The 72,089-nt window shown below is 40.6% G+C and overlaps 1 protein-coding gene across 1 annotated transcript; it reads right to left on the bottom strand.

Annotated features, from left to right (window-relative positions):
- Positions 1-23,662: 23,662 nt before the first annotated feature.
- tmem218 (transmembrane protein 218) lies at positions 23,663-48,945 on the bottom strand. Its single transcript, XM_072238860.1, has 4 exons — positions 48,911-48,945; positions 41,421-41,541; positions 39,946-40,051; positions 23,663-26,746 (listed from the first exon to the last, which is right to left on the bottom strand). Exons 2-4 carry the CDS (start codon positions 41,513-41,515, stop codon positions 26,576-26,578), a joined length of 372 nt encoding a protein of 123 aa, XP_072094961.1. The 5' UTR covers positions 41,516-41,541; positions 48,911-48,945; the 3' UTR covers positions 23,663-26,575.
- Positions 48,946-72,089: the final 23,144 nt, after the last annotated feature.

The raw sequence follows: 72,089 nt of genomic DNA, 5'->3' as shown, positions 1-72,089 counted from the left end.
CCAAATTAGTATAAACCCTCCCAAACAACCCTAGCAAACTTTCCCACAATGATATTGGTTCCCCTCGAGTTCAGGTGTAGCCCGTCCCTTTTGTACAGGTCGTACCTTCCCCAGTAGATCTAAATAGTCCATAAATCTGAGCCCTTGCCCCAATTCCTCAGCCATGTATTTACCTGCCAGATCATCCTATTCTTACCCCCACTGGTGCGTGGCACAGGTAGCGCTCCAGAGATTACTACTCTGGAGGTCCTGTTTTTCAGCTTTCTACCTAGGTCCTTAAAATCTCTCTTCAAGACTGCCTTACCTTTTCTACCCATGTCATTGGTGCTAATATGTACTAAGACTTCTGGTTGCTTGCTCTTCCCCCTTTGGAATGCCATGGACCTATTCTGAGACATCCCTGACCCTGGCACCTGGGAGGTAACATACATGTCCACAGAATCTCATCTCTGTTCCTCTGACTAAGGAATCTGCTATCACCACTGCAGTCCTCTTCACCTCGCTTCTCCTCTGAGCCACAGCACCAGACTCAGTGCCGGGGACCCAGTCACTGCAGCTCCCCTCCTGGTAGGCTGTCCCTCTCAACAGTATCTGGAGTGGTATACTTAATTAGGTTAGCCTTACTCAGTCAGATGCTGGAATCTGGAGCAAAAGAACAAACCACTGGAGGAATTCAGGAGTAAAGTAGAATCTGTAGCGGCAATAGGATGATAGATGTTTTAGGTCAAGACCCTGCTTTAGGACTATGTACTGATTTAATTTCTTAGTACCACAACCTAGCAACCACTCACCACAATTAAAAGTTAGTTACTTACTCATTTAATCATTCATTTGACCACTTTCTACAGGACTACAGGAGGAATGGAGACAGGCTAACCCCTATTGACATTAATGGATCTGGGGTTGAGAGGGTGAACAGCTTTAAGTTCCTCGGCATACACATCACCGAGGATTTCACGTGGTCTGTACACACCAGCTGTGTGGTGAAAAAGGCACAACAGTGCCTCTTTCACCTCAGATGGTTGAAGAAGTTTGGTATGGGTCCCCAAATCCTAAGGACTTTCTACAGGGGGCACAATTGAAAGCATCCTGACTGGCTGCATCACTGCCTGATATGGGAACTGTACCTCCCTCAATCGCAGGATTCTGCAGAGTGGTGCGGACAGCCCAGCACATCTGTGGATGTGAACTTCCCACTATTCAGGACATTTACAGAGACAGGTGTGTAAAAAGGGCCTGAAGGATCATTGGGGATCCAAGTCACCCCAACCACAAACTGTTCCAGCTGCTACCATCCGGGAAATGGTACCACAGCATAAAAGTCAGGATCAACAGGCTCTGGGGCAGCTTCTTCCACCAGGCCGTCATACTGATTAATTCATGATGATACAATTGTATTTCTATGTTATATTGACTGTCCTTTTGTATATACTATTTATTACAAATTACTATAAACTGCACATTGATGTAGATGCAATGTAAAGATTTTTTCTCATGAAGGTGAAGGATGTAAGTAATAAAGTCAATTCAATTTCTTGTCTTCTCTCTTATATTATTGATTAGACACTGAATTACCTATGTTGTAAAAGGCTTTATCCTTTGCCACTCCCCCTCCCATTTTGCTTCACTTAAAAGTGTTGACTTTTGCTGTAATGGAGTTCACCTTCTTTACCTAGCCCAGTTTTGATAATATATGCCTTGCCATAACCATGTATTCAGGCCTTGAAATGTTGATGTAGAATTGGACTGCTGAAAGCATCACAGCTAAACTGAACTTGTCATCACCAAATGCCCACACAAGCATAGTTTCAGCAGGGGTCTCTGATTAGTAATTTGGCACAGGAATTTGATACTGCTCAGAAGTACCAATGGCCATCCTGGTGCCCCAATTGCTCCCCCAGCTCTGTTCATTTTGGAATATTTCCTTTAAAGTTTCAAGTAAAACAGGCAATAACTCCAATCATGTTGTTTCTAAATTACCTGCATCCGGGAGCGATTTGCTTATTTTCCGCAGTAATATCACTAAAACGGTTAATGATGTGCAAGGAACACTACTGGGACATCTGTGGTAAATTACAGAATTATAGTTTCACTGGTCTTTTTCCATGGTACTTCATTCATAATGTGAAATCTCTTTGTCAGTGTAATAACTCTGAAAACATAATGGAATCGGAAATAAGGTAATCAAAGTGTTACCCTGTATACTATCCAGAGCTTAATTTGGAATAAAGTGGAAGATTTTTCACTGATGTTGACATTGAAGTGGATTAGATATAAAACTGAGGTTGAGCTCTAACATTTCTCTGCAGTGTGATGAAATCAAAGTCCAGTATCTCTATAGACAGACTAGACAACTGACTTCTCGTGTAAACACAATCCTTTCTTTGAAATGTGCTTTCATGTTACTAAGATTAATGAGATTTCCCAAACATCATGCTGGGATTTTTACTTTCTATAGATGCATTTTCCAAATTGGCTTTAAGCCTCAGGTCTGGCCCGTAGAACTCCAGCATGATGTGACCTCTTCAAATCTGCTTTTCCAAAGAAGTAAATTTTATGGCAGTTTCTTCATTCAATGACTGCAAATGTGTAGAAAAAGACCATAAGACATAGGAGCAAAATTAGTCCATTCAGCCCATCAAGTGTGCTCCACCATTTCATCCTGGCCGATCCATTTCCCTCTCAAACCCATTGTCCTGCTTTCTCCCTGTAGCCTTTCAATCCCAAATGAATTGAGAACCTATCAACCTCAGCCTTAAATATACCCAATAACTTGGTCTCCATAGTTGCCTAAGGCAATGAATCCCACAGATTTACCACTCCCTGGCTAAAGAAATTCCTCCTCATATCCGTTCTAAATGGATGTCCTTCTATTCTGAAGCTGTGCCCTCTGGTCCTAGACTACCCCACCAAAGGAAACATCCTCTCCACAACCATTCTATCTAGACCTTTTAACATTCAATAGATTTCAATGAGATAACCCCTCATTCTTCTAAATTCTAACTACAGGCCCAGAGCCATCAATCGTTCCTCGTACGATAGCATTTTCATTCTTCAAATAAGTTTTGTGAACCTCTTCTGGACCCTTCCCAATGTCAACACATCCTTTCTTAAATAATACTCACAATACTCTCAGTGAGGCCTCACCAATGCCATATAAAGCTTCAACATTACATCTTTGCTTTCATATTCAAGTCCTCACAAAATGAATGCTAACTCTGCATCTGCCTTCCTCACCACTGATTCAATCTGCAAATTAACCTTTAGGGAATCTTGCACATGGACTCCCAAGTCCCTTTGCACCTCAGAGTTTTGAATTATCATCCTGTTTAGAAAATAGTCTATGCTTTTATTTCTTCTACCAAAGTATATGACTATACACTTACTGACACAGTATTCCAGCTGTCACATCTATGCCCATTCTCCTAATTTGTCAAAATCCTTCTGCAGCCTCTCTTCTTCCTCAACACTACCTGCCCCTCCCCCTACTTATCTTTGTAATGTCCACAAACATGACCACAAAGCCATCAATTCTATCTACCAAATCATTGACATACAACCTAAAAAGCAGTACCAACATAGACATTCGTGGAACACCACTGGTCACCTGCAGCTCACCGGAAAAGGCTCCCTTTATTCCCACTCTGACTCCTGCCAATCAGCCAATGCTCTATCTATGTTGGTATCTTTCCTGTAATAGCATGGGCTTTTTATCTTGTTAAGCCTCCTCATGTGCGGCACTTTGTCAAAAGCCTTCTGAAAATCCAAGTATACAACACCCACTGACTCTCCTTTGTCTACCCTGCTTGTTATTTCCTCAAAGAATTCCAACAGATTTGTCAGGTAAGATTTTCCCTTAAGGAAACCATGCTGACTTTGTGTCAGGGCGCTGGAGCAGGGATCCAATTGCAGACCTAATACTGTACACAGAGTGATATTAATTGAGTAACAAATACCGAGGTGCAAATAAAGTCAGAGTCAAAGTTCAGGCAGAGGTCAAAACATCCAGTGAAATGCAAAAACCAGAATCGGGAAACAGGCAGAGTCGATATTCAGAGTACAGATATGAATGCTGGAAAGGCTCAGGAAAACTCACTGGCACAATTTGCGAACAAACAGGTGAAAACACAGGACGAAAACACACTGAGCAATAAACAGAGAGGCAGATGATAGGTGGAGCACAATGAGACACAGGTGGCAGCAAAACAAACAGGTGAGAGACGGAGTACTCAGTAATAGAGGGGCCGGAGTAGAGCAGGAGCGTGAACAGGAGCATATGGGGCATGAAAACAAACAACAGCACATGGCAATACAAAACCACAGACTGACGGCTACGGGGAAAACATACAAAAAAGAACAAAGTTCAACTGGAGGTACTGACAATACCCTCCCCCACAGACACCTCCTGGCATCACGGCAGGTAGAGCTGGGTGCTGGCAATGAAAGTCCCTGATGAGAGAGGGGTCCAGGATGTTACGGGCGGGACCCAACACCTCTCCTCAGGACCGTAGCCCTCCCAGTCCACAAGGTACTGGAGGCCATGGCCTCGGCAATGAACGTCCAGCAGTGACGCACCGTGAAGGCCTCTGACCCATCGATGGGCCATGATGGGGGGGGGGGGTTGGGGACAGGACACAGGGTGGCTCATGAAAGGCTTGATGCGGGACAGATGGAAGGTGGGATGAATGTGGTGGAGAGTGGGAGGGGAGCTTGAGATGGACAGCAGCAGGGCTGATGACTTTAACAATGGGAAAGGGGCCAATGAAGCAGGGGGTGAGCTTGCAGGAACCCACCTTGAGGGGCAGGTCTCGGGTTGAAAGCCACACACGCTGTCCCTGGCGGTAACATGAGGCCTTGGAGTGACGGCGGTCAGCTTGATGCTTGATCCTAACAGAGGCACGGAGACAGGCAGAGTGAATGCGCTTCCATGTCCACTGACAGTGGTGGATGAATGCCTTGGCAGATGGAACGCCAACCTCCTTCTCCTGGGCAGGAAACAGTGAAGGTTGGTAGCCAAGGCAGCACTCCAAGGGAGGCAGACCGGTGGATGAGGACGGATGAGAGTTTATGGCATACTCAGCCCAGGGTAGCTGCTGGCTCCGCGCAGAGGGGTTCTGAGAGACCAGACACGGCAATACTGTCTCTAGCTGTTGGTTGGCCCACTTGGTCTGGCCATTGGTCTGTGGGTGGAATCCTGATGACAGACTCAGAGGCACCCAGAAGATTACAGAATACCCTGCAGAAGCTGGATGTGAATTGAGAGCCCCTGTCTAACACAACATCTACAGGTAAACCATGTAATTTAAAAACATGCAGTACTAGTAATTTGCTGTTTCTTTGGCCGAGGGGAGTTTAGGTAAAGGAATGAAGCGTACAAACTTGGAGAAATGGTCAACTACTGTGAGAATGGTGGTGTTATCTTCTGATGGGGGGAAAAACCGGTGACAAAATCCAGGGCAACATGGGACCAGGGTCTCTTGGGGATAAACAGGTTGTAATAGACCAGCGGGTGACCAGTTAGAATTCTTGCCTTGAGCACAGACCAAGCAGGCTGAGACAAAGTTGCGGATGTCATCTCCCATGGAGGGCCACCAGAACCACCGGCTGATGAAGGCCTGAGTAGGCTTGGTTCCAGGGTGACAGGATAACCGAGAAGAATGACCCCACTGTAACACCTGTGAGCGGACAGAGCTAGGAACATAAACACGATTAATGGGGCATTGACTAGGGACTGCCTCGCTCTGTTGAGCAGCTTACACAATGGATTCAATGTCCCATTGCACTGCACCCACGAGACAGTGAGCAGGGAGGATGACATCGGGGACCTCAGGGGTCTCAGAGGAGGGAAATCTTCGGGAGAGGGCATCAGGTTTTCCCCATTCTTGGAACCGGGGTGGAAGGACAGAGTAAAATTGAATCTTGAGAAAAACAGGGATCAACGAGCTTGACGGGAGTTGAGACGCTTGGCCTTACGGATATATTCCAGATTCTTGTGATCAGTCCAGACTAAGAATGGCACCTTGGCTCCCTCCAGCCAATGCCTCCAATCCTCCAGAGCTAGCTTCACAGCCAGCAGCTCCCAGTTTCCAACATCGTAATTCCGCTCCGTGGGAGTGAGGTGGTGAGAGAAGGCGGCGCAGGGGTGTACCTTCTCATCCTTGGCCGAGCGCTGAGAGAGAACAGCTCCTTCACCAATGTCAGATGCATCCACCTCCACAATGAACTGCCGGTCGGTGTCGGGTTGAATCAGGATGGGGACAGAGGTGAAACGTTCCTTCAGGTCAGAGAATGCTTTTTTCAGCAGCAGGGGACCAGGAGAATCTAACAGCACATGAGGTAAGAGCAGTGAGTGGTGCAGCCAGTGTACTGTAATTTCTGATGAAGCAGTGACAGAAGTTAGCAAAGCCCAAGAAGCGCTGCAACTCCCGACGAGTCAAAGGCTTGCAGGGGGCGGGGGGTGGCATTCGGCCACCGCCTTGACCTTCTGTTGGTCCATCTGAATGGAACTGCCTGAAATTACACACCCCAGGAAGGAGACCATATTGCAATGAAACTCACATTTCTCAGCCTTCACAAAGAGCTGGTTCTCTAGAAGGCACTGGAGAACTCTGCGGACGTGACCTATGTGTTCAGCAAGGGAATTAGAAAAAAAATCAAAATGTCTTCGAGATACACAGAAACAAATTGGTTCAGCATGTCCCTGAGAACATTATTTAGTAGGGCATGGAAGACGGCGGGGGCGTTGGTGAGACCGAATGGCATGACCAGATACTCGTAATGGCCTGAGGTGGTGTTGAAGGCCGTCTTCCACTCGTCCCCTTCACGGATACAGACAAGATGGTAGATGTTACAGAGATCAAGCTTGTTGAAAACTGAGGCACCTTGCAGTAGTTCAAATGCTGAGGTCATGAGCGGAAGAGGGCAACGGTTCTTAACAGTGACTTCATTAAGTCCCCAGTAATCAACACGGACGTAAGGAGCCGTCCTTCTTTTCAACAATGAGAAAACCGACACCAGCAGAGGAGGAAGATGGCTGGATGATGCCTACAGCCAGAGACTCTTGAATGTATTTACTCATGGCTTCTGTTTCCCTTGGAGGAGATGTGCCAGGCAAGAGGTCAATGGTGCAATCATATGGACGATGAGGCAGTAGGGAAGTGGCCCGGGACTTGCTGAACACAGCTTCGAGGTCCATGTATTCAGGAGAGATGGCACCAAAATCCGGAAATTCCTCGGGGGGATCTGGGCTTGGAGACAAGGGGATTGAGCATGGCAGAGGCAGTGGGAGTGATAGAATGGGCTCCAGCCTACGATCTTGCCACTGAGCCAGTCAATGTGGGGGTTATGTTTAACTAACCAGGGATGGCCTAGGGCAATGGGAGCTTGAGGAGAGTCAATAACATAAAGGGTTAACTGTTCATGATGGTTGCCGGATAAACTGAGACTCACCAGGGCCATGACATGGGTGATGTTAGCCAGTCTCTGACCGTTCAAGGCATTGGCCACCAATGGTGACTGGAGAGCAGATGTGGGTAATCCCCACTGGGTAGCCAAGCCAGAATCGATAAAACACCCCTCCACACCAGAATCGACCAAGACACCCCACTCCAGGGAAGCAGGTATAGAATGAGTGGTGTCGAGGAGGGCTGGACAGGGGTCATGCTCACCATTACTCCTCATCCTACTGGTGAGTGCTTGGCTTTTGCAGGGCAGGCGGAGATGAAGTGGTCTGGTTGGCCACAGTACAGACAGGAACAGGTGCTGTTCTCCTCTGTGTTTCAGTCAGCGTCAGGCAGGTACAGTCAACCTTGATAGCTTCGGGCTCTGGAACGGGAATTGTAGATGGGGGCAAACAGCAGGGCAATGTAGACTGATGAGGAGCTTGGAGCTCAGCCAGTGCCCCCAGGGACCCTCTGGAACCCCTTGCTCTGCGGCACTGCTGAAGGCGAACATCAATACGAATGGCCAAATCCACCAGGGCTTCAAAGTTGGCAGAAAGGTCCTGGGTGACCAGCTCATCTTTGATGTCTTTGGAGAGGCCATTCAGGAAGGTATCGTACTGTGCCTCTGAGTTCCAGCCACTGGAGGTAGCTAGGGTCCGGAACTCTACGGCGTAATCTGACACAGATCTGCGCCCCTGGTGCATGTGCAGCACTTCACAGGCAGCGTCTCTCCCATGTTTGGAGCGATAAAGCACTTTTCCCATCTCCTCAGAAGATAACTGAAAACTGATGCAGAAAGGTGAGCGTGCCTCCCAGCCAGCTGTTCCTCATTCTCTCGCCCGACCAGACAGTTGAGTGATGATGTAGGCCACCTTGGCTCGATCAGTCGGAAAGGTTGTTGGTTGCAATTCAAAAATGAAGGTGCACTGGGAAAGAAAAGAGCGGCAGGTAGCGGGCTCACCTGAGCACTTTAATGGAGAAGGCAAACGGGGCTCTTGGACAGGAGGGGCTTGCAAAGACGCGGAGGGCAGGGCGGAAGATGCAGTGGCAGAATGTTGATGGGTGCTCTGGGACAGCTGGAATGACTGAGTCTGGGCCACAAGATAGGCTACATTGGCAGAAAGCAACTCCACTGCCCTGAACACAGAGTCCAGCTGGTTCTGGTGTCTCCCCAGCACCACTCCCTGTTGTTCCAGGACAGCTCTCAGGCAACTGGGGTCTGCTGGATCCATTATGACCAGATTGTACTGTCAGGGAGCTGGAGCAGGGATCTAATCGCAGATCCAGTACTGTGCACACAGTGATATTAATTGACTAACAAATCCCAAGGTGCAAACAAAGTCAGAGTCAAAGTTCAGGCAGAGATCAAAACATCCAGTGAAATCCAAAAACCAGAATTGGGAAACAGGCAGAGTCAATATTCAGACAGATAGAGTACAGATATGAATGCTGGAAAGGCTCAGGAAAATTCACTAGCACAATCTGGCACCAAACAGGTGAAAACACAGGACTAAAATACACTGAGCATTAAACAGAGAGACAGATGATAGGTGGAGCACAATGAGACAGAAGTGGCAGCAAAACAGGTAATAATGAGAGGCAGAGTACTCAGTAATACAGGGGCTGGAGTAGAGCAGGAGTGGGGACAGGAGCACATGGGGCATGAAAACAAATAAGAACACATGGCAATACAAAACCACAGACTGATGGCTAGGGGGAAAACACACAAATAGTTCAACTGGAGGTACTGACACTTTGGCCTATTTTATCATGCCTCTCCAAGTACCCCAAAATCACATAATTAGCAATCAACTCCAACATCTTCCTAGCCACTGAGGTCAGGCTAACTGGCCTATAATTCCCTTTTTTCTCCCTCTTCCCTTACCGAAGAGTGGAGTGGCATTTGCAATTTTCCTCTGGAACCATGCCAGAAACTTGTGATTCTTGAAAGATCATTACTAATACTTCCACAATCTCTTCTGCTACCTCTTCCAGAACCCTGGTGCATAGTCCATCTTGTCCAGGCTACCTTCAGAGCTTTCAGTTTCCCAAGCACCTTCTCATTTGTAAGAGCAACTGCATTCACTTCTGCCCCATGTGACTCTTGAACTTCTGGCATAATGCTAATGTCTTCCACAATGAAGACTGATGCAAAATACACAAATCATTCGTCTGTCATTTCTTTGTCCCCCATTTCTATATTTTCCAGCAATCCAATATCTACTCTTGCCTCTCTTTTACTCTTTATACATCTGAAAGAACTTTTGGAATCCTCTTTGATATTGTTGGTTATCCTACCTTCATATTTCATCTTTTCTCCCCTTTTAGCTTTTTCAGTTGCCTTCTGTTGGTTTTTAAAAGTTTACAAATCCTCTAACTTCCCACTAATTTTTGCTCTATTATATACCCTCTCTTTTGCTTTAATTTTGGCTTTGACTTCCCTTGTCAGCCACGGTTGTGTCATCCTGCCTTTAGAATACAGTACTTCTTCTCTGTGACATATCTATCCTCTGCCTTCTGAATTGCTCGCAGAAACTCCAGCCATTGCTGCTCTACCATCATCCCTGCCAGTGCCCCCTTTCAATCAACTTTGGCCAGCTCCTCTCTCATGCCTCGGTAATTCATTTTACTGCACTATAATACTGATACATCTGACTTTAGCTTCTCCCTCTCAAATTCCATAGTGTATTCTATCATATTATGATCACTGCCTCCTAAGGTTTGCTCTCCCTAATCAAATCCAGTTCATTACACAACACCCAATACTGAATAGCTGATCACCTGCTGCGCTCAACCACAAGCTACTCTAAAAAGCAATCTTTGTAGGCATTCTACAAATTCTCCCTTTTGGGATCAGGCACCAGCCTGATTTTCCCAATCTACCTGCATATTGAAATCAACCATGCTCTTTTTTTGACATGCCTTTTCTATCTCCCATTGTAATTCGTAGCCCCCATATCCTGGCTATTGATTGGAGGCTTGTATATAACTCCTGTCAGGATCTTCTTACCTTTGCTGTTCCTTAGCTGTACCCACAAGGATTCTACATTTTCGGATCCTATGTCACCTCTTTCTAAGGATTTGATTTAATTTTTTTTAACCAACAGAGCCACCCCACCTTTTCTGCCTACTTGCTTGTCCTTTTGATACAATATGTATCCTTGGATGTTAAACTCCTAACTATAATCTTCTTTCTGCCACGACTCAGTGATACCCACAAAGTCATACCTGCAGACTCCAACTGCGCTACAAGATCATCTACTTTATTCTGTAAACTGCGTGCATTCAACCATTCAACACCTTCAGTTCTGTATACAAAGATCTGAGCCAGCACGAAAAGCAAAGTTTTGTTTTGTCAGCCTTTATAATTAACCAATTTGAAAATCTTATTACATACTTTGAATTCCTATCAGGTTGTGGAGTAGAATATAAAAGCAAGGGTGTAGTGCTGAAACTTTATAAGGCATGAGTCAGACCACATATGGAGTACTGTGAGCCATTTCGGGCCAATATCTAGGAAATGATGTGCTGGCATTGGAGAGGGTCCAAAACAGTAAAATGGGAATGATCCCAGCAATAAAAGGGTTAACATATGATAAGCATTTGATGGCTCTGGGCCTGCACTCACTGAAGTTTAGAAGCATTGAGGGAGGGGGGGAATCTCATTGAGACCTAGCAAATATTGAAAGGCCTTGATAGAGTGGATGTGGAGAGGATGTTTCCAATAATGAGAGAATTTAGGACCAGACAGCATATACTCAGAATAGAAGGACATCCCTTTAGAACAGAGATGAGGAGGAATTTCTTTAGCTAGAAGGTGTTAAATCTGTGGAACACATTGCTACAGACAACTGTGTAGACCAAGTCATTAGGTATAATGCGGAGGTTGATAGGTTCTTGATTAGGAAGGACATCAAAGTTTACAGGGAGAAGACAGGAGAATGGGGTAAAGAGAGAAATTAATCAGCCATGATTGTATAGGGGAACAGGCTTGATGGGCCGAATGGTACAATTGTGCTCCTACATGTCTTATGGTGTTATGGTAATTAATATACTTTGATGACAGAGAGGTGGCTTCCCTATGGCCAGAGAAAACAAATGCACCAAGTATTTTACAAAAATCGAAAGAGTGATCCAGTTATGATGGTCACAACACAGCAGTGCAAGGCATTCATATTCAAATCTTGAAGTTAGATATTGGTAATTCACATACCGAATAGAATGTACTAACTGGCTGTCATCATTAACTGCTCATTAATTTTCCAGCATTATCCCACAGCATCTTCTCCCAAATCAGGAACAATGATTGACTTATAACATCTGCCCCTATTGCTACAGGCACTTACTTAACAACTGACTTGCAAATTTGTGTTTAAAACAGAATATATCACAATTACAATACTTAACAAAATCCCACGAATTATTATGTTGCATTTATTATTCCCTTCGCTGAGTGTTTTCTTTAACTGCACAAGAGAAAAAAATACGTTTGAACAAAAGATGAAAAGTAATGCCTTTTTAATTGATGAATCCTACAATTATTTAGCAACCCTTGTTTCACATTAGCTAGTTTACCTAAAACATAATGCTTGAAGTGAAATAGAACAAAGCTCTGCAGGAATTTTAGAATGAAAATGTAGTCTTGGAAAGCAGAGACCGTTGGGAATCTAGGACATGGGGTGTCAGTGTGGCTTGTAGCTTAGAGGTATAACATAAGGGTTCAGTCAGCAATTTAGTTCAAATGAGTTGCATTTGCTGGAGGATGAAAGCTGGGCAGTTCATTAAAACAACAGTGAGAAAATAACAATGTCACCACTATAGAGTCGTAGGTGATATTAGATAGTGATGAACCAAATAGGAGAGAATTGGTTAATATTTCAGCCAACGGCGAAGGGTCAACAGTCATCACTGATATCAAAGAAACCTGCTCACAAAGTCTCAGAGGTTCTGTGATGTGGAATTCCCTTTTCTTGACAGAATGTTTTACATTTGTATCTCATTCCTAAAATTTAAGTACAAAGGTTCAGTTGACTCTTCAGTACAGACATTTTGATTTGAAGAAAATCAAGTGATATTACATTAGTGGAGGAAAATGGTTCTAAAATAAAAGATCAGCTGTGATCTTGCTGAATGGTGAAGCAGATAGAAGGATCAAGTGGCCTACTCCTGCTTCTAGTTCTAACATTGCAGTGTAGAAATGAGTAAGTACCACATTGTTTCTGCTGCCCTCACAGATGGATACAAATAATCCTGTGACAGTAGTTTGAGGATCATAATCAATATTTGTCCTTCAGTCAATATTATTGGAAATAAGTTACCTGTTTGCTCCCACATTGCTAATTTTGGGAGTTTGATGTGCACAAATTGGCTGCTGGCTACATAAAAATTATTATATTAACTACAGAGCACTGGGGAATGCTGGACTGAAAGTGCACCGTATATGTTTATTTTTCAAAAATGGCAATTGGGGAAACTCATATGGAATTAAAGAATGAAGGGCTTGGGAATCCACAAACAGAAGATTTCACATTTTTGTTTTGTTTCTAAACTTCTGGTGGATAACTATTCAGTCCCTAGTTACAGAGTCATGTGCTTATTTGTGTTTTAATATTATCTTCCACCACCCCAATCACTCTGCCAGTAGCTATCATCAACCCTGCTCCAACACCCTTCACCCAACATACACAGGAAATAATAACCAAAATTATTTCCAGTAACTGTAAGGGGAGGTCCCAGATTCCAGCCAATTTCTTTCCATATCTAAGCATTGTAAAGTTCAGTATGGTAGATTTGCTTGTCTCACCTTCTGATAGTTTCTCACTTAATTACATATTGCTGCACTGTTGGCTGAGATTAGGAACTCCGGTCAATTTTTGTGTTTTATTCAAAATTTAACTTTTCTCTATGAGCCTTTTTCACCTTACAACGTGGAAAGATTGCACAAACTTTGATTGATGTATTGTAGTTGTAAATCATAAGTACACCAAACTAAAAAAATTGCATTCAGCTTTGAAGAAGAACCCTTGACTTTAACTCTCTTTCTCCTTCTACGGTTGCTTGCTAACCTGCTGTTTCAAGCATTTTCTGCTCTTGTTTTGCATTCAGGCTAACTGTTCTGCGTTGCGAATTATGTTTCATGTGATCCTGTTTCTTCTGCATTTCATCTCACTGTATCAGCATAACCTTCTGCTTTCTCCCCTTGTGTTTATTTAATTGCCCTTTCTATCTTGCCATATATCATACAATGGAATGTTCTCAAAGTACATCACATCCAATAATTTACCTGATGTAGCTCGTTGTGGCAGCCAATTTGCTTTAATTAACCAATGTCATCTCAGTAGCAAGCCGTCCTGAAAAGTAGTTCTTACATTAGATAGATCACCTATCACTTCTGAGTGTTCTGAACAGATTGTAACCTCAGCTAAAATAACACATTTTACTGAAAAAGAGATTTGTAATTGCATAATGCTTTCACATCCCAAATGCAGTCAGTGATACTTTTGAAATACGATCAATGTTGTAATGAAAGAAGCAAATAGGAGGTCAGGAAGTTATGACAGTACTGAGCAGGAGACTGGAAACATTGGGATGGAATCAAGATCAAATATTTTTTGTCTTTCACAGGAATGGAGGTAGAGAACAAAGTAAACTGGTTTGGGAAAGATGCAACTAAAGGGAGGATGGTGGGGGTGGGGCATGGGGAATAGGAGTATGTGTGTTTGAAAGCAGGAAATGGTGGGGGACAGAGTTCCAAACACTAACGATTAAAGGTGAATGAAAGATCATTGTAGAGTGGAGTAAATGAGAGAAATGGAGTTGAACACTTGATAATGTACATCCAAAGCAAATATAAACCCCTTTCAGCATATAATATTCCACAAGTTGCTCTGTTAAACAATCTGAGACACTGCCTTAAGGCTATACAAAGGAGCAGTGGCATTTTTAATGAGAGGTGATTCTCATAATGATACGATAAATCAGAATGAAAACTGTGTCTGTGAAAACTTCACAGCAGTACAAAGCTGATCCTTGCCCTCTTAGTGGCTTATAAAATATCTAACATACCCAATTAATGAAAACAGGAATTTTGAACAAATCTGAGAGACTGGGGACGAGAGGTTTATCACTCTAAAGCTACATTTAGAGCTCAGCAGAATCTTTTTATATATTTTGCAGCTAATAACTCTACTACCTTGCCCAGAAGCAGGCAAACTAGTAAGTGGGCACCATGGTTTCCAAGACCAAGACATCTTTCATATACAATACTGTTTTCTCTGTTTGGTAAAACTGCAATTTTCAAAAAAATGTCTAATATCCATGAGCTTCAGCTGAAGTAAATGTAAATTATGTCATTGGGGTTTTGCCTTTAACCCAGATGGTGGTCCCATTGTACTTCACAAGAATGAAAATACTTCATGAGTTGGAGATTAATAAAGCTGCCAAAGGCAAAACTAAATTAGGTATGTTTCGAGAAAGCACTTAAAAGTTGGGTTTAATTAGTTATAAGGAACAACGGACATTGACAGACCAACAGGAATTAAGATACTGAAAGTTCTGTCACCAGTTATGGAATAGAGAGAATGGGCGAAGAGTGCAGACATTGAAAATCTGAAATAAACAAACACAGGGTGCTGGAAATTCTCAACAGGACAGGCATTAATTGTGGAAAGAAAAATAAAGTGACCTAGAGAGGCTGCAAGTGCACAGAAGGCCAGAGCTCAAACAGTTATGGGCATCAGAGGAGGGAGGCTTGGTAGCAAGATGAGCAGGATTATCAGGTAATTAGTAGAAAAAGGACTTTAAAAATAAGAAACATCAGATCAACAGTCAGCAAACAAAATAATGGGTAAAAGATACAGGATATAAAAATGTGAGGCTGAAAGGAAGGGTTCAATCTCACCCTGATGGGGCAATAGAATCATAAGTACCAAAGGTTGTGCAGGAGCTGCTTAGCTCCAGAATCTCTGTGGGATCAAGTCTGGTCAGTAGTTTCTTCCCCCGAAATAGAGAGTTATAGCTCTAAGAGTAGCTAGCAATGATGCATGTTTTCTCATATAGTGAAAGCAAGAAGACAGGATCTGGAAGATTTAAAAGGAGTTAGGGATCTTGCACTTTTGAGGGAAATGGTTGCAGATAATTTGTGCAGCTTTGGCTCGGTTAAGTGTAGTCTAAATAGGTCTTATGCTGCAGCAAAAGGAGGTGAGCACGGGAAACATGTTACGAGGAATTATTGAACTCTATTAATTAATCTTAAAGGAGGGGAATTGAATAGCCCAAGGGAGACAATGAGTAGAAGAAGGGGTATCAGAGTAGAGGAGTAAACATTGGTGTGTAAAGATCTTTCCTGATCTAGTCACATTCTTGAAATGCTTTCTGTGCTAGTTTCATAGTATCAGGATCAGACCTCTTCTGCTCGTTTCCTCCTTCCACACCTCATTATTAGCTACAGCTTCCTCTCACCTTTGAAGAAGAGTCACAGAAAGACACAGTAGCGTAACAGGCCTTATAGACTATGTAGACAAATCAACAGTGACCAATTAACCTACCAATCTGCATGTCTTTGTGATGAAACCAGAACACTCAGAAGAAACTCGCATGGTCGTCGGGATAATGTGCAAGATCTCAAAGTCAGGATTGAACCCAGGTCTCCAATACTGCCATGGACCTGGTGTGCTAGATCTCTAGGCACTGGCTCTTCCAGCTGTGCCACAGTGCCACTTCTCCTGGCCCTTGCAAAGACCTTCAAAAAGGCATCAGAGAATCAGGGAAAATTACTTTCCTCTATTTCTACCACTTCACAGACATTCTAGTGTCTATATCTATATACACACAGTGGCCACGTTATTAGGTACGCTTATCTAAGCTAGTCATATTTGCCTGATGTTGACCCATATCCTTCTAAACCTTTCCTACCCTTGCATCTGTCCAAATATATTTTTAATATTGTAACCATACCTGCCTCTACCCATTTCTCTGGCAGCTCATTTATTTATTGATTGATTGATTGATTGAGACACAGTGTGGAATAGGCCCTTTGATCCATGCTGCCCAGCAACCCTCAGTCTAACTCTAGCCTACACACGGGACTTTTTACAATGACCAATTAACCTCCTAACCAGTACATCTTCGGACTGCGGGAGGAAACCACGGAGAAGACATACAGATGCCTTAAAGGCAGTGGCTATCTACTGCATTTATGCCTTTCATGATTTTAATAATATTTATAAGGTTACTCCCCAGCCTCCTTTGCTCCAGGGAAAACAGTTCCAAGCAATCAAATCTCTCCTTATAACTCAGGCCCTCCATACCAAGAAAGATCTTTGTGCAACACATACAAAATGCTGGAAGAGCTTCTTTAGGTCAGGCAGCATTTATGGAACTGAGTAAACAGTCAATGTTTCAGGCCAAGACCCCTCTTTAACACATCTTTGTGCTTCTTTTCTGTATCCTCTCTAGCTTAAATGCGTCATCCTGTAGTACAGTGACCAGAACTGCACACAATACTCCAAGTGCAGTCTAACTAATATTCTGTCCAACTGCAGCATGACATCCCAACTCTTTTACTCAATGCCACAGACAGCCCTTATTCACCACCTTGTCTACCTGCATTGTCACTTTCAAAAAACTGTATACGTGTGCCCCTATGTATCTCTGTTCAACAACATTCCCCAGGGCCTGCCATTTACCATGCATATCCTGCTCTGGTTTATCTTCAAAAAATGCGTCACCAGACTTGTCTGAATTAAATTCCATCTGCCATTCCTTTGTCCATTTAATTAATCTATTAATTAGATTCTTCTAATGGCATGACATTACCACTTTTGGAGTCATCTGCAAAGAGATGGGCTGAAAGGGCTTGGATCAATGCTGTATAATTCTACAATTTTTAAAATTTTGTATCTACACTAAGCTACTGTTTATTTACCTGAAAGTTATGGGAAAATAGCATAATTAATGTAAAGAATACCAATTCAACCACAGAATGAGCACTGAGAGAGAAAAGAGCGCTTTGTTTCTCTTTGTGAGCGAGTGGTTTATAGAAATGAATAACTAACTCTATAGATCAAATGCTCCAAAAGAGGCTTGGAGTCACCAATAAATTCATAAACAACTAAGCCACAACCAACACATCTTATACACAAAAATATAGAATCAGAAGTACTGTATTCATTATCGAAAAAGGCTAACAGTTGCCTGGTGTACTTTCATCCAATAGTCCAGTAAGTATATCCAATGTGAAAGTACACTGGTGGCCTGGCCATATTCTAGATGGAATAGATTTAAGATTAATAAAAATCTAGATTTATATATAATTATTTATTTAAATATAATTTATATACTTATTATAGGTGCCTCCTGTATCTAATAAGGTGGCCACTGAATGCATGTTCGTGGTCTAATATCACTGGCATATGTCATAAGATTTGTTGTTTTGCAGTTGCAGTATAGTGCAATACATAAGAATCTATAATTTACAACAAGAAATATGTGTGTGTGTATATATATATATATATATATATATATATATATATATAAAATTAAGTAAAATAAGTAGTGCAAAATGAGGGGTAAAAATAATGAGATAGCGTTCATTGGTTGGTTCATTGTCCATTCAGAAATCTGATGGCAAAGGAGAAGAAGATGTTCCAAAAACATTGGGTGCCTGTCTTCAGGCGCCTATACCTCCTCCCTGATGGTAGCAATGAAAAGAGGGCATGTTCTGGGTGATGGGGGCCCTTAATGATGGATGCCACCTTTTTGAGGCATCGCCTTTTGAGGACATCCTCGATGCTAAGGAGGCTAGCATCCATGATGGAGCTGACTAAGTTTGCAACTTATTCCGATCCTGCACAGTGGCCCCTCCATACCAGACAGTGATGTAACCAGTTAGAATGCTCTCCATAGTACATCTGTAGAAATTTGCTGGAACCTTTGGTGACATACCAAATGTCCTCAAACTCCTAATGAGATATAGCCCCTGTCATGCCTTCTTTGTAATTGTAACAGTATGTTGAGTCCAAGATAGATCTTCAAAAATATTGACACCCAGGAACTTGAAACTGCTCACCCTTTCCACTTCTGATTCCCCCAGTGAGGACTGGTGTGTGTTTCCCTGGACTTCCCCTTCCTGAAGTCCACAATCAACTCTTTGCTCTTACTGACATTGGGTTAAGGTTGCTGTTGTGACATCACTCATCCAGCTGATCTATCTCACACCTGCACGCCTCCTCATCGCCACCTGTGATTCTGCCATCAAGAGTTGTATCAGCGGCAAACTTATAGATGTCTTTTGAGCTTTGCCGAGCTAGAAGGTTGAGAGTGCAAGAGAGATTAGAGCAGTGGGCTATGCACACAGCCACAAGGTGCACCGGGTGTTGATTGCCAGCAAGGAGGAGGTGTTATTTCCGATCCTCACTGACCGTGGTCTTTCCATGAGAAAGTCAAAGATCCAATGCAGAGGGAGGTACAGAGGCCCAGGTTTTGCAGCTTGTTAATTAGTATGGAGGGTGTGATGGTGTTGAATGCTGAGCAGTAATCAATGAACAGCAGCCTGCTGTAGGTATTGCTGTTGTCCAGGTAGTCCAAGGCTGAGTAAAGAGCTAGTGAGACTAGATTCATTGCAGACCTATTGTGGCAGTAGGCAAATTGCAGTTGGTCCAGGAACTTGCCCAGGCAAGAGTTAATCCAATCCATGTCCAACCTTTCAAAGCATTTCATCACTGTAGATCTGAGGATGATAGTCGTAGAGGCAGCTCTCCCTGCTCTTCTTGGGCACTGGTATTATAACCCTTTTGAAGCAGGTGGAAACCTCCAACTGCAGCAGTGAAATATTGGAGATGTCCTTGAGCACTTCCGCCAGGGTTCATCCTCTTGAAAGATGTTCTGACTTTGGCCTCCAAAACAGAGGTGGCAGGGCCACCAGATGCTTCAGGTATTTGCACAGGTGTAGTTTTATTCACCCTTTCAAAGTGGGCATAGGTGTTCAGCTCATCTGGGAGTGAAGCTTAACAGACATTCATGATATCAAGTTTTGCCTTGTAGGAAGTAATGGCCTGAAAACCCTACCACAGCTGACTTGCATCTGATTCCATCCCTAACTTCAATCAGAGTTGCTGCTTTGCCCTTAAAATAGCCTTCTGTAGGTCATACCTGGACTTCCTGTATAGTTCTTGTCACCAGCCTTGAGCACCACAGATGTAAGCACTCTACAGACTGAGAACTTCACAGTTCATCAACAGCTTTTGCACCATTCTCTGTAAACTCCAGAGACTGTTGTGCATAAAATCCCAGGAGATCAGCAGTTTCTAAGATACTCAAACCACCCCATCTAGCACCAACAATCATTCCACGGTCTCAGTAACTTAGATCACATTTCTTCCCCATTCTGATATTTGATCTGAATAACAACTGAACCCTTGACCATGCTTTTATGTAGTGAGTTGCTGCCACATGATTGGCTGATTAGATATTTGCATTAACAGGCAAGTGTACAGGTGAACCTAATAAAGTGGCCACTGAGTGTATTTTAAGTACCAAAATCTAGTCTTTCAGGTGAGATACTAAACCAATATCCTGCCTGCTATGTCCAATGGATAAAGGATCCCATGGATGATATCAAAGAGCAAGCAAGATATCCATATTGTTCTGGTCAATATTTATTCTTCAACCAATATCACTAACAAAACTGTCATGAAAGCACTGCTATGTGGGGGGAGCTTGCTGTGCACAAGTTGACTACATAGCATGAGTTGGGACAACCAATCATAGGTAGCATATAATGCAAGCTTTATTTTTTTTAAATTTACAAAACAGCTGCAATAGTATGCCATATGACGTCTTGAGCCTGCATTACCATTCAGTGCCTCACAGCTGACATTCTATCTCCTCAGCTTTCCTGCACTAACCCCTATATATAATGTCAGATCTCATTTACTTCCAGATAAAAAAAAAAGGTCAGGGATATTTAATGATGACATTTTAAATTAGATTGTGTTTGATCGTGTGAATCAAACTATGTCTTCTGGTTGGAGAATCAATAACGGGAGAGTATTAATTTAAAGGTGGCACTAAATGAGTGAGGAAAGGTTAGTACAGCTTTCTTTCTGCATAGTAGTCAGAAGCATGAAAACCTTGTCATGGGTACTAGTTGAGACAGAGAATATTGCATCTTTAAAAGGGAAAGTGTATAAATATTTAAAGCAATCCATAATAGAAGCTCAGTGAAGAGACTGCTGGGCAGCAGAATTATATTTGGATTATTTAAACTAAGATTGACATAGATATGATAGGTTGAATGTATTCATAAATGTTTCAGCAGATCATTTTTTATGATTTATCTTGAAACGTGATGCTTGTTGTAACACGGGCCAGAAGTAGCAGCAGACATTCTACAAACAAGATAATGCAAATAGGAATGTGATCACTGAACAGTATGCCTAGTTTTAATTACTCTCTCCACAGATCCTGCCTGACATGTTAAGGATTTTCAGCATTTTGTGTTATATTTCAGATTTCTAATGTCTGTATTATTTGCTTTCAGTTTAATTGTACTGGATGCTGGAGTAACATTGCCCATGACATCATGAAAACATATTGTGCCTTGAAAAGTGTAACTAGCTTCCAGTTGATTTCTCAGTAGATCAATGCATTTGATCTCTCATCTAAAGGATAGCAACAATGCTATATTTACTCAGATACCTTTGAACATCAGCTTGAATGATAAAGTCTGGGCATTTCTGACACAAAACTAACAGTCCTAAACATCAAGCAAAAGTAAAGAATCACAAGAAAGTAGGAGCAGGAGCAGGCCACCATTCAATACTTCTATGGCTGATGTGCTTCAGGCTTCAACTGTTCTTCAGTGACATTCCTACAGTGCCCATAAAAAAATTCACCCCCCCACCCGGAAGTTTTCATGTCTTATTGTTCGACAACATTGAATCATGGTGGATTTAATTTGTTTTTTTTTTGACACTGATGAACAGAAAAAGATGCTTTCATGTTAAAGTAAAAACAGATGCAGTGAAACATCCCCACAGCATAATGCAGCCACCACCATGCTTCATGGTACGGATGGTGTGCTTTCGATGATGTGCAGTGTTTGGCTTACACCAAACATAGTACTTAGTCTGATGGCCAAAAAGTTCAACTTTGGTTTCATCAACCATAGAACCTTCTTCCAGCTGACTTCAGAGTCTCCCACATGCCTTCTGGTGAACCCTAGCTGAGATTTCATGTGAGATTTTTGCAACAGTGGCTTTCTCTTTGCCACTCTCCCATAAAGCTGCGACTGATAAAGCACCCGGGCAAAAGTTGTTTTATGTGCAGTCTCTTCCAACTCAGTCACTGAAGTTTGTAACTCCTCCAGAGTTGTCATCAGTCTCTTGGTTGTCTCTCTCACTAGTCCCCTTCTTCCACAATCACTCAGTTTGTGAGGACAGCCTGCTTTAGGCAGATTTACAGCTGTGCCATATTCTTTCCATTTCTTGATGATTGATTTAACTGTACTCCAAGGGATATTCAGTAACTTGGAAATTTTCTTGTATCCATCTCCTGACTTGTGCTTTTCAATAACCTTTTTGTGGAGTTGCTTGGAGTGTTTTTTTGTCTTCATGGTGTAGTTTTTGCTAGGATACTGACTCACCAAAAATTGGATGTTCCAGAAACAGGTGTATTTTTACTGCAATCAATTGAGACACTTTGACTGCACACAGGTCTCCAAAACAGATCTCCATTTAACTAATTATGGGACTTCTAAAACCAATTAGCTGCACCAATGATGACTTGGTGTGTCATATCAAATGAGGTGAATACTTATGCAATCAATTACTTTGTATTTTATATTTATAATTAAATTAGATCACTTTATCGAGATCTGATTGCACTTTGACACGAAAGTCTTTTCTATAGATCAGTGTCAAAAAAAGCCAAATTAAATCCACTATGAATCAATGTTGTAAAATAATAAAACATGAAAACTTCCAAAGGGGTGAATACTTTTTACAGGCACTACTACATCACTTCAATTCTCCACTTTCAAAAATTTATATACTTCCTTTTTATATATCTCCATTGATTTAGCCACCAGTCCTTCAGTCCACAGAAGTCCAGAGAAGAAATTCTTATATATCTCAATTTTAAATGGCTGCCTCCTTATCTTCTAATAATTACCCTTCCTTTGAAGCTCTCTAGTGATGGAAACATCACAACATCTACCTTGTCATGCCCCCTTAAGAACTTCTGTTTCAATAAGATCACCCTTTGTTCTAAACTGCGAAGAATATAGGTCTAACCTTATATTTTGGTCATTGGTGATAGGACAACCCTCTCATCCCTAGGAATTAGCCCAGTGAATCTTTTCTGGACTTCCTCCATTCTAATACATCCTCTATGGGCAGAACAATAGCACAGCAGAGCTTCTGCCTGACAGCTCTGACAATCCGGTCTCAATCCTGATCTCCGATGCTGTCTGTGTGGAATATTCAGGTTTCCTTCAGCTGCTCCAGTTTCTTCCCACATCCCAAAGATGTCAATTAAGCTGCCAACATGCACAACTCTAAATTAATTGCTCCCCAGTGTGTGGGTGAGAGGTAGAATCTGGGTGGAGATGATGGAAATGTGAGGAGAATAAAAGAAATGGGACTGTAGAATTGGTTTGAATGGATGGCTTATTGTTGGTGTGGATTACATGAGCAAAGGGCCTGTTTTCATGTTGTATTAGTTTATAAATAAGAGACCAGAACTGCACATAGTTTTCCAACTTTAGTTTCACCAACACTCGTTACAACTGAAAAATTATTTGTCTATTTTTAAACTCAAATCCCCTTGCAATAAAGGACTCATTTGTCTTCTTAATCACTTGCTGTACCTTAATCCTAACTTCTTATGTTTACTTGTACAAATTACTCCACTAATTTGCAACCTCTCTCCAGATAATAGTCTACCTTTTGATTCCTCATATAAAATGCATGGTCTTATACATTCCTATATGAAACTTCATTGACTGCTTATTTCGCCCACTGTTGTAGATTCCAAATATTCTCATCACAGCATTCCCTCCCACCTATTTCTATGCTATCAGCTACCTTACACTCGGTGAGATTCACTCCTTCAACCCATTTAATTAGATCAGGATTCATCTGTACTTTATTTCCATTTACACCTCTATTAATGTGTCAAAAAGGGGGAAATCTTGAAAAACTGAATTATGCAGAGGAAATTTAGACACTTTATTTTGCATTTTTTAAGAAAACCTTAGAGACCAAGCAATATGTACATTACATTTAACAGTGTGGGTTTTGATTGTTCCCTGTGTGCTTTAAGTTAGTTTGCTGTGCTCTGCAGAACATGAGGGAAAAGACATATCAGAGAAAAAATTAATCATATAGGAAGAATACCTAATCACATATGGCAAAAATAATTCTGTCCCATTTAGATTAAATTTAACTATAACTATTAAAAAGAACTGCTATTGTATGTGACATCACAATATATGCATTATATTTCTTTACCTTGATTTATCTTTATTCTTTCATGCTCCATTTACTTTATGGTTTTCATTTAGAAATTTGTTTCCATTCTTCCCATTTTTAGCTACAACCGCAAAATATTTTCTTGATAGTTCTTAACTTTGGTCTCTAGGTGGCATTGCAATGCCACCTAGTGTCACATTCTTCATCAAACATCAATGGGCTTACAGGGAATGGGAGCAGCAAATTCTATGGAATTCAGGAGTGTCAGGCTCAGATGTGGGAGTTTAAACATTTTTTTTATTTAAAAACTTCAAAATACACTGATTTGTACGTGTTTTAATTTTTTTTAACAAATATGTATAAAGCTGTATGGAAAACAAATTAACTGCAGGTACTCAAATCCAAAACAAAAACAGAAATGCTGATAAAACTCAACCAGTCAAGCAGAATCTATGGAAAGAGAAACTCAGAATAGTTAAGGGTCATTGACCCAAAACATTAACTGATTTCTTTCCACAAATGCTGCTTGATCGCCTGAGTTCTTCTCGCATTTCTGCTTTGGCTACATAAAAGTGTATATTTACCAGAAAATGATCATTTACAATAGCTACAAAATAATATGCTTAAAATCTGAAAAAATATCAATGTATCCAAAATCATGTTAAGTAATTAGCTGTGAAAAATCTTTTAAGATTGGGATGATTGGTTGGTTCCACAATGTTGTTGAGCCAATCATTTTTTGCACTGCGCCCTTTGTTAATGGGAAACAGCAACCAGTAAAGCTATTTTGCTTCTCCCCATAGAAAGCAGAAAGGAATTTTGTTTTTAATAGAATATGAAACAAGGCTGTTCATCCCAATCAGTTCACAGGAGCCATTCCAATTCACTCGCATGCTCTACTTCATAGAATTATATTGCATGGTAACATGACAATTGGCTCAATTCATCCATGCCAACCATCGGGAACCTTTCTGTATTAATTCCTTTCACCAATCACTCTGCCCATAGTTCTCCATGCCTAAGCAATGCATGTGCTCATCTATATACTTCTTAACTACTTTCAGCAACCCAACTCTCAAATGTTACAACAATCTGTGTTTCAATCAGACTCGTACAATCCCAACTGCGTAAATCTCCATTTTGTCTCTTAAAATTTATCTACCCCAGTGTTACACCCTGATTTTAACATTCTAATCCGTGTTTTCAAATAATTCCAGGCCTCACCCAATTTTATCTATGTAATCTCTAATTCTACAACCATTTGAGGTATCTTGTTCTTGAATGTCAATAATTTTAACTATTCCATCAGTAGCAGCCATGTCTTCAAGTTTATGAATTCACTTATTAAACTTCTCTACCTCTTTACTTGTCTCTCAGGTGTTTGTGAAATCTACCTCTTTAATCATGCTTTTGGTTGATTACCACATGTTTTGGGGTCAATTGATTTTATTAACATATACCTGCACAGCCTTGGGATGATTTTACTATGTTAGGGACATCATATAAAAGTACGTAGCTCCTCTAGTGAAAACCGTCTACTTCTGTTTAATCTGGTCTGTTCAATTGTTATTTTAAGCTAACAGATAGCCCTTAATTATTATTTTACACAATTTTTTATTTTGTAATTTATAAATAATTTTATGTCTTAGCACTGTACTACTGCCACAGACCAACAAATTCCACGTCATGGAAGACAAGCAGTGATAATAAACCTGTTTTTGACTTTGAAGTTGCTCTATTTAGATACCAGTTGGCAACAGAGAGAATCTGCCTTGTCTGCTCTATTGCCTCTACATCAAGAGCTGTAGAAGCCAGAATTGCAAAAATTTCTGTGGTTTTATATGGAAGCACTAAATTCATCCCTTAGGTAGACTTTCATAGGTAAATAAGAATCCAGCTGTGAGAAGGCAAGATGAGACATGAATATCTGTTTAATCTATCTCATATGTTCCGATATTTTATGTGCAATTCCACATCTGTTTTGACCTACATATTAGGAATTGGTAGTAAAGGAAACAAAATATACCCCTCATTTCTCCAGTATTCTTAAAGACTGAAGAGAATGGTTTCTAGTCTGGTCTTCTGGTTCACCATTCCAGCGCTAGAAGTAAAATCTGCTAGAACAGCAACATCAGATCACTATTCACTGGCACTGGTTGAAAATGTATGTTAACCCTAGATAAAGTAAATGAGATTTGTCTATTTTACCCCATTACAGTTAGCCAGGATTGTTCAGAATCAAGCGTTTCAAGTGGCCACTTGGTATGGAAGGACAATGACCACTTAGACTCTCCATGGATTTATAGAAGACAAAGAGGGGCAAAACTGATCATAAAATGTTTGCTTGTATATCCCAGAAATTACCTTATTTTGTGCTGACATTTCTATGAACTTATAGTTATTTTCTCCTAATTGATACATGTCTTTACTAATACTTTTTCCACTGAAATATTGCTCAATTCATTGAAAATCTTTTCACTTCCATTCAAACATAACAACAAACCCCTGGGAAACGGCAGAAAAATAAAAATAGGCAATTCATTTAGATTTTTTTTTGTTTAAAGAGGAGAGTTTGACCTTTAAATTAATACTTATCTAAATATTTCAATATCCACTCCATAGTTTTCATAAAAAGAAACTTCTGGGTAAGTTACAGTACTTTCACGGACAGAATTCAGTGACCTTCTGGCTTGCTTGTCGGAAGCTTCGAAAGGGTTTTGAATCCCTATGTTCCACAATGTAATGAGGAAATAGTAGAATCAAGCCCGCCAGGAATGCTACAATCAATATACACAAGAGACAATAGCGACCGATGAAGAAATTGTCGAAAATCTGCAAGATAAATGAAAAACAGTTACAACTTTTAGTACTTTCTCCCTCCAAGTGAAAAAGCAAGCAACTTGCTTATATTTTTAATGTAAAACAATTAACAAGGAATAAAAGAATAGTCTTGGCAACTTCTTTTCCTCTCTTTCTGGGAAAACCTCAGCTGCAACTAAGTGCCTTCCTCTATTAAGACCGATAGATTAGGAACTGAGCCTATGAACAAAATCAAATCTTGAATATAACATCTAATAACGCTCATTTGCATCAAACAATGCATAAATGCTGCCATAATATGTAGCCAAATACAAACTTTTCTTCAGATCATCAAATATGTGATACAGCATGGTTCTGAGGCACTAAGATCAAAAGGCCAAGGTTTTGATTATTGGTCTGTGCTGAGTTGGTTTATCTGAATTAGGATGAGTGGAGCATCAGTACAAATGGATTCAGTGCCCTAAACTAAAAACATAAGGATATCTTCAGATGCTGGAAATCTAAAGCAGCACACACAAAAAGCTGGAGGAACTCAGCAGGCAAGGCAACATCTATGGAAAAGAGTAAAGCAGTTGACATTTTGGGCCGAGACCCTTCTTTAGGACAGGATCCTGAAGAAGGGTCTCAGCCCAAAACGTCGACGGTTTACTCTTTTCCATAGATGCTGCTTGGCCTGCTGAGTTCCTCCAGCATTTTGTGTGTGGTGCCCTAAACTAAAGATGAGAAAAAAACACACAGAACTCCCAGTCTTGAATGTTATCTGGTGATATCCTACTTTGTAGATGAGAAAAGGTGCCTGAAGTAGTCTTATGCTGAGAAGAAACTACACCATAAGCGTAAAAAAAAAGGGCATTCAATTAGGTTTCCACATGCCTGTTAGTTAAAAAAGGATAGAATAACTTTCAGTGTAAACTGTCTTCATGATATAACAAAATTATGGACCGTCTTCAGGCTAGTTTGATACGGCATGGTTTTGTAAATTCCCTCCCCACTGAGTAGAGAGGAGAAAGATTATTTTAAGATCTATTGCACCTGAAGAAATCTTTTAATAGCAAATCTGACAGCAGCAAATTTAATAGGCACACAATTAAATGTGTCAATACAGCTTGGTTATTTGGGTGCTGATATGCTTCTTATATGATATACAATACAGCGCCTTATAAAAGTATTCTGCCCTCCAACCCTTTGTTCACATAAATGAGCATTACAACCAAGGATTTTGATCATCTAACTGAGAACTTTTATTTGTGAATCACATGCTCCTTTTTTTCCACAGTAGAGCCCAAAAAGTCAGGGAAGATTGTAAAGCATAAAAAACTAAAAATTCAAAATCTGAAATGTCAGCAGTTCAAAAGTATTCATTCCCCCTTTACTCAGTACTTAGTTGAAACAACTCTTGCCACTTTTACAGCCAGTAATCTTTTAGGACAAGTCTCTATTAGCTTTGCACAATGTGATGGAGCAAAATTTGTCCATTCTTCCTTGCAAAATTGCTCAAGCTGCGCCAGATTAGTTGAGAAGTGGCGGTGGACAGCAATCTTGTGGTCTTGCCAGAGATGTTCACTCGAGTTAAGGTCAGGACTCTGACTGAGCCACTCCGGGACATCAATTTTCCTCATTTGAAGCCACTCTGGCGGTATGGTTTGGGTTGCTGTCCTGCTGAAAGACCAACCTCCTCCCCAGTTTAAGCTTTCTGGCAGAGGCTAGCAGGTTTTTATCCAGGATCTCTCTGTATTTAGCAACATTCACCTTCTCATCAATTCTGACCAAATTTCAGTCCCTGCTGCTGAAAAGCATCCCCACAGCATAATGCTCCCTCCACCATACTTTACAGTAGGGATGGTGTTACCTGGCTGATACACGGTATTAGATTTACACCACACGTACTGCTTGGTGTTGAGCCAAAAAGTTCCACTTTAGTCTCATCTGACCACAAGACCTTCTACATCTTTACAGCATCTTCTAAGTGATGCTTTCCAAAGCCATTACAGGCAAGGATATACTTCTTGCTTTAGCCAGGGCTTCTTCCTTGCCACTCTTTCATAAATACCTGTTTTGTGCGAGGCCTTCGAGATTGTGAAGTCATGAACCTCATCTCTAGTTGCAGCCACTGACTTCTGCAGCTCACTCAGAGTGACCACTGGCTTCACAGTAGCCTCTCTTACAAGTACCATTCTTCTCCAGTGACTAAGTTTGGAGGGGTAGCCTGACGTAGGCAGTGTGGCTACGGTTTCATATTTTTTTCCACTTTTTAATGATGGACTGCACTGAGCTCCGAGGTATGTCCAGTGCCTTTGAGATGATCTTGTACCCTCCTCTAGATTTGTGCTTCTCTATTATCATTTCCCTGACTTGCCTTGAATACTCTTTTGTCTTCATGTTGGTTTGATCTGTTGAAAAACGACCATACTGTTGGACCTTACAGAGAGAAGGGGTATTTATTCTTATGAATTTATTGACAGCAGGTGATCCTCCAATTTTCTATATCAACAGATTGGGTGAGTTAGTACAGTAATATACAGCATTGCACCTGAGGAAAGGTTGTGTAGTAACTACAAAGGGGATGAATACTTTTTCAGCCTCACAATTTTGGTTTTTAAGTTTTAGTAAATTGTTGACAGGTTTTGGAATTTTTCTTTTGATTTGACATGATGCATAATGTTATGTAGAGCAGCTCAAAGAATTCTTTATTTTCAATTTAGAAAATGAGTCAGTAAAATGTGAAAATAGTTGTGGGGGCTGAATATTTTTTAAGGCACTGTATATCCATACATTTTTAGTAAGTCATCAAGTTGGAAAGATGTAACCTGGTTAATAATAATGTCTGCTCTAAGTAAACAAAGTAGTCTGCTATGTTGATTTGGTGCAGGCAAGTACTGTACCAGGAGCTCAAGCTTTCTGCAGCAACCATTCAAGGGTCCTTTAGTTGCCATCTTGCTAGGAGTGCCACATGACAGAGAGAACGAGCTAGAAGAACTACTACAAGAATGACTGTGAGGAGGAGAAGAGTTCTCAGAGGGAGGCAATATCCACCCAAGGTCTTCAAGGAGAATTCCTGCTTAACTGAGCAGGTGCTTATGCTTCAGTAAGGTTAATTCATTGAGAACTGCCGAATACTTCAGCTGCAATTTTGATTATGATCATGCGAACATTGGCTTGTTATGATTGTGATACCTCCCAGGTACGATCAGAAGATAACTGCAGAATATGTCAGCCTGCAGTATCCTATTGCTTATTGTATAAGGGATGGGGGGGGGGGGTAGGGTTCGATGGTCACACACATTTGTGTTCCAAGAAAATTAAATACATGTCATTCACTATCCATGGACTTGCAGATGAAGGAAGGAAATAGTTCTGTGATAATCGATGGGTTCCCCATAGTGTAGGGAGCTAATAACTGCACTAAATGTCAGTATAGAGTTATATTACAATCAAAAGGAAGACTACCCACTTGCTGGGAAAATGGAGACACCTCCCTCGCCCTTATTAGGGAGAGCGAGAATCTGTGGTATGTCGAATGCTGGGTGAAACACGAAGTCTGTGTCTTTGCTATTGCTTTGCTCACGGTTGAGTGCTTAGTGGTGGTGCCGATGCTTGCTTTGTTTTGCTGGTGGGGGAAGGGGGGATTGTTGCTTGCTGCCACTTATGCATGGGAAAGAGGGGAGCTGGGGGGGACTTTGGGTTCTTACATTTATCTGTTGTTCATTCTTTGGGGCACTTCTCTGTTTTCGTGGATGTTTGCAAAGAAAAAGCATTTCAGGCTGTATATCGAATACATTTTTCTGACATTAAATTGGACCTTTAAACCTTTGAACTCCTTCCATGACCAGATGGTATATGACCATATGAAGGGAAACATGCAGTTATTGCTCACTATTCTTGCAGCTGTCAGGATACCTTCATACTGTGGAAGTCTACATAACACTCACTTACATGTACGTGTAGGGCCTGACCCTTACACTAAATACCTGAAAAACATGTGTTCTCTGTAACTTGTCTCCACTACACAACACTTATCAAATATACACAACAAAATATCAAATCCACAGTGAAACTCAAGAAAACATGGATCATATTCCACATTTCAGGAGCAACTTACCAGTGAAGATAAAGATCAATAACAAGGTTTCATCAACTATCATCTCCAGTGACCCAACACATTTGGCTAATGGAGGAAAATAGTATTTGAAGAACTCAAGACAAAAGCTCCCTGTCTACTAAACAGCAGGGATTTCTGTCCTTTTATAAGCTTCAAAGACACATACTGTACAGCAAACAACTTTAAGCATTACAGAAGTACCATACATGCTGCCTCTGCAAAATCTTCCAAATCCATTGACAGAACAGGTGAACCAATGTCAGTTTCTTTCCCCAGACTGATATCCCCAGCATCAAGGCCCTATTCATGCTTCGTAAGCTTGGGACTGGAACACATTGCCACATGCCAACACTTCGTAAGCTTGGGACTGGAACACATTGCCACATGCCAACATGCCCTACTGACTCATGGGAAACTCTGACCTACATCCACTCAAATGGACATGAGCATCCACAAAGCCACTGATCAATTTGAGACTATGACATAAACAGTCAGATATCATGCTTTAAAAAAAAACAGACACCCCTACCTATTCACCAACCCTCCCCATCAAACACCAGCTGCATTACCAGTAGTTGTATCTGCACCTCCCTAGGGCTCTTTACCTAATTCAGAACCAAAAAACTGGGAGTTTATATAGAGCTTAAAAAGGCTATAGGGTGATCAGGACTATCTTTTCATGATATAGCATTTGACTGTGCTGCTTAATTCACACAGACAAAAAAACAGATGCTACAATGATGCCACGTGCAATATGATAGAATTAACCATTAGTATGCTCTGCTGTGAAGGAACTATGCAGTAATCAATAGATCAGGACTCCAGATTATTGACAGTCTGTTGTGCACATAACAAGTTAGCAACCATGAAGATTCTATCCTTGTCATCAGCTTAATGACAAGCTGCTCACAAAGCTGGAAGAGGAAGATACGTTCTGGATCGTCCTTGCCATCTTCTTGCTGCTGCCATCTGGCAGGAGGTACAAAAGCCTGAAGTCCAACACAGCAAGTTCAAGAACAGTGACTTCCCTTCAATCATTCAGTTCTTGAACCAACCAGCACGATCCTAATCACTACTATTTAGCAATACCATGACCACTTTGACCACCTGGCACTAAAATTAAATTGGCTTTTTTCACAGTAATTCGATTCTTTCTTGTAAAGTTGTTTATGATTTACATTTTTCTTGTGAATACTGTTTTGATGATGCTATGTACCTGTGATGCTACTGCAAGTAGGTTTTAATTACACGTGTATACATGCAGTTGTGCATTTCACAATAAACTTGACTTTGACGTTGTAATCAAGGTGTCTATGAAAACTTTAAAAGATTTGCATTATAAACACAACTCTTTTTCTCCATTAATCATGTCTCTATCATACTTTCTCTAATTCTAGCTGTTGACAACAGTGCCAAATGCCAAACTAAATGTTGGTCTAAATTTGATATACCAAATCAAGTTTATAAATCAAAGCACAATATGTACCACACTAATTTCCACTTATTGGCAGGTAGATGCAATTTTGAACAATAATATCTTCACAAATTATACTGAAATAGATGAATGTAACTGGGCCTGCCGAAGGGTCTCCGCCTGAAACGTCAGCTGTACTCTTTTCCATAGATGCTGCCTGGCCTGCTGAGTTCCTCCAGCATTTTGTGTGTGTTGCTTGGATTTCCAGCATCTCCAGGGGTTCTCTTAAGTGTAACTTAGCTGACAGCTTTAGACTTGCTTCTTCTGAGTGGTAGGTGGAATGAGTATACTCATTTGTTTACATTCATGAGCTACAGAATGGGCTCACGTGTTGTAATCTGTTGGAACAATTTCCCTAACTTCAATGTTTCATTGCCAGACACAATACTAGAGGACTACAATCAATCTGTTTACACTACGACAAAGAGACAAAGGAAGACCATGAACCCTTGTGTACTATAACCAGCAGCATAGTGCATGAAGGGTCTTGGCCTGAAACTTCAACTGTTTATTCCTCTCCTGGTTTGCTGAATTTATCCACCATTATGTGTGTGTAGTACAGTAGTGCAGTTAGCACAGCCACTGAGTTCCAATAGTTCCAGCAAACTGGGTCAATTCTGAACTCTGGTTTCAAAGGTGTAGAGTTTGCACTTCTTCCTGTGATCATGTGGGTTTCCCCCAGGTGCTCTTGTCTTCCACAAACCGAAATTATGCTGGTTAGGAGGCAAATTGGCCATTGTAAAAATGTCTGTAGTGCATAGGTTAGTGGTTGAATCTGGAGGGAATTGAAGGAAATGTAGGAAATAGATTATAGAGAAAATTAATTGGGGAATAGGAATGGATAGGCTTGACAGACCAACTTGTCCTCCTCCTATGTCTTAAGAAAATATGGTAAAACATCACTTAAAGTGTGTAAAAACAGAGAATGAACATCTGCTAGAACAGACTGTGCAGATAGATGGATGAGAGCAGGACATGGTCTTTTTTAAAATGGAACAATGAGTCTATATTTCAGAACAATGAGAACAAATAAGTGGATGAGCCTCAGAAATTCAGAAATATGACAAAATAGCAGTGAATTTACTTATCAGCATTTATATTTTGCGATACAAATTTACATACATCCTAAAAAACTTAACTGAATTTTATAAGAAATCATCAGCACCCAAGTGCCTGTACCATTTTGATCATATATCTTTCATATGATTGACAAGCACAGATTTCCATCAGCATTTACATGTGACTTACCAAAGTAAAATTAGTGCTATGCTTGCAATCTGATTTTAAAGAATGCTTTATCTGAAACTTCTAAGTAATGTTAACATGCAAATCTGCAACTTCATGTGCGGTCTAAAATATTAATTAGATTTGAGAGCAAAACAGCCAAAAAGAGGCAGAGACAGAATGCTAACGAATGGTAATCATTGCCCCTCCAGGAGAGATTGGCTGTGTACTTTAGTGCAGCAATACAAGGAACTTGATTCACTACAAAGATGCTGAGGAAGAATAAACTCCACCTCAGCGGCAGAACAAAATCTCCTGTGGACTAGCAGGGTGCTCGTTTAACACACCTCATTCTTTAATGAGCCAATTAGTGGGGCCTGGTACTGTGAGCAGTACACAGAGCTTGGTCTATGTAATATTAATAGCTCATTGGTTCGTGAGCAGAGGTCTTGCCCTGTGCCCTGCTAATTGGTATCCTGGTAGTTATTATTTGATCATAGGTGGAAGTTAGCTGACGCTCACTGCAACATAGTTCCGTTTTAATGTCAGGTTTGTAAAATCTCACATCTGATCAGTTGGGGGTGGTGTTGCAGTCAGCTAGTGAACTGCATTAGCAAAACTAAATTATTCCCAAATTAGGGCGCTATTATTTTTAAGATCTTGTCTATCTATGTATGTCACTCTGTCCATAACTCATTGCTTTTATTGGTGAACACAAATACCAAACAGGAACAATCAATAAGCAAAGAAAGCATGCACATTTCCTTCCATTAGATACAGCTAGCCCTAGGTGCTGTATATATCTACATATTGCATTGTTGAAATCATCAATACCAATAACATGTCAGAAGGCAGGTTTCAGAGCCTCCTCTGGGAAACAAACTACTAGTAATGTTTGTGAACTGAAACCACTGGAAGTACTAACTACAAAATAACTTTAAAAGTTGAGGTAACACACATCTTTTGAAAAAAAAGTCATTTTCAGTTAATCCTCTACATTCTGGTTCTAAAGTACCACGAGCTAAAAATTATGACAAAAATACTTTAAGCAGTGAAGATTTACCCGCATGTTGCCTGGATTGAAGGATTTTAATTCTGGGGAGAGATTGGATAGGCTGGGCTTGCTTTCCCTAGAGCAAAGGAAGCTAAGGAGTGTCTTGATACAGAAGTACAGTGGACTCCCGTTAATTGGGCCATTAGTTAATTGGTGCAGCCACTTATTTGAGACAACTCTTAAAGAACAAAAACAAATTGAGGAAATAGTCCGGATTCCCTTCGCTTATTTGGGATATTATACCGCTTAGTTAGGACAGGAGACTGTTGCCGTACATTTTCTAACTAGTGTCAATCACATGCACATTGTGTGGCCATTAGACATTACACCGAGCTTAGAGCAAACAGTTTTTAAATAGCACCACTTGCATATTTGTGTTCAAAAAGCAGTGAATTTTGTCACTGATAGTTGGAGAGTAATAAACAGGAAGATCATTCAAAACTGTTTTTCTCACTGCAGTTTCAAGCATTCAGGCTTGAAGATGGCAGAAATGGCCAGGAGTGAAAATAAAACGATTTCACTGCTTCAACAAGCTAAGAACTATGAAGAATTTGAAGGTATCAACAATCATCTTGAATGTTACAATGAAAATGAAGATTTGGAGAATGCAATAATCAAAAGCATTGTAGTTCATTATCTACATTAGGTATCTGCATTGAATCTATCCATTTACAGTCAATAACAAGAACACATCAGCGTACACTGAATGATTTCCTTCGTCAATGACTATTAGGAACTAATACATAATTTTATAGTCCTGTGTTGGTCGTGTTCTAACTTGTTCTCAATTTCATTTAAATACATAATTTGTTGCTCAGTTTGTCTTTGTTACATCTTTTTAATTATTTCCAAGAAACTTCGGCTAATTGGGGCAGCCGCTTAATTGTCCCAAAATGTACCAGTCCCGATGTGTTCCAATTAACCAAAATCTATTGTATGTAAGATTATGAGGGGCAATGATAGGGTAGATAGTCAAAATCTTTTTCCCATGGTAGGGGTGTCAAAAACAAGAGGGCATGCAGTAGTTATAGGGAAAGTGGCAGAAATTTTAAAGAGGGTTAAGTTCTTTTTTACAGAGTGGTTGATATCTGGAACACACTGCCAGAGGATGCAGTGAAGTCAGATACGATTACTATGCTTTTGAGACATTAAGACCAGCACTTAAATAGGGAAGGCAAGGAATACAAATTTAATATATGGAAATAGAATTAGAGTGGATGGACAAAAAGGTCAGCATGATGCAAGTGGCCAAGGGCCTGTTTTTGTTCTTTACAATTTTGTCTCTGTGGCAGGGTTCCCAAAAAGTGAGAGCAGAAGCATAAAAAAAACAGAGATTGATTTGAATCTCGAAGACAACTAGCTTTGTTTGAAACTCATGTATTGGATTACAGAAATATGATTACCAAAAAGGTTTTTGGTACAACCACATTATTAGTCACATGCTGCATTTTTGAAAATACTCCTGGAAATGTGCCCACAAAAACTTGTTGATTCCACTGTCATCAACTTGAACAACTCTGGTGTTTCCCACTGTAGCCTACAAGTAAGTAATTCTAAGATATCTTAGCTAGATTTCCTCTCAAAGGAATTCCATATCTGTTGGACAATTGGCATTTAGCTGACCATACTAGGCCAGATTTTCCTCCAGGCTCTGTCACGCTGTTCCTTTTCAACACCGGTGAGCTCTACTCATCATGCAACCTAGTCTTATGTTTCTAATTCTACCTTAGGTTTGTTAACTTCTTTGAAACCATACACAGTCCTCATTCCTCTTCAGTGCAATTAGTTAAATATTTAATTTTTGAATTAAACAAAGTAAGTAATTTAATGGGTTAAGAAAAGTCTAGGTCAGTGGTCACCAACCACCGGCCCGCAGACTGGTACTGGGCCGCAAAGCATGTGCTAACGGGCCGTGAGGAAATGATATGATTTGGCGATATGAAACGATATGAGTCAGCTACACCTTTCCTCGTTACCTGTCACGCCCACTGTTGAACTTGAACGCACACGAGGTCATCAGTCGGTCATTAACCTACAACTACTCGATGAGTAAAAAACAAACGTCACTTGAGAGTTTCTTTGGAAGAGATAGTAGGGGACATAAAAGGCCTAACGGTGATGATAACGCAGAGACAGCTGAGGCCGATACTGCAAAAAAAAAAGAAAGCTTCCTTTAACAGAAAATATGACAAGTCATACATAAAATATGGCTTTATTGCGACCAGTGACTCGCACGCTCCAAGCTCCCTGTGTGTGGAGACAAGCTGTCTAATGAGGCAATGAAGACCTCAAAACTGCTTGGGCACCTTGAGTCCAAGCACCCTGCACTTAAAGACAACCCCGTTGAGTTTTTTGAGCGAAAAAAACGTGAGCAAGCGGGACAGAAGCAAATGATGAGAGCCACCACCTCCACAAATGCTGCTGCTCTGAGAGCGTCGTACTTAGTGGCTAGTCGTATTGCTAAGGCTAAGAAGCCTTTCACTGTTGGTGAAGAATTGATTCTGCCTGCTGCCAAGGACATGTGCCGTGAACTGTTGGGAGAAGCTTCAACGTTGTTGAAGTTATCAATCACATCAAAGCAAAAGCCCTTAACTCACGTCTGTTTGAGCAGCTTTGCGAGGAAATGGATGCAGAGCACAAACTGAAGTCAGGTGGCTATCAAAGGGCAGAACCCTGGCCAGGGTTTTTGAGTTAAGAGAGCAGCTACAGAGATTTCTTTCAGGAAAAAAGTCACCACTGGCAGCACATTTCCGTGATGAGGAGTGGATAGCAAAACTCGTTTATCTGTGTGACATCTTCAACCTGCTCAATGAAGTCAATTTGTCACTTCAGGGGAGAATGACAACTATCTTCAAGTCGGCAGATAAAGCGTCTGCTTTCAAAGCCAAACTGGAGCTGTGGGGCCGGCGAGTGGACAGGAGCATATTTGACATGTTCCCAACATTAGCTGGGATTTTGGGAGAGACTGAGGCTTCACCGTTCTTCTCACAGCTGGTGCGCGATCACCTATCTTCGCTGTTGACAGAATTCGAGCATTACTTCCCAACCGCAAATAACTCAAGACGTGCAAAGGAATGGCTCCGTGACCCATTTGTGAACATCCCCAGTAAATCATCCGTCAGCGCGGGAAGAAGATCAACTCCTTGAGCTTGCAGGTGACAGTGGGCTGAAAAGTATGCTTGACATAACACCTCTGCCGGCATCCTGGATCAAAGTCAAGGCTGAATATCCTGAGATAGCCACGAAAGCACTGAAAACGTTGCTTCCATTTCCAACCTCATATCTCTGCGAAGCAGGGTTTTCTGCAATGAATGCAACGAAAACTAAATTGCAGAATAGACTGGACATAAGGAACCCCCTTCGAGTATCGCTGTCTCCCATCACCCCTCGATGGGACCATCTTGTTGCAGGGAAACAAGCCCAGGGCTCCCATTGATTCAGCGATATTGGTGTGTTGCAATGATTTTATAGGTTCATATGAGGAAAATATGCGCTGTTTAATATCCAAACGCTACTTAAAATGTTATGATGCTATTGACTTGTAAGTGACTTATAATTGACTTATCACTATATTCATGAGAGGACAATATGCACTGTGCGTTTAATATTAAATTCGTTAGATAAACCCTTTTAGGAACGAAATTGAGTGTATTAGCCACTTATAAGTGACTTATAGTTGAGTTATCACTTATATTCCAGTCGTGATTAACACACTCCCCCTCCCCCCTTTGGCTGGTCCGCAAGAATATTGTCAATATTAAATTGGTTCGCGGTGCAAAAAAGGTTGGGGACCCCTGGTCTAGATTCCTTCAGTTTCCTTATCTCTAGCATAATAACCACAACCTCTTAACTTTGATTTCTTAACTCTCACCTTATATTCCGTCTGGGTAGCCTCCAACCTGATGGCATGAACATCGACTTCTCTAACTTCCGCTAAGGCCCCACCTCCCCCTCGTATCCCATCTGTTACTCATTTTTATGCACACATTCTTTCTCTCACTCTCCTTTTTCTCCCTCTGTCCCTCTGAATATACCTCTTGCCCATCCTCTGGGTCCCCCCCCCCATTGTCTTTCTTCCCGGATCTCCTATCCCATGATCCTCTCGTATCCCCTTTTGCCAATCACCTGTCCAGCTCTTGGCTCCATCCCTCCCCCTCCTGTCTTCTCCTATCATTTTGGATCTCCCCCTCCCCCTCCAACTTTCAAATCCTTTACTCACTCTTCCTTCAGTTAGTCCTGACGAAGGGTCTCGGCCTGAAACGTCGACTGCACCTCTTCCTACAGATGCTGCCTGGCCTGCTGCGTTCACCAGCAACTTTGATGTGTGTCTTAACTCTCATACTGGCTTTGGAGATGGTACAGAGGAAGTTCACCAGGTTGATTGCAGAGATGAGGGGTTAGCCTATGAGGAGAGATTGAGTTGCCTGAGACTATACTTGCTGGAAATCAGCAGAATGAGAGGGGTCTTATAGAAGCATATAAAATAATGAAAGGGATAGGTAAGATAGAGGCAGGAAAGTTGTTTACACTGGTGAGTGTTACCAGAACTAGGGAACATAGGCCTCATGATTTGGGGGAATAGATTTAGGATGGAAATGAGGAGAAAATGCTTCTCCCAGAGAGTAGTGAATCTGTAAAATTTTCTACCCAGAGAATCACTACTTCCTGAAACATTATTCCTAAACTTTAAATACTTTATGTCCTGCTTTTCTGAATCTTAGGTATTTTGGAACTTTCTATCTCCTACCATTTGTTTTCCTTCCCATGATATATTAAAAAACAAGTGTGACATGACTTAAACTCAACCTCTTATTTCGCCTTTTCCCTTCTCTTTTTCACCTTTGTTTTATTGTGGCATTGGATTGGCCTAAGTTTCGCTATTTTAGAAACTGAAAATCATCAGGGAAAAATACAGGACAATAAAATTCTGATCCTAATATGGAGCTCTAATATGCTGACATAATTTATAAATCAACGATTAAAGGTCATATCAGCTCAGGTGACCTCAATAAGAGAGCCTTGATCCTTTGGCCAGAGGACTACATGGGGGCCAAAAACAACTCTCTGTAATTAAATGGATTGAGCGAAGGAGTGATATAGTGAAGGGAATTTATTTTACTGCTGGGGTTTATTTTGTTTTTACTTTAAACCTTTGACTTATTCTTTTGGGAGTTTTCCTGGATTTATGCTGTAGGTACAGTACTTCATCTTTCACTGAAATCAATATATTGTGCACTGCATATGTGAAAAATGAGATTGCCTGAGGCTTGATAAAGTTCTGTTGCCTGCACACAGTTCATTGTTTTTAATAAAAGCACAAAGCAAGGTTATAAAACTACAGATACAAACACTGTTCTTACCACTTCGTCAGTCACCAGTTCAGGTGTTTCCTTGGCTCGAGGAAAAAAGATGAGGATCATGGTGATTATCAGTGCCAGGAAGAAAACCAATACAATCGAAAGCCAGCTGCATAAAATAACATACAAGATATTTCTATTGATTCCATATTGCAGTACAGATGATATTGCAGAACACCTTATTTCAGAGGTTTCTCAACTACCTAGGAATGCAAGGTGCATGGAAAACCAAGACTATTGAGCTGAACAGACGTTTACTTCAAAGGTGGTCCTATGTTGATGTAATGAATCTTGATGATTGATGCCAATTTATCTATTTTAATCAAATCAAACTTATGTGTGTTTAGTTTTATTTTGTATGATTTCATGGTCTGTTCTCTACAATTCTTCCAAACTCAGGCCTACTCCTGCTCTGTCTATATGTTCATTATGCAGAAGCCCAATCCCTGCCCTGTTTTGTATGTTTTTTCTACTGCCTTAACTTACGCCATTCTGCTCTCACAGTGTCTCTTTATAAGAACCTCAATTGCACTCGTATTTGCTACACACACTGATCAATGGTTTAACCCAATCCAATACATAAACCACCATAGCTAGATGTACCTAACAATTTATTATTAGTAAATAATAAAACCCCATTTATACTGTATACTAACACTTCATGCAATTATTGCTCTATTTGTATGGCAAAAATGTGTGTGTGTGTGTGTGTGTGTTTTCATACATGCAATAACAGATTAAAATAAAAGATTATTGTGAGAAATTTACCTCTTGAATACTGAATAGTGGTAAGTGTATGAAATACGAGTATTTTAAAGGTACTCAGAGAGTATATTAAGGAGCTTTTACATGAAATTAGCACAAACAGCCAAAACAGTACCGTGTAGCCACGTTTAGTGCTAGTTAGCAACATTTAATGACATGATCTATTATGTCCCATTCTCTATTTGTAATCTGTGGCCTGAATTCTCTCATCTTTACTATGCTCCTTGTTCAATGATGTGGACTATTTACTCCCACGCTCTCTCTGCTCATTGTTCCATGACTAGATCCATTCACTCTTGCTTGCTGATTGTAACCTAAACACACTTCAAGACCCTTTCACAAAAGTCAAATGAAGAAGAGATATCTAACTGAAGGAGAAACGATCTTCTATATGTTTCTATACAAGTTTAAAATAGAAATTTAAAACAAATGAGATTCAAGGTGAAAAAAATGATAATCATTGGTCATTTAGAATGAAACAAGTTCAGTGTAAGATTTGGGACTTTGCCCACAGCCTCAGACTCAGACAGAAAAGTTGTTTTTTCTCAAAAACAATTCTCAGGCATTTATCTCAAAAAATGAGTGGACTAAGTTTGATGCAATTACACTCACCTGAAGGCAAGATTCTAGAGTAATTATCCTGAGAAGGACAACACTTTAAATGAGTAATATCTTAGTTACCTGAAAGGTTTAAGTAGTGTACAGTGCCTTACCTGACCATGCCTCCTGACCGAGATAGCAGTTTACATATCAGAAAAGACAAAGCCCAAATAAAAGCAAGGATAATAATCCCTGGTCCTATCCCCATCTTGACACCAGCTTTTGTAAAGATTGCTGCAAGTAGAGGAAATAGCATTAGCTCCAGAAAGAATTCAAAAATGGCAGTTGATAAGATTACAGCCCAGCCTCACAACAATATTTATCCATCTTTTCAGAGGCTTCCTTTTTCCTCTCCGTTACGTTTTAATTAAATAATCTCTCTTTTCCTCAAACCACTTTATGCAATTCACTATTACTTAACTAATACAGAGCTAGCAAACAATGTTGAGAAGGCTAGTGAGTGATGTGCCAAACTAGCCAGGTACGTCTCCTCATTTTCCAGATGCTGTAAACAAAGAGTTCACTCTGAAGGAAAATGTCTACAATGTCTACAACAAGAATAAATTTGTCTACAAAGGTTTCTACAGAAAATATATCTTGATCCTCATAAAAGAACGTACAATAAAACACTGATAATTCTGTACCCTTGGTGGTGCCAGGCTAATATACTTTTCAGATTAATGAATATTACTATTAATATTCTTTATTTTTGAGATGCTGTACAGTGGTATAAATTTCCAAGTGAAACAGGTGACATTAAAAGGAGGGTATTAAACAGAGCCTTGCTGAGTTTAACAGAAGCGTGGGAACTGGGCCGCAGTGGGTTTAGAAGGTACAAGAGAAACAGGTCTGCAGTGTGTTTAAATGGAGCACAAGAGCCAAGACCTGAGTGTGTTCAAATAAAGTACTGGAACCAAGGCCCCAGTGTGTTTAATGAGAGCATGTGATAGGGTCCCAGGATAAATTTAAAGGGAGTGGAGGAAAGAGCACCAATTACTGAATCATCAGTATTTCCAAACAAGATAACTGATTATTGGAGTTTTCTTGTACTTATAACCTGAAAAGTACTTGATTGTGTAAGTCTGCAAACGCAAGAGAAAAAAGTTTGATAGAAGAAATCAGACTTGAAAATATGTAATCCAGTTTGTCACATACAAGACAGCAAAAATAAAGAAACTTCAATCAAGAGACACTTTATGTTTGCAGAATAATTTCTGGCCTATTTACAAATTAATTAATTTAATGTGTTACAAATTTTAAGAGCTTTTATTTGAAACACTAATTCAATAAATTCTTCAACATGATAGAGAATGCATGAATTGTTAATTGTAGAATCTTACAGCACGAGGTCATTCAACCCAGTGCATTCACACTAATTAATCAGTCCTGTATTTGTTTCCACATTTTATATGCTAAAGCTACAAAATAATTCTATCCCACCCATTGTTATTAAATAGGTTGAGACAATCAAAGCAGGAGACAAATGCATTTTCCAATCCCTTGGCTGGGTTGTCTTGAACTAGGAGTTACAAACTCAAACTCAAATTAGCCATTTCAAACCAAGATGAGAAGAAATTGCTTCACCAAAAGGGGGGTGATTCTTTGGAATTCACTACCCAAAACAATTGTGGAGACTTAGTTGTTGAACATATTCAAGGCAGAGACTGATTGATTTTTGGATAATAAGGAAATCAGAAGATATGGAATTAGTGATGGAAGGTAGTACAGAGATGAAAGGTTGGTCATAACCTTATTGAATGGTTTTCATTTATTACAGTATTATTACTGTCACATGTATCAAGATACAGTGAAATCCTACACAGTGCATTGAACTAGAATAAGATAAAACAATAACAATGCGGAATAAAGTGTAAAAGCTACCAAAAAAAGTACAGTGCAAGTAAACAATAAAATGCAAGATAAAAATCCAGGTAAATTGTGGGGCCGAGCCCATTTTATTCAAGAAATCCATTCAAGAATCTGAAAACAGTGCAGTCCTTGAGCCTGGTGAAACCTGCTTTCACACTTTTGTACCAACTGCCCGATGGGAGAGTGGAAAAAAGAGAATGTCTGAAATGGGTGGAGTCTTTGATTATGCTAGCTGCTTTACTGAGGTGGCAAGAAGTGAAGACAAAGTCCAGAGAGAGCAGGCTGGTTCCAGTGAGCTGAACTGTTTCCACAACTGTTTCTTGCTGTCATGTGCAGAGTAGTTGCCATACCAAGCCATGATGTAGACAGACAGAACGCATTCTATGATGCATCAATTAAAATTGGCAAGGGTCAACAGGGACATGCCAAATTTTTTAGCATTCTTTAGTAGAGGCATTGGTGAACTTTCTTGGCCGTGACATTAATGTGATACAATTTGAGAAGGAGAAGCTAAAGACAGATGTATCAGAATTACGGTGGAGTAAAGGGAATTACAGAGGCATGAGAGAGGAGCTGGCCAAAATTGATTGGACGGGGACACTAGCAGGGATGATGGCAACACAGCAATAGCTGGAGTTACTGGGAGCAACTCAGAAGGCACAGGATAGATACAGAACACCCCAAAGAACAAGTATTCTAAAGGCAGGGTGATGCAACCATGGCTGACAAGGGAAATCAAAGGCAACATAAAAGCCAAAGTGAGGACATATAATAAAGCAAAAATTACTGGGAAGTTGGAGGAATGGGAAGCTTTTAAAAACCAACAGAAGGCAACTAAAAAGTTATAAAGAAGGAACAATCTATGTTCCATGCCTATTCTGGAATCTGTCCCCCACTTTTCCTTCGCTACATCGACGACTGCATTGGCGCTGCTTCCTGCACGCATGCAGAGCTCGTTGACTTTATTAACTTTGCCTCCAACTTTCACCCTGCCCTCAAGTTTACCTGGTCCATTTCTGACACCTCCCTCCCCTTTCTAGATCTTTCTGTCTCTGTCTCTGGAGACAGCTTATCCACTGATGTCTACTATAAGCCTACTGACTCTCACAGCTATCTGGACTATTCCTCTTCTCACCCTGTCTCTTGCAAAAACGCCATCCCCTTCTCGCAATTCCTCCGTCTCCGCTGCATCTGCTCTCAGGATGAGGCTTTTCATTCTAGGACGAGAGAGATGTCTTCCTTTTTTAAAGAAAGGGGCTTCCCTTCCTCCACTATCAACTCTGCTCTTAAACGCATCTCCCCCATTTCACGTACATCTGTTCTCACTCCATCCTCCCGCCACCCCACTAGGAATAGGGTTCCCCTGGTCCTCACCTACCACCCCACCAGCCTCCGGGTCCAACATATTATTCACCGTAACTTCCGCCACCTCCAATGGGATCCCACCACTAAGCACATCTTTCCCTCCCCCACCTCTGCATTCCACAGGGATCGCTCCCTATGCAACTCCCTTGTCCATTCGTCCCCCCCATCCCTCCCCACTGATCTCCCTCCTGGCACTTATCCGTGTAAGCGGAACAAGTGCTACACATGCCCTTACACTTCCTCCCTTACCACCATTCAGGGCCCCAAACAGTCCTTCCAGGTGAGGCAACACTTCACCTGTGAGTCGGCTGGGGTGATATACTGCGTCCGGTGCTCCCGATGTGGCCTTTTATATATTGGCGAGACCCGACGCAGACTGGGAGACCGCTTTGCTGAACACCTACGCTCTGTCCGCCAGAGAAAGCAGGATCTCCCAGTGGCCACACATTTTAATTCCACATCCCATTCCCATTCTGACATGTCTATCCACGGCCTCCTCTACTGTAAAGATGAAGCCACACTCAGGTTGGAGGAACAACACCTTATAATCCGTCTGGGTAGCCTCCAACCTGATGGCATGAACATTGACTTCTCTAACTTCTGCTAATGCCCCGCCTCCCCTCATACCCCATCTGTTACTTATTTTTATACACACATTCTTTCTCTCACTCTCCTTTTTCTCCCTCTGTCCCTCTGAATATACCCCTTGTCCATCCTCTGGGTCCCCCCCCCTTGTCTTTCTTCCCAGACCTCCTGTCCCATGATCCTCTCGTATCCCTTTTGCCTATCACCTGTCCAGCTCTTGGCTCCATCCCTCCCCCTCCTGTCTTCTCCTATCATTTTGGATCTCCCCCTCCCCCTCCAACTTTCAAATCCCTTACTCACTCTTCCTTCAGTTAGTCCTGACGAAGGGTCTCGGCCTGAAACGTTGACTGCACCCCTTCCTAGAGATGCTGCCTGGTCTGCTGCGTTCACCAGCAATGGTGTTGCATAAAGAAGGAAAAGATGGAATATGAAGGTAAGCTAACCAATAATATTAAAGAGATACCAAAAGTTTCCTCGGATATATAAAGTGTAAAAGAGAGACAAGAGTAGATATCAGAGCACTGGAAAATGATGCTGGATAAGTAGTAATGAAGGACAAGGAAATAGCAGAGGAACTGAATTAGTAGTTTGCATCAGTCTTCATTGTGGAAGACACTAGCAGTATGCCAGAAGTTTGAGAGTGTCAGGGGGCAGAAGTGAGTGAAGTTACCATTACTAGGGAGAAGGATCTTGGAAAACTGAAAGTTCTGAAGGCAGATACGTCACCTGGGCCAGATGGTATACACCCCAGAGTTTTGTAAGAGGTGGCTGAAGCGATTGTGGAGGCATTATTAATGCTCTTTCAAGAATCCATTGATTCTAGCATGGTTCTGGAGGACTGGAAAATTGCAAATGTCACTGCACTCTTCAAGAAGGGAGAGAGACAGAAAAAAGGAAATTACAGGCCAGTTAGTCTGACCTCAGTGGCACCAAAGATGTTGGCGTTGATTGTAAGGATGTGGTTTCAGGGTATTTGGAGGTACATGATAAATTAGGCCAGAGTCAGCATGGTTTCCTCATGGGAAAATCTTGCCTGACAAATCTGTTGGAATTATTTGAAGAAATAGCAAGCAGGATAGGCAAAGGAGAATCGGTGGGTGTTGTGTACTTGGATTTTCAGAAGGCCTTTGACACATGAGGCTGCTTAACAAGCTACGAGTCCATGGTATTACAGGAAAGATTCTAACATGGATAAAGCAGTGGCTGATTGGCAGGAGGCAAAGAGTGGAAATAAAGGGAGCATTTTCTGGTTGGCTGCCAGTGACTAGTGGTGTTCCACAGGGGTCTCTGTTGGAACTGAATCTTTTTACCTATATGTCAATGACTTGGATGATGGGATTGATGGCTTTGTGACAAAGTTTGCAGATGATACCAAGATAAGTGGAAGGGCAGGTAGTTTTGAGGAAGCAGAGTGGCTACAGAAGGACTTGAGACAGAATAGAGAATGGACAAAGAAGTGGCTGATGGAATACAGTGTTGGGAAGTGTATGGCCATGCACTCTGGTAGAAGAAATAAAAAGGCAGACTATTTTCTAAATGGAGAGAAAATTCAAAAATCTGAGGTGCAAAGGGACTTTGGAGTCTTTACGCAGGATTCTCTAAAGGTTATTTTGCAGGTTGAGTCAGTGGTGAGGAAGGCAAATGCAATGTTAGCATTCATTTTGAGAGGACTAGAATATAAGGAAGTAATGTTGAGACTTTATAAGGCACTGGTGAGGCCTCACTAGGGAGTATTATGAGCAGTTTTGTCCCCCATATCTAAGAAAGAATTTTCTGACATTGGAGAGGGTTCAGAGGAAGTTCACGAACATGATTCTGGGATTGAAAGGTTTATCATATGATGAGCTTTTGATGGCTCTGGGCCTCTGCTCACTGGAATTCAAAAGAATGATGGGGGTGACCAAATTGAAATCTATCAAATGTTGAAAGGCCTCAACAGAGTGGATGTGGCGAGGATGTTTCTTATGATGGGGGGAGTCTAAGACCAGAGGACACAGCTTCAGAAGAGGAGAGTCCATTTAGAATGGAGATGAGGAGGAATTTCTTTAACCAAAGAGTGGTGAATCTGTGGAATTCTTTGCCACAAACATCTATGGAGGCTATGTATATTTAAAGCAGAGGTTGATAGATTTAGTAGATTTAGGTTAATAGTTTAATCAGGACATGAAGGGATTCGGGGAGAAGGCAGGAGATTGGGGCTGAGAGGGAAATCGATCATCCATGATGAAATGGCAGAGCAGACTCATGGGCCAAATGCCCTAATTCTTCTATGATATTTCATGGTCTTCTGGAGATTGGATCAGGACAGGCTGTTGGTGATGTTCACAGTTGGGAACTGGAAGCTGTCACCTCAGCACCACTGATGTAGACAGTAGCATTGCACCTCTGCCCTCCCACCCCCACTTCTTGCTGAAATCACTGACCAGATCTTTTGTTTTGCTGACATTGAGGGAAATGTTGTTGTCATAGCACTATGTCACTAAGCTCTCTATCTCCTTCCTGTACTCACTTAGCATTATTTGAGTTGCAGTCTTCTACAATGGTATCATCTGCAAGCTCGTAGAACAGAATTTGGCCACACAGTCATGAGTGCACAGGGAGTACAGTAGGGGGCTGAGGATGTAACCTTGTGGAGCACCGGTGTTTAGAATAATCAGAAGTGTTATTGCCTCTCCTTACTGATGGCGGTCTATTAGTCAAGAGGTCAAGGATTCAGTTGCAGAGGGAGGCATTAACTCCCAGAGTCCAGAGTTGCTGATGAATGGCAGAGCAGACAGAATTAATATTCTTACCTTTATTTTCTTAATTAGAGGATATTTTGTAAGCCTTTTAAAGAGTAAATGTCTTGAAAATAAATGTACTGGGGAGAGTAAAATGAATGATTTTACATCATAATATCAAATGAAGCGAATGTGATGTATTTTGAAGTAATTTCTTATTTCACTTAAGTGAACAATGCTAGAACATAGGGGAAGACCCCATCTTTAAGATTCAGTCTGTCAAGACAATAATTTTTGTTTTAACTGCTATCACCCACTCAACTTCACCATTTAATTCTTACCTATCTACATCCTCGTCTCAATTTTCAGCAAACTATACTGTATTTTGCCCCAATCATCTGTTTATCCTTGAAGATGTATAATACAATTTTAATGTGTTAATTTAGCTTACACTGCTCAGGGTATCTCCTCTTTTAATTCACTGCACGGTTTCACTCTTCAGTTACTACATATGCATCTGCATTGGCTTCCCATCTTTTAATATTCGCATTTCAAGTTTCTCCGTCACCACTGAATAAGTTCTGCTCATATCAACCTTATTGTATCATCGTTCTATTAGCTGCATTTCTCCTCACGGCTCCATCCCAGCCCCACAAGCTTCGCCAATTTATTTTGCATCACCAAGTCTATTCTGAAGCGTTCCTATAATATAAATATATGTCGGAGATGTAATACTGTATTTTCGACAGACACAAGATAATGCACGTACTGGAATCCGGAGCAATACATAAAACGCTGGAGGCACTCACCAGGTCAGGCAGCATTTATGGAAGCAAATGGACAGTCGACGTTTCGGGTCTATAGATGCTGCCTGAGCTGCAGAGTTCCTCCAGCGTTTTGTCAGATATAATATTTCAGGTCGACGATCCTTGATATATGGTACAGTAGTTTCTTTAAATTCTTCCACGCCCGTAGGGGCCAATATCAATAATGCAGACGTGCCAGACTTGAACTACACACTGACAGTCTCTCATTCCTCAATCCCTTCCAACGGGTCTGCTCACCTTTCCGCGAGGGAGAATGGTGGCCCAGCGCCTCAGCCTTAGCAACGCGCTGCCGCACTTGTAAGTAAGCGCTGCAACTATTGGTCAGGACGGCACTACAAGCAATAGCGACCGCCGATACTGACGAGTTAAGGAAGCTCTTAGTAACGGTAGGAGTCTGAGCAACAGGAAAGGGAGCTGGGAGCGAGCTGTTGATTGGGGTTGGAGTAAAGGACTGTGCCTGCTGTTGGAAGTTTTCTCTCTGGCGGGAGGCGGGAAGCGGGATAGAGATGACAGGCAGCGACGGAGGGAGCATTGGGGGGATAGTTGTATGGAGGAAGGCGAATGGCGGGTTTCTGGGGAACGGAAAAATAGTGGCCGATTGAGGATTGTAGTGGATTATAGTCCAGTGATGGAGGCAGTAGACTTGATTTAGATTAAGGAAAGAAGAATTTAAGGTTTTGTTGAGTTTTGAATTATACTGTTTCTGATAACAATCCAATTAGACTAACTAAGGAATAGAAAATAAAGTATTAGGAGATACTGTGGGCAATATGAGAAAGTTTGGGGTTAAAAGATGTGGGAGGAAGGAAAGTAACACCAATGAATTATATTGAATGACAGTGACTTTAGGGAGTAAGCTTTGGGATGCCTTCATAGACCAAGTTAAAAATAATTTAGTTGGGGGTAAAGTTTTGGATGCTAAATGTCGAAAAGGGTTTCGTGGTGGAGCTAGAACAGACAGCATATCGGTGTTGATTAAGTTTGATGGGAAGAAAGTTGCTGGAGAGAGTTAATTTAGGTTATATGGCTTATATGGTTCGAGTCTATGTGCCTGAGATGTTTTCAATGCCAGAAGTTTGGTCATGTAGCAGCTGTTTGTAAGGGTAAAAAGTGGTGTGGTAGGTGTGGAAAACATAATTATGGCAATTGTGGAGAAGGTGTAAGGCTAAGTTGTAGCGACAATGGAGAAGAGCATAGCTCTGCTTTTGCAGGGTGTCCTACATATAAGAAAGCTGTGGAAGTGTAGGGTGTTTGGGTGGAAGTGGGCATATTGTATGCAGAGGCTCTGCAAAAAGTACAGGAGACAGTGTCAATAGAACCTACTAATATCCAGAATACTATAGTTTAAAGACATTGTGTAAAGTGCATGATTTTATAAGAAAAGGTTCTCTGAATGTTGCAAAACTAAACTTTATCACTTTCATGGCATATTTGGTAAATTGTACAGCACAAACTAAAAGTAGGATAGAAAAGAATTAAAATTTATTTTAAAAGCTGCAGAAAAACATCCTGAGATAAAAGACTTAACTCTAGAAATTATTAATGATGCCTTACAAGGAGGAGTAAATAATGTTCAGACTTCAAAGGAGGGATGTTAATGGTTTTTCTAATCTTACAATGGAATGCTGGAAGCCTGTTAGCGAATGGTCAAGAGTTTTAAGAAATGTATTGAAGATTTACCAAATAAACCTGTGTTTAAATGTTATATAACCTGTGTTATATGTGTTCAAGAAACGTGGTTGAAATCTTGTCTAAATTTTAAGATGCAAGATAAGTCACAATTGGAAAATGGGTAATAGAGGAGGAGTGGCTACTTTTGTCAAAAATGGGGTAGCATATAGTGTTTTGGAGATTGGGGTTCTTTGAGTCAATTGTGGTTGGAATTTGAGGAAGGAACAGTATAGTACAGACAATACATTTTTATAACCCTTTTGAAAGATTTACACTGGATACATTGGAAAGTGCGGTGGAATTGGGGAAAAATAAGATTATATGTTGTGGGGATTTTAATGCTCATAGTACTATGTGGGGTTGTAGTGACGAATGTGAATGGGACGGTGGAAGACTTTCTGAAAGAAAAATATTTGTGCATGAATGATGGTAGGAGTAACAGGATAGATTATTTAACAACACTATTTCTACTATGGGCCTTATGCTGGTATCTGAGGAGATAGCAAGTGTGTCTAACTGGGAAGTGTATAATGATACAGCAGTGGGGCGTGATCATTTCCCCGTTATCTGTACAATGGGAATAGATGTGTATCAGAGGAAAGGTTCTCATGTCCCCTGATAAAACTTTTAAAAGGTAAATTGAGGATTTATGTGAAAGTAGATTTCCTGATCATTTGGTTTTGGAGGATATTGAGTTGAGTAATGATTCTTTGTGCTCTGTTCTCAACTCAATAACTAAGGAATCAATTCCCCCAGATTGTTGGGAGATAATAAAAGGAAAACTATGCCCTGGTGGACAGATGATTGTAAGAGAGCTGTGAAAGAGCAGAATAAAGCTGTTAGGAAAGTTAAGCAGTGTTACTCTTATTCATCTTTCATACAACATAAATGAGCTCAAGCTATAGTTAGAAAAGTAGTGAGAAGGGCAATGTAAATGTATCGGAGGACACACTGTGATAGCGTTGGGAAAGAGATTCAGGTAAGGGAAGATTGGGGTATGACACAGAAAATAAGGGGAGTTAGAAAACTTGATGCATTACCAGTTTTATATGGTGGGGAGAATGTTGCAGTTGCTGACTCTGAAAAAGCAGAATTATTAGCAAAGGCATATGACAGTGTACATAGTTCAGCCAATTTAAGTAAAGAAGAAAGGTCTTGTAGAGAAACAGTTTTGACAAGCAAACCTCAGATTGTCGAGAAAAAAGAATACTCCAGTTCCTGCTTGGGTGTCGAATTTACATTGAACTTAAAAGGGCTATTAATGGTGCCTGTCAGATATCACATGGGAAAGATGATATTTGTTAAATGTTTACGCGGTTATCGCATTCAAAACTTGTGCTGGTTTTGAAGTTCCTTTATACAATATGGGTTGAAGGGTGCCTTCCTGCATCCTGGAAATTAGCAGTTGTTATCCCTATATTGAAACCTGATAAGGATCAATCAGATCCTTCCAGTTATAGACCTATTTTGCTAATTTCTCATGTATGTAAGATAATGGAATGAATGGTTATAGCAAGGCTTTCTTATGTTGTGGAAAATTAGCTGTATACCAATCTGGATTTCACAGAGAGAGAATGACCATGTTAAATTTGGAATTGGATATTTGTAAAGCTCAAGTTAATCGTCGTGGCTATCCCTCGAGGTCGAGAATGATGGTCTTCATTCTGAAGAAGTGGCCCACAGAGTGAAGACGCCTGTGCGTGTATTTGTTTAACATGTACTTGATGTTGCACTCCCAAGAAACACACGATACTTCACAAATCAACCAACTGTTTCCAGTGGCATGGAAACCACGATGATTGGAGCTGATGGATTTGTTGCAGCCTTCATCCGCCTTCACAGCCGTTGAGTTCGAAGTAACTTCGTCCGCCTGTTCCACCGTTGAGGTCTTGGTTGGATTGTTCTTTGTCAGGGACCTCACCCTCGACCTTACTGCCACGGGTGACCTTACCAGGAACATAGCTCCAGACGGCATTGCTCTCGGGATCACAGGACCACACAAGCTTTTCCACCGCGACAAGGTGACAATCCATGGAGAAGGCTCAAGTTAATAAAGAATCAGAGGTAGCAGTTTTTTTTTGATGAAGAGAAAGCTTATGATATGTTATGGACACAAGGATTGCTGCTTAAGCTGGAAAAGATGGGAATAGGTACTAGAATGTTCAACTGGATTCAAGATTTTTCTGTGATAGGAAGATACAAGTTAGAGTGGGAACAACATTCTCTAAGGAGTATGAGATAGGGAATGGGATCATAGAGAAATGTATGTAGCCCACTTCTGTTTACTATTAATGATATTTTTTTAAACGTTGGCTCAGTCATTTCCAAATCATATGCTGATGATGGTGCAATGTGGAAGAGAGGCAGGAATATAAATGGGAAAATGCAGGCAGCTACTAATAGAGGAATGGGGATGTTAGTGTGGGTTTAAATTTTCTGTTGCAAAGACTCAAGTTATTTACCTTTCTAAAAGGAATATCACATCCACAGTTGATCTCAAGTTATGTGGTAAAGCTCTTAAACAAGAGTCAGTGGTAAGATTTCCAGGTATGTGGATGGACACAAGGCTAACATGGAAGGTGCATGTGAATCAAATGCTAGAGAAATGTAAAAAATGCCCTTAATGTGCTCAGGTGCTGAGTTGTTTGTGGTGAAAGTAGGAGGTCACTTAAACATGTATCTTGCTTTAATCAGATCTGTCTTTGATTATGGGGGTGTTGCTTATGGATCAGTCTCAGCAGCGGTCTTAAAGCCTGTAGATAAAGTTCAAACTCAAGCATTGAGATTAAATTGTGGTGCTGTTCAACCAGTCTCAATTGCAGCATTACTGGTAGAAATGGGTGAAGTACTTTTATATCTGTGCAGTTACAGTTAGCAATGGTTTATTGGGTTACGATTAGAGGGCATAAGGTTGATCATCCACTACTGGCAACGTTAGAAGAGTTGGGAGCATATATATTCATAAGGTCTTCAGTTTTGGGTGGATGGGAACTGAATAGGCACAAAATCTTGGAAGGTTTAATGTGGATTATGGCCCCAGTGTACCCCTTTCTGCCACTCCTCCATGGTTTTACCCTTTGCCTGTGGATGCTTTGAGTCTTCGGGAAAAGATCAAAATGAGGAACCATTATTTGTCAGTGGCACAGGAAGGTCAGCAATATATGCAAGGCAGATATAATGGCTTCTTACATATCTACACAGATGGTTCACAGATCGAGTGCCAGGTCATTCAGGTGTTTTTATATTCCAAAGTTTCAGGTGACTATTAAGAAAAGATTATCAACATATCAGTATTCACATCTGAGATGGTTGCTATCATTTTAGCCTTGGCATGTGTCGAAGAAGTACGCCCTGATTATGTACTTTGGTGCTCTGATTTGTTCTCAGGTTTGACATCTATTAAAACAGGTATTTCAAATTGTAGACCACATGTTCTTCTTGAGATTGGGCAACATCTGTTGAGGCTGCAGGGTCTAGCCGTGTGTCTGCATTTCATATGGGTTCCTGCCCATGTTGGGGTTGAAGGAAATCAGGTGGCAGACATTCTTGCCAAGTGATCACTTAAAATCGGGGATATAAATGCAGTGGTGCCTTTGCATAAGGGGAAGATGAAAGCCATCATTAAGAAGTCTGTTCAATCATTGTTACAACAAAGTTGGGAAAAGGAAAAGAAAGGATGGTGTGTGTGTGTATGTGTATGTGTATATATATATATATATATATATATATATATATATTTTATAATTCAGAGGATGATGGAAACTCAGCTGGGAGATGGGCATAAAAGGAGGGAAGAAGTTATACTTACACATTTACGTATTGGATATAGTAGGTTGAATAATCCCTTATTCAGAATTAATATGTATGATATGGAGGAGGTGACCAGGCATATAGATGAGGGTAGTGCAGTGGGTGTGATCTATATGGATTTTAGTAAGGCATTTGACAAGGTTCCACACGGTAGGCTTATTCAGAAAGTCAGAAGGCATGGGATCCAGGGAAGTTTGGCCAGGTGGATTCAGAATTGGCTTGCCTGCAGAAGGCAGAGGGTCGTGGTGGAGGGAGTACATTCAGATTGGAGGGTTGTGACTAGTGGTGTCCCACAAGGATCTGTTCTGGGACCTCTACTTTTCATGATTTTTATTAACAACCTGGATATCAGGGGTAGAAGGGTGGGTTGGCAAGTTTGCAGACGACACAAAGGTTGGTGGTGTTGTAGATAGTGTAGAGGATTGTCAAATATTGCAGAGAGACATTGATAGGATGCAGAAGTGGCCTGAGAAGTGGCAGATGGAGTTCAATCCAGAGAAGTGTGAGGTGGTACACTTTGGAAGGACAAACTCCAAGGCAGAGTACAAAGTAAATGGCAGGATACTTGGTAGTGTGGAGGAGCAGAGGGATCTGGGAGTATATGTCCACAGATCCCTGAAAGTTGCCTCACAGGTTGATAGGGTAGTTAAGAAAGCTTATGGGGTGTTAGCTTTCATAAGTCGAGGGATTGAGTTTAAGAGTCGCAATGTAATGATGCAGCTCTATAAAACTCTGGTTAGGCCACACTTGGAGTACTGTGTCCAGTTCTGGTCACCTCACTATAGGAAGGATGTGGAAGCATTGGAAAGGATACAGAGGAGATTTACCAGGATGCTGCCTGGTTTAGAAAGTATGCATTATGATCAGAGATTAAGGGAGCTAGGGCTTTACTCTTTGGAGAGAAGGAGGATGAGAGGAGACATGATAGAGGTGTACAAGATAATAAGAGGAATAGATAGAGTGGATAGCCAGCGCCTCTTCCCCAGGGCACCACTGCTCAATACAAGAGGACATGGCTTTAAGGTAAGGGTGGGAAGTTCAAGGGGGATATTAGAGGAAGGTTTTTTACTCAGAGAGTGGTTGGTGCGTGGAATGCACTGCCTGAGTCAGTGGTGGAGGCAGATACACTAGTGAAGTTTAAGAGTTTACTAGACAGGTATATGGAAGAATTTAAGGTGGGGTGTTATATGGGAGGCAGGGTTTGAGGGTCGGCACAACATTGTGTGCTGTGCTGTACTATTCCATGTTCTATGACATTTGTAGGGAGTGCACTTGTCATGGAATGATGCAGCGTATATTGTTTGAATGTAATTCCTATGAGGTACAAAGGAAACACCTAATTGCCAAACTGAGATTTTTTGTTACAGACCAGTTTAACATAGAAAGATTGCTAGGCTATCACTGCCATCATGATGTATATAAATGTGTATTTGACTTTCTGAAAAGCGTTAGACTTTTTGATATTATTTGAGGTGTTTTTAGGGAGGAGGGAATCTAGTGGCTATACTTAATGCCTCTGCTCCACACTCCACAACTCGGTAAGTGGCCGTAATACACCTTATGTTGGTCTGCAAACCGCCATTAAACTTTACAAGAAGAAGAAAAAGAACAAGAGAGACGGTAGAAAAATGATGAATTACTGAGTTCTATAGAGTGACCTAACATGCAGTATATTCTCAGCTAATATCTATAAACGTGATATGTCATGAACTAATATGTAGCAACTTAATTTTTAAACAGAAGCTCTGGGATGAATTGCTTCCATTCTTGAAGAAGAGGTTTGATTTGAAATGTCGACCTCAGATGTTCTGTCTCTACAGATGCTACCTGTCCCACTGAGTCCCTCAAGCCTTTTTTTTTCTCTGCTCCACATTCCAGCATCTGCAGTGTCTTGTGTTTTCCTCTTATTTACAAACATGTAGGTTTAGAACTGACAGAGGGGTTAATGTGGGAATGGCAGACTCTGCCACAGTTGGACAGGAGGTACAAGGAGGTGGGATAGACTGGTGGTGGATGCGTATGTAGTTAGTGAGTTGGTTGGCCCCTTTTGACTTTCATGCTGGTCTACACTTCCCAACACACATGGAGTGGAAGTCCTCAGATTCTTCACAAAAGCATTGAGTTGTCATTGGCCAGAGATTCTCTGAGGGGAATGGAAATGCTGTATCTTGGATGTGGAATATTTTCCTTTGGCTGCCTGCCAGTCTCTTCCCATTATGGAAGTTGGAATAGAATTCTTTTTCAGGATTCTGTTGTAAACATCCAAATGATGTAGCCTTTTCACCAGTATCAACTAATGATAATAAGAGGGTTGCTGAAGTTCATTCACATTCTTCCAGTGGACTTAGAGGGTTCTGTAATATTGGTGGTATCTTTGTTGTGCCTCCAAGTGCCTACTGCAGGCTATCCAAATCTCAACAACAGAGGATCACTAACAGCATGATAGAACTTGAGTATTGAGCTAGCTTGAGGTCTCATTCTTCTATTATTCCCTTCCTCAGTCTTTAAAAGACTATGCTGGTGTATTAAAGGTAAACCTCATCATCAGCACTTAGTTCGCAAAGCGTGGCTCCTGAGATATTCTGTGTTGCAGAAAAGTTTCAAGAAAACATTTTAAGAAATAAAGTGAATAAATATTTGGATAAATCTGTAAGTGGATACATAATAAACTTTTGGCAGTGTCTCATTTATTGTTGTCAGCAGTGTTGTACAACTGGGCAGGTTCATAAAGGCTATTGGCCCTGAGTGCAGTACTCAGGTGAGCATGCTTTATGGAAAAACCCAACACTATATTGGAGACCAACAATGAACGTGGGTAAATGCAAGCTACAATCATGCACTACAGTTCTAGGTTTCTCTTGAACTGCTTCCTCCCAGTAGATGTTCCTCCTTAAATCTCAGGGTGGCTTCTGTCCACAGAGAGAGATGGGCGATTATGTTTGCACCGTGCAATAGGCTGCAAAAGAAATTCAAAGAATCACAAGTTTATTATCATTGTCATGTCATAAAATTTGTTATTTTGTAAGACAAAAAATTATTATAAGTTACAATATAAAAATAGAGCAAATGAGGGATTGCAAGGTAGTATTGATGGGTTCATAGAATGTTCAGAAATCTGATGATGGATGGAAAGAAGTGTTAAAATGTTGAGTATGCATCTTCAGGCCGCTGTCCTACCTCTCTGATGAGAAGAGGCCATGTCCTGGATAGTGAAAGTCCTTTATAATGGATGATACCTTCTTGAGGCACTGCATTTTGAAGATGTCTTCAATGATGAGGAGACTAGTGTCTACATCAGAGGTTCCCAAACTTTTTTTATGCCATGGACCGATACCATTAAGCAAGAGGTCTGTGGACCTCTGGTCTGCAACCTTCTGCAGCCTCTTTCAGTCCTGGGCATTAGAGCCTCCATACCAGATAGTGATGAAACCAGTCCAAATGCTCTCTGGTACATCAGTAGAAATTTACTAGTCTTTGGTTACTTAACAAATTTCCTCAAACTCCTATGAAGTATAGCTACTGGTGTGCCTTCTTTGTGATTGCATGAATGTGTTTGGCCCAGAATAGATTCTCTGAGATGTTGATAGCTCGGAACTTGTTGCTGATCATTCTTTCTACCACTGACCCCACAGTGAGGATTTGTGTATGTTCTCCTGACCTCCTCTTCCTGAAGTCCACAATTGTCCTTGGTCTTGCTGACAGTGAGTGTAAGATTGTTCTGACGCCACTCAATCCGCTGATCTATCTGTATTTTCCTCCTCATCACTATCTGAGATTCTACCAACAACAATGTTTCAGCTGTGCCTAACCATGTTTCTTAAGTGCGGAGAGTAGAGCGCACGTTCTTAAGATGCGGCTGCTTTGATTGTCAGCAAAGACCAGCGTCGACTACTGTGCAAGGCCTTCTTTAACCTCACTGCTGACTTTGACTGGTTACCAGGAGGGAATGTAGAGCACCTTCCTCAGATTCTTCTGCTCACCAAAATTAAACATCATCTTATGTTTGTTTCATGATGCCCAAAAAGTTATGGTCCTCAACATGGGTTCACAACACAGCCAATCTCAATGGATGATCTGGTATACAAACCGGATGCATATACAGAATGTTCTAGTATACAAACTGATATATGTCTCCAAAAACCATATGCCAAACAATGTGAGCTGATATATAAACTCATGTTATATAGAAAGAGACAATATAAAGAGCAGTGGAGTATGTAGACTATGTACAAGCTTACATAACTTTTAATATGGTAATTTCTAGCCATAGATTATAGCAAGTGACTTATGTACTGCATAAGCTTAACAAAGTGAAGTACTACATCAACTTAATATTACAGGATAACATGTTCAAGTCTTTATTTAATACTGTTTATATCTACAGTGTGTAGTAAAAATGTACAAGCAAACATTACAAATGTAGTAAAATATATAGGATAGCATATAGTGATAACATACAGTAAATTAATATACTGTACAGAATTAAAAAGTTTCTAAATGTGAAAATGCATTAAAATTCAAAGTTATTTACTACTGCATGTTGTAGAAAAGTTACTAGGAAACATTTTTTTTAAAGAAAGTGAAGCCACAGAAAATCTGGAGCAGAAAACAAACTGCCGGAGGAATTCAATGCAGCATTAAGTAGAATGAATGAGCACTTAGGTAAGTAATAACTGGTTAGTGTGAGCCATCTTTTAAAGGGCAAGGGGATAGAAGAGAATGCAGATGTAGAAATCTGGAGCAACAAATAATCTTCAAAGTTCAAAGTAAATTTATTATCGAAGTTTGTATTTGTCATCATATACTACCTTGACATTCATTTTGTTGTAGGCTTCACAGTAAAACAAAGAAATACTATAGAATCATTGAAAAATTACACACAAAGACTGACAAACGAGCAATGTGCGAAAGAAGGCAAGCTGACCCAATATAAAATAATAATAATAATGGTAGATAAATAATACTAAGAACACGAGTTGTAGAGTGCTTGGAGGAGCTCAGCAACTAGAGCAAAATCTACAAGGGAAAGGAATTATCAACATTTTGAGTCAAAACTTAATGCTGGATTATGACCTGAAATATTGACAATTCCTTTCCTCCCACAGATGCAGCTCATCCATCTGAGTTCCTCAAGCAGATTGATTGTTGCTGTTTAAATGGTAAGTCATGTGTGGCTAAGCTAGCTGAGTATTCAGTGGAGGTAACTATACAAGTAGAAAAAGATGTTACAGATATGGACTTTGAGATGATATCTGATAAAATCCCATGCAGGATACTTAATTAAAATGAAAGAACATTAAATTGGAAGTAATCTCTAATGAATAAGAAATTGTTTAGGAGGCTGAAGAGAGACAAAAAGGATATATGCCTTATTTACAGGATTGACAAATAGTATCCCTCATGGATCTATACTGGTGTTATTATATCTTTTGTATTGGACAATAGAAAACCATATTTCTAATTATTGTGATCTAGAAACTGGAATAGTATAATTTAAATGTGTAAATCCAGAAATCAATGAATAAAGCAAGTTACAAGGTTAGTATTTATGTTACAGTCATTGGCATGCAAAGGAGTAGGAATAATATATGACAAAAAAAAACTTGTTTTCTGTTTTTTCTGCATCTTTGGAAGATCATAATGGTGTTGGAAGGAATGATTCATTAAAATTATACCAGATTTAAAAGAGCTAACTGATGAAGACAGGCTCCATAGACTATTCTTGTATTCCCCAGAGCATGAAAGGTTAGTGGGTGATCTAATTGAATTGAAATGATTAAACACATTGTATGAATAGACAGAAATTATTTTACCTTGTAAGTCAGTCCTGAATAATGTGCTATGGCCTTAAAATTAAAACAGGGCTAATCAGACATTATATATGGAAACTGTTCTTTAAACAATGGGTAGTAGATATCTGGATAGCTCTTTCCCTCAGAACTGTTGATGCTAAACCAATTGACAATTTTAAAAGTGAAATTAATGTTTTAGTTGGGTCCCTTTTTCCCATGATTAGTTAAATTAGGCTGGAGACAGCCAATGATTCCCCTATGTTCCTACGTGCAGTGTACTAATACGAGAAGTGCCATAATAGATAACTGACACTAATGCATAAATATATACACAATGCACTAATTCTATAATCCTAATTTAGCTGCAAGATACTAATGTACAAAATGACCTGATATACTCTTGTATATGTCTTGTATATTTAAATTAGTGAACAAATGTATACAACATTTCAAGATAGTTGCAATGACATACTGACTCTGTTAAACTGCCAATCACACCATGGCTTAAAAATCAACATATGGCTAACATTGGTTTTAATATTGTTGGAAAAAATGTAGTATGCAATCCAAATGTGATTTAACTAAATGTAAGTTGAATTGTTCATCATTTTGGGTGAAATTGCACCAATCACAAAATTGGGCAAGAAACTTCTCATCATCATCCATGTAAGGTATTGATGTGGATAGAGAATTGGTTAGCAGACAGGAAACAAAGAGTGGGAATAAGCGGGACCTTTTCAGAATGGCAGGCAGTGACTAGTGGGGTACCGCAAGGCTTAGTGCTGGGACCCCAGTTGTTTACAATATATATTAATGACTTGGATGAGGGAATTAAATGCAGCATCTCCAAGTTTGCGGATGACATGAAGCTGGGCGGCAGTGTTAGCTGTGAGGAGGATGCTAAGAGGATGCAGGGTGACTTGGATAGGTTGGGTGAGTGGGCAAATTCATGGCAGATGCAATTTAATGTGGATAAATGTGAAGTTATCCACTTTGGTGGCAAAAATAGGAAGACAGATTATTATCTGAATGGTGGCCGATTAAGAAAAGGGGAGGTGCAACGAGACCTGGGTGTCATTATACACCAGTCATTGAAAGCGGGCATGCAGGTACAGCAGGCGAATGGTATGCTGGCATTTATAGCGAGAGGATTCGAGTACAGGAGCAGGGAGGTACTACTGCAGTTGTACGAGGCCTTGGTGAGACCACACCTGGAGTATTGTGTGCAGTTTTGGTCCCCTAATCTGAGGAAAGACATCCTTGCCATAGAGGGAGTACAAAGAAGGTTCACCAGATTGATTCCTGGGATGGCAGGACTTTCATATGAAGAAAGAATGGATGAACTGGGCTTGTACTCGTTGGAATTTAGAAGATTGAGGGGGGATCTGATTGAAACGTATAAAATCCTAAAGGGATTGGACAGGCTAGATGCAGGAAGATTGTTCCCGATGTTGGGGAAGTCCAGAACGAGGGGTCACAGTTTGAGGATAAAGGGGAAGCCTTTTAGGACCGAGATGAGGAAAAACTTCTTCACACAGAGAGTGGTGAATCTGTGGAATTCTCTGCCACAGGAAACAGTTGAGGCCAGTTCATTGGCTATATAAGAGGGAGTTAGATATGGCCCTTGTGGCTACAGGGATCAGGGGGTATGGAGGGAAGGCTGGTGCAGGGTTCTGAGTTGGATGATCAGCCATGATCATAATAAATGGTGGTGCAGGCTTGAAGGGCCGAATGGCCTACTCCTGCACCTATTTTCTATGTTTCTATGTTATTTCAATGGTAGGCAGATTATTGGAGAAGATTCTTAGAGGCAAGATTTGTGAACATTTAGAGAAGCATAGTCTGATAAGGGATAGTCAGCATGACTTTGTGAGGGGTAGGTCATGCCTCATGAGCCTGACTGAATTCTTTGCGGATGTGACAAAGCACATTGATGAAGGGAAAGCAGTGCATGTGGTGAATGTGGATTTTGTAGGGTATTGATAATATTCCCCATGTTTGGCTCATTCAGAAAGTCAGGAGGCATGGGATCCAGAAAAACCTCTCTCTGTGAATTCAAAATTGGCTTGCCCTTAGAAGACAGAGGATGGTTGTAGATGATGCATTTTCTGCTGGGAGGTTGGTGACCAGTGCTTTTCTGCAGGGATCTGTTCTGGGACCCCTGATCTTTGTGATTTTTATAAATGACCTGGAAAAGGAAGTGGAAGGGTAGGTTAGTAAGTTTACAGATGGTATGAGTGTTGGTGGAGTTCTGGATCATATAGGAGGTCTTTGTAGGGTACAAAAGGATATTGAAAAGACACAGACCTGGGCTGAGGAGTGGCAGACAGTTCAACTTGGTAAAGTGTGAAGTGATTCACTTTAGATGGTCAACTTTGAAGGCAAAATAGAGGGTTAATGGCAGGATTCTTAGCAGTGTGGAAGAACAGTGTGTTTTTCTTGGGGTTTTCGTTCATCAAAGCTGCCATGCAAGTTGGTAGGGTTGTTAAGAAGGCATATGGTATGTTGGCTTTCATTGGTCGGGGGATTGCTCAAGAGCCCTGAGATAATGTTGCAACTCTATTAAACCCTGGTTAGACCACACTTAAGAGTAATATGCTCAGTTCTAGTGGCCTCATTATAGGAAAGAAATGGGAAGTTTTAGAGGGGATGCAGAGGAGATCTACCAGGATGCTGCCTAGATTAGAGAGCATGTCTTATAAGGATGGGTTAAGCGAGTAAGGGCTTTTCACTTTGGAAGGAAGGAGGACGAGAGGTGATTTGATGGGGGTGCACAAGATAACAAGAAGCATAGATTGAGTGAATCAATAGAGATTTTTTCCCCCAGGGCACAAATGGCTAATTCGAGGGGGCATAATTTTAAAGAGATTGAAGGAAAGTATAAGGGGGATGTCAGAGGTAATTTGCTTACACATAGAGCAGTGGGTGTGTGGAAGACCCTTCCATAGGTGGTGGTAGAGGCTGATACATTAGGGACATTTAAGAAACTTAGATAAGCACATGGATAATACAAAAATGAATGGCTATGTAGGAGGGAAGGGTTAGATTGATCTTGGAGTAGGTTAAACAGTTGGCACAACATCGTGGGTCGAAGGGCCTGTGCTGTAGTGTTCTATGTTAATATTTCCCCACCATCCAATCTGCACCTAATGACATGAATCAATGTGCAACATATGGTTCAATACTTACAGGTATAAGCTGGAGTTCCCACCTCCTTATAGTTACAATAAATCAAGAGCACAATGCCCCTCTTTCTTAATTTAGGATCCATTTTAAGGGTTATTCTACTTGTATCGGAATACTTCACAAAGCAGGTCCAAAGCTGAACACAGACTGTCCATACATTTATTTGCACAACCACTTTCTTTGATTATAACACATCAGGAAATCAATCTCTGCTCCTGTTACTTAAATGTCTTACTCCAGGCCCAGAGTGTATCGAAGCGCCAGAGCCCAGGTCCTAGAGTGAGGAATAACCTGATGTTTGGATGATTTAAATGTTCAGCCAGATGGATTGAAAAGGTAGGGTGTCGGGACCAGAGCTGGGGGTGGAGGGTACTGCTGGCTGCTTCACGACGTTTACTTGGCCCTGCACTGAACTGAGGCTGTGGCCTGCTCTGGGCTTTGTCTGTGGGCTCCACTATGTTTATTCAGCTCTGTACTACAAAAGTTAGGGAAGTACATAGAAGAACTTTCAGTTCCTACCAATGAAGTGCACTCACAATAGCCAAGAGTAAACTCACATGGAGTTCTGTGATATAGTTGAAGCCATTGAACCAACAGACTATTTTGAGATGCACATTGTTATAGTATCCAGGGAAGATGTTTAACTCTATTGACACCAGTCTGGTATGATCATTCTATTTTCCTGCTTGAAAAATCACTTCTGACAGAGGCAAAATTTTTTGCTCAGGTTACTCTTAAACCTGGGCACAAGTGATGTTCTTAGATTAGGGGCAACATTGAGCAAGTTCTACTGTTCTGGTCATATTCTTTAACCTGTCGTAGGATATTCTTCTTCACATTGTACCATTAACATTCTCTGAAAAATCTCACCAAATAAGAGAGACTTCCTTGAAAACAATCAGTTGTGAATCAGAGATCATTCTGATGAAGATTTGATGAACATTCATTTAGGACACAAGATTCAAAGATGAGAAAATCTGCAGGTGCTGGGCAATCCAAGCAACATGCACAAAATTCAAGATTGTTTCATGTTCTGATGAAGGTTCTTGCCCAAAACATCAATGGTACTCTTTTTCCATAGATGCTGCCTGGCCTGCTGAGTACCTCCAGCATTTTGTGTGTGTTGCTTGGATTTCCAGCATCTGCAGATTTTCTCTTTACTGTAATTTCCTGTACACAAGTGTAAAGGAGAACAAAATAATTGTTACTCTGGATCTGATGCAGCACAAAAAAAAAACACAGAAGATAAAGAACATAATAATATTAAATCAAAATATATACATATGTATACATAGGATAGCTTATATACATAGATTGATTGTATGCCCATAGAGTGGCGCTAGGCACAGGAGTGCCTGTACATAAGGTGACTGACAGGAAATGATAAAGCAGTGGTGGTTGAGGGCGTAGAGGGATGGATTAGTGGGTGGAAGTGTTGATCAGCCTTACTGCTTGGGGAAAGTAACTGTTTGATTCTGGTGGTCCTGGCGTGGGTGCTATGTAGCCTTCTCCCTGATGGGACTGGGACAAACAGTCCATTAGCAAGGTGGGTGGGATCTCTCATGATTTTATTGTCCCTTTTCTGACACCTTTCTGTACATATGTCCTTGATGATGGATAGGCTGCTGCCAGTAATGCGTTGAGCAGTTTTGACTACCTGTTGTAAAGCCTTCCTGTCCACTGAAGTGCAGCTTCCATACCATACAGTAATACAGCCTGTTAGGATGCTCTCTACTGCACATCTGTAGAATGATGTGAGTATGGATGTGCATAATCCAGCTCTCCTCAGCCTCCTTAGAAAGAAGAGGTGTTGGTGAGCTTTCCTGACTGTGTAGGATGTGTTCTCAGACCATGAGAGGTTGTGAGATGTGCATTCCCAGGGGTTTGAAACTGCTGTGCTGCTTATGTAAAATGGGGGTGTGATTTCTGAAGTCGATAACCATCTCCTTTGTCTTGTTGACATTGAGGAAGAGATTATTTGCCTCGAGTTCTTCCACCTCCTCTCTGTAGGGCATCTCATCATTGGTGATGAGCCCCACTACTGCCGTGTCATTGGCAAACTTGACAATGTGACTACTCAGGTGTTTGGCCGTGCAGTCATGTGAGAAGAGAGTGTACAGTAATAGGCTCAGCACACAGCCTGGGCGGCACCCATGGTGTGGATGATAGAAAGGGAGGAGAGGTTGTGCATCCTGACTATCTAAGGTCTTCGCTAGGAAGTCCAACACAAAGTTGCACAGCGGTGTACTTAGACCAAGGTGTAAGAGTTTGTTCACCAGTGTCTGTTGGATAATAGTGTTAAATGCTGAACTGAAAACCAGAAACAGCATTCTGACACATGTCCTTGCTCTCTAGGTGTGTCAGGGTTAATTTCATGACAAGTATAGCATCAGCCTTACTTATTCATGACTGTGTAGTAGTTTGGCAATCATTATTTGAGAACCATCTGTAAGCATCCAACTATTTGACCTATAATGGCATAATTAGTACCTCTATTAAACTTAAGTTTTATTAGATAAGCAGCAATGCCAGCAGCTGCTGGCCATTGTGTCTTCTTTCTACACACTGGAGAAACCTATGGGACCAAAATGAAAACAAAGTTAAATTTTGGTTTTGCATTGAAATTTATTGATTATAAATTGGAATTGAATACATTTGTCTTTCTAGCATAGTTCCATTTTGATGGCGTTGTTCTATGTTGTGTTAGCATTCTGTTAAATGGAAACTGTTCTTTTTTTCCTGTTGAGTGGAAACATTTTGTTAAGTGGAAACGGCTCTCTTTTCCTTTGAGTCCACTCAGAATTCTTGATCAATGCGAAGGTTGCACTAGATCAGGGGTACCCAACCTGGGGACAATGGATGCTTGCTTAATGGTATTGGTCTATGGCATAAAAAAAAAAGGTTGGGAACCCCTGCTCTAGATGGTCTAACATCATGCTGCTGCTCAGAGTTAATTGAAGGAGCTGTCTGGGTTGACTAAAAGTGAATCATGGTAAGAACATCACCAGAGAGGGTATGGTGTGAAGTGAATTGCTAGCTTTGAGGAGGTGATAATCATATCCTGACCCTGCTCTCCAGGAGTAGATAAACAACAAATTTCATAACATAAGTCAGTGATAATAAACCTGATTCTGATGCTGGTGCATAGAGCTTTCAGACTAAGCTGCATTACTATTGTTTCAATCTCTGGATTCAAAGCTAAATCAGCTGATGGATCCTAAGTCATAAGCATTTTATTTCTGCTGTGTTCACTCCTCAGAATCAGATCTCTGTTCATTCAAATGAGGACTCTGTTCACAGTGATGTGTACATGATCTGGAGGAGGTAGAGGAGGGGAAGGTGTTGATGACAACTGGTTGTGTATCCCATCATTATACTCATCTAGTGTAGGAAAATCTCCTGTTCATGTGAAATGTCTCTTTGTTTAAGAAGAATAGCCAACTGCTGATTGGTAGCATCTCATGCAACTGGATTGCAAGATCTTTCTGGGTAGCTTTTCTGTCTATTGACTGCAGCAACTGTTCATGAATGATACCTTTTTACTCATTCAGAACAGCAATCTTTTCATTAGTAGAATCTTTCTGCTCAGTGAGGACACCAAGCATATCCTGGTGGAGGAGGGAAAGAACATGAAGCAGTCCATCTGTAAGGTCTTGCATGAGTTTGATTGGAAAAAGGAGACTTAGAGACAATTTGTAAGTAAGGGCACAGTGATGAATAATTATCAATATCAATAATTCAATAGCAATTGAATAGATATGAGATTAGAGATGGCATAAGGGAAAATTGAAAGAAAAAATGAAGGAAATTATGAGGTCAGGGAGAGAGTCAGTGGAAACAAAGAAAGTTTCCCTGGTTGAAAAAAGGGAGGGAAATATCTGAGGGAGCAGATTTCATGGCCTTAATCTTATTGACAAAGAAATTCATGAGTCCATTATAGTTATTAGAGATGAGGAAGGAGAAGACTGGGATTTGGAGTTTAAGAAAATGGTATGCAGTAGAGAATAGAAGGGTAGGGCTATCTGTACACTCTAGGAAAATCCTAAGTATTGAGCTGTTTAGGTATGTGAGAACAAGATCAACTAGTGCTTAATCATAACTCAGCAGACACAATGATAGATAGAACATTTTTCTGAGTCACTTGAACTCAAAAGAGCAAAGATGAGTTCTGTACCAGTGAGAGCATTCTGACTATAGTTTAATAGTTACTGGAAGATATAGAGTGAAGACAATTTGAATGAGTAAATTAGAAGCTACAAAAATATTATGACAAATGGAAGTCTAAGGGCTAGATACACAAGGTTCTGTAGGAGAAACTAGAAATGAGTTGAGAATCTTCTAGGGATCTGCACAAATGGAGAGAAAGCTGGTATACTGGAATGGGTAGATAGAATGGGTGGCAGAATGGGAATATGAGTGGAGAATAAGCAATTTATGGCTTTACCTATGATTGACATCGTGGCAGTGAGAGAATGGACATGAATATAGTTTGCGGAGTTAATGTAGAAAGAGGGATTAAGAGTAAGGGGGCAGTAAACAGAGGAGAAGGGGCACTGAATTGAAATAGGGACTAAAATACGAAGATGAAAAATGAAGTTACTTCAAGATTCGAGTTTATTACATGTACGTCAAAGCATACCGTGAAATGTGCTGTGAAATGTGTCATATGTTTAGCATCATCTTAGATTTTATAATTACTTGCTGAGTAGGAAAATATCTTGGAGAGAGTATGAGGACTTTTCATGGGAGCTAAAAGGACTGAAAAAATGTTAAATGCTTAAAGAGGCAGGAAGTGCCGGAGGAGCAAAGAAGTCAGCAAACTATGACTGGACGACAAGTGCAAAATGAACCAGAAGTGTGCCGAATAATTATTCAGAATATGCTCTCAATTTACTTGTTAATGGGTGAACAGATGTGAGGTGGTCATAGGTCACCTAATGGCAGAATCCATACAATAGGAAATGAATCAGGTGAGACAAACTTGATATCCTGTTTATTCTACGCTGTGGTTCCAAACTCTTATTTCAATACTAAATAATTGCCTACTTCCATCTCTGCAATAGTGATTACCCCAGTTCGACTGCTCCTTGGTCATTTCTAGACTCAACAAATTCCATTGCCTTCTTGGCTGACTCCTGTTTACCAACCTCAACTTCAGCCATTTCAATATCCTTTATCATTATTCTTCAACAAGTTTCATTTGCCATTCATATTTAATCTTGATGACCCTCATTCATCTTTGCATTCAAAACATATTTAAAATTCTCAAGCTTGTTTTAAGTTCTTTGTGTTTTTACCACACATTATATCCTTGATATCAATTATATCCATTGCTTTATTAACATCCTGATTCCACTGATAATATGCATTGATAGATGTGTGGACATGTTACAATGCTTATTGCAGTACTGCAAGACATCACCAAGGCCAGAAGCTAATCGAATTCATAAGAATGCCTGCTGCCAAAATATTGGCTGCATGAATAAACAGATGTAAATATACACAAGCATAATTATATACAAATGATACAATTATTGGCTGTGCTGATAATCTGGCTGTACTGACAACATGGATTGTATAAATAATATACCCACTACACTGACATTATAACTAATCTTGCACTGATTTTCACTGACCCAGGTAACATCACCCAGAACAATGAGTCAAACCTTCTTATGTTCTTCAATGACAGCCATTTTCCCTTTGCCAACGTTTGTAAATCTGGTACTGTCAAAATCCTGGATTAACGTTACCTTCCAACACTTTAACAAGACTGAAAATTACTGTTAGTCCACAGCAATATGTGTACTCCAGCTCCTGCTTCCCCTCAGTTACTCAGTGCAACTGAACCCAACTATGCAGAACCATGCAGTTATGGGTTTGCAATGCCACATTTGATGCACCACTAACACTGATAATGTCTCCTTCCACAAATCTGCCAATCAGTACTAATTCATAACCACGTTGATCCTCATCTATGCCTTCCCTTTTAATTGATATGTAGCTGTGCACAGACACAACATCAACCCCTAACTTCCTCACTGCACTGACTGCATTATATTCTGAAAACATCAAAATGCTGATAATGGACAGATTGATTCTCCAGCTCCATTGACACATGAATAATGTGCAAGTAACTAATAAGACAAATTGGCATATTAATAAATGCTGATAAAATTGATTTGCTGACTTTATACTGGCTACATTGGTGTACTGTAATACAATAACTTACTAACCACATCATTACATTAGTAATATCCTAACCTTATTAACTGCTTCATCCATCTTTGGAATGTGGGCCTTGATGGAGAGGTCAACATTTGCTGCCTATCCTTAGTTGCCCTTAAGAAGATGGTAGTGATGCCAAGCTTCTTTCTTGAACAGTTACTGTCAGTTAGTTTGGGGCTGCTCCAGCAGCAATGAGGGAAAGACGATGCATTTCAAATCAGAATGATGTGTAAATTTGAAGAGAATTTGAAAGTCTTCTCATGTACATGCAACACTTGTCATTTTCAGGTATAGTTTCCAGGCTTAAAAGTTACATTTAACAAAGGTTTGGGTTGTTACTGTTTTGTCTTGTGTGCGTGGTACTTGCTAGAGGCACAGTGCAACACTAGTGGATATTAAGTGCAGATGATGAAGTAGCAAACATCAGAGCTATTTCATTCTGGTATTGTTAAATTTCTTGAATGGTCTAGTGCTGTCACAGTGCGTCTCTACACAGCTGTGTCGTGAGCTAAACACCTTCTTAAAAATCGCCTGAGGTGGAAGCTTTCTTCAGGGTTTGTAATGAGGTCTTCCTTGTGAAACTGCAGAAAGTTAAGTAACATACGTACATATTAGATTCAATGCAAAATTGACACACCCCTGAATATACTAATACTGTCAATTATCTTCACAACCAGTATTAACCAAAGTAACTCACAAACGCAACACTCCATAACTATGCCGTGGAAACAAAAGCAAACTTGTGGCACAACAATAAACTTTGACATAACACTTCCTTCAAAAAAAATCTATTAAATGTTTATAAATACAGTGGATTCAGGTTAATCGGGCATCAGTTAATCATGCAGCTGGATATTTGAGACAACCCTTAAAGAACAAAAACTAATCAAGCAAAGAGACAGGATTTCCTTTGTTTGTTTGGGACAACTATGCCACTTAATTGGGATAAGAAACTGTTGCTGAACAGTTTCTAACTAGCATCATTCATGTGCATTTGTGTGTTCGCTTAGAGTGAGCAATTTTTAAATAGCATCAATTGCAAGTGTTTCTGTTCAAAAAGCAAGTGATTTTGTCACTATTAATTGGCGAGAAAGAAGCAGTAAGACAATTCACAACTGTTTTGCTCGCTGTGGTTTCAAGCACTGAGGCTTGGAGATGTTGGAAATAACTGGGAGTGAGGAAGAAATGACTTCACTACTTCAACAAGTTAGGAACTACGAAGAATTTGAAGGTATCGACAATCATCTTGAATGTTACAATGAAAATAAAGATTTGGAGAATGTAATTGTCAAAAGCATTGTATGAAGGCAGTCCATTATCTACACTAAGCGTGCTGAATTTGTTTATTTACAGTCAATCAAAAGAACATGGCAGCGTACACTGGATGAATTCTTCCATTGATAACTATTAGGAACAAAAACAGTTTTATCGTACTGTCGCATTATTGGTAGTGTTCTAATATGTCCTGTATTTCATTGAAATACATATTGTATTTACTCAGTTGAACGGTAGTTTGTCTTTTTTTTTAATCTTTTTAACTATTTCCATGAAACTTAAGCTAATTGGGGCAGCCTCTTAATTGGGCCAAAATGTACTGTGTTCCAATAAACCACAATCCACTGTATTACCAAAAATTTAAGACTCACAGATATTGCTGTTTCATGGGCTAATAAAGAGTGGATGGAGATGAATGTCTTCCCATCATGTGCTTCAAATCGAATCAAAATTAACTTGTGCAGGAAATGATATAAAAAGCACCTTATGTATGAGACGTGACATTCTTACAAAATGTCAAACTTAACTACTGAAACTAAAAGTCAAATAATTATTTCACTAAGTTTTGGGTAAAAGAAGGATAGTCTCAGAAACTGGTCTTGAAAACAGTCTTATTCTACATTCTTTAACCATTTTTACTTTGAAAATGCTGGCCTTGATATTTCTGGTGAAGAAATGATGAGCCGGTTAACCATGAGGAGAGGGTAAGCTGATCAGCTTGGAGCCCTCTTGTGGCATGATCAGCCAGGTTGAATTCAGGAACATACTGTAGTTCCATTGGCTCTTCTGGGTTGATCGCCTGATACGTTGGATCCTATTATGTACATAACCATAGTTTCTCTTTGTTTCCTTAAATATATAACTGAGCATAATCTTGCTGTCAGTAAAGAACTTGATATCATCCAGTTCTTTGGTTATCATCTCTGCCATCTCAACTGCTAGAACAGCTGCACCTAGTTCAAGCCTTGGTATGATGTGTTCTGGTTTGCGAGCAAACTTTACCTTGCCCAGGATGAATCCAGCTTCAGTATATATCCAGCAGCATCTGTGACCTTCAGGTACATAACAGCAGCAATGGCTTTAGTTTTTGCATCACAGTAGATGCGAACCTCTTTCTTTTGAGCTGCAGGTAGTGGAATTGTTGTGTAGGTTCTTGGAATCTTCAAGTCTTTAAGATCCTGAAGAGAAGAACACCACTATGACCACTGTTTCTCTTTAGGGAGTGGGACATCCCATCCACAAGTGTCCGAGGTCAACTCTCTTAACATGAAGTGTCCTTCGATGCTGATAGCAGTAGCAAATCCAAGAAAGTCAAATGGGCTGTTGCTAGTCAACAGTATGCCATGACGCATAAAAGGTATTTCTGTACCAGTGGCCTGGAAAGTGAGGGTGGCAGTTATTAAGCTCCATCCAAGGCCCAGACTGCACTGCATAGGAGGGAGGTCCTGTCCAAG

The sequence above is a fragment of the Mobula birostris genome, chromosome 20, assembly GCF_030028105.1.
Source record: "Mobula birostris isolate sMobBir1 chromosome 20, sMobBir1.hap1, whole genome shotgun sequence".
Taxonomy (NCBI): Eukaryota; Metazoa; Chordata; class Chondrichthyes; order Myliobatiformes; family Myliobatidae; genus Mobula; species Mobula birostris.
Note: the sequence above shows the minus strand (reverse complement) of the source record. Positions and strands in the feature narration are given on the sequence as shown.

What these genes read in the sequence shown, in the direction of transcription:
- tmem218 (XM_072238860.1), bottom strand. Translation starts at nt 41,515, where the DNA reads ATGGGGATAGGACCAGGGATTATTATCCTTGCTTTTATTTGGGCTTTG. An exon ending in CGGTCAGGAGGCATGGTCAG is followed by an intron (nt 40,052 to 41,420) that starts GTAAGGCACTGT and finishes TATTTTATGCAG; the next exon opens with CTGGCTTTCGATTGTATTGG. An exon ending in AACTGGTGACTGACGAAGTG is followed by an intron (nt 26,747 to 39,945) that starts GTAAGAACAGTG and finishes TTTATCTTGCAG; the next exon opens with ATTTTCGACAATTTCTTCAT.